General features: G+C 38.5%; 2 protein-coding genes across 5 annotated transcripts; one reads left to right on the forward strand and one right to left on the reverse strand.

The window, feature by feature from the left end:
- The first annotated feature begins 31,841 nt into the window (after nt 1–31,841).
- Nucleotides 31,842–52,474, forward strand: LOC107761227 (histone-lysine N-methyltransferase ASHH2). 4 transcript variants are annotated; one of them, XM_075232941.1, is made up of 19 exons: nt 31,885–32,083; nt 32,892–32,969; nt 33,075–34,655; nt 34,765–34,972; nt 36,324–36,490; nt 36,600–36,679; nt 38,435–38,566; nt 38,653–38,769; nt 39,707–39,799; nt 40,081–40,158; nt 42,183–42,239; nt 44,277–45,126; nt 45,206–45,261; nt 45,746–45,825; nt 45,962–46,044; nt 46,138–46,217; nt 46,880–46,959; nt 49,497–49,542; nt 51,083–52,474. In XM_075232941.1, exons 3-19 carry the CDS (start codon nt 33,449–33,451, stop codon nt 52,151–52,153), a joined length of 4,485 nt encoding a protein of 1,494 aa, XP_075089042.1. In that variant the 5' UTR covers nt 31,885–32,083; nt 32,892–32,969; nt 33,075–33,448; the 3' UTR covers nt 52,154–52,474. The 4 variants fall into 4 exon arrangements, with proteins under 4 accessions (XP_075089044.1, XP_075089042.1, XP_075089043.1 ...); XM_075232944.1 differs by having other exon boundaries at nt 31,911–32,083; nt 33,125–34,655; XM_075232943.1 differs by lacking the exon at nt 32,892–32,969 and having other exon boundaries at nt 31,842–32,083; nt 33,125–34,655.
- Nucleotides 52,475–53,071: 597 nt separating this feature from the next.
- LOC107806408 (glutathione S-transferase TCHQD-like) lies at nt 53,072–55,239 on the reverse strand. The gene is made up of 3 exons (XM_016630559.2): nt 55,101–55,239; nt 53,943–54,192; nt 53,072–53,783 (listed from the first exon to the last, which is right to left on the reverse strand). Exons 2-3 carry the CDS (start codon nt 54,149–54,151, stop codon nt 53,186–53,188), a joined length of 807 nt encoding a protein of 268 aa, XP_016486045.1. The 5' UTR covers nt 54,152–54,192; nt 55,101–55,239; the 3' UTR covers nt 53,072–53,185.
- Between the last annotated feature and the right edge of the window lie 5,709 nt (nt 55,240–60,948).

Genomic DNA, 60,948 nt, shown 5'->3' on the forward strand with positions numbered 1-60,948 from the left:
AATGGGAGCGGGTGGTACGCTTACCACAAGATATTATGAAATGGGAGAGGGTGGTACGTCTACCATAAGATATTATGAAATGAAAGCGGGTGGTATGTCTACCACAAGATATTATGAAATGGGAGCGGGTGGTACGCCTACCACAAAATATTATGAAATGGGAGCGGTGGTACGCCTACCACAAGATATTATGAAATGGGAGCGGGTGGTACACCTATTACAAGATATTATAAAAAGGGAGCGGGTGGTACGCCTACTACAAGATATGAGAAATGGGATTCGGGTTGCACGCCTGCAACAAGATAGAAACTGAAAGTGAAAGTTGTCTTTATTTTTCTTTATCTGTGTTAGAAGTTATATTGTTAGCTTCCTTATTTATTCCTTGTTATTTTGCTTTATCAGCTATCCCCGAGGCATGTTCCCCTTCCCCAGCTTTAATTGCTTATTATCTGTTTGCTTTTCCGCCATATATTATATAACTGCACAGTTTTATCTGGAGTCTGGTCCTAGCCTCGTGACTACTTCGTCGGGGTTAGTCCAGGCACTTACCAGCACATGGGGTCGGTTGTGCTGATATTACACTCTGCACTGTGTGCAGATCCCGGAGTAGCTTTCGGACAGTAGTGGGAGGGCTTCCTTCAGTCCATCCGGAGACCCAAGGTAGACTTGCAGACGTTCGCGGGCCCTGGCGTCTCCCTCTATCTCTATTTCCTGTTTCCTTTATCTCTTTCCCAGGAACAGTACTATGTATTTTCTTTAGACTTTGTATGTAGTGACTCTTAGACAGTTTGTGGTACTGTGACACCAGGTTTTGGGGTATTGAAGTTTAAAAGTGGTAATAGACGTAGCTCTAAACTTTATAAATGTTGACTTCCGCCTATTTCCTAACTTCCGCTTTATTTATATTGTCGCCATATGCTTGTTTTAAAAGAAGTAATATGAAAACGGTAGTAGATAGTTAAGGGTTGGCTTGCCTAGCTCACATTAGTAGGTGCCATCACGACTCCCGAGGGTGGAAATTCCGAGTTGTGACACTCCGGAACCAACATACAGGCTCGATACCATCACATTCAAACATTATTCAATTTCCAAACTTCTTATATTTTTCAGTTAAATAATTTTCTTCAAAAATTCATTTCTCGGGTTAGGGACCTCGGAATTCAATTCCGGGCATATGCCCAAGTCCCATATTTTCCTAAGGACCGTTTACCCAAAATGTTAACCGAAGTCAACTTAAATTTAAATTTAAAGGCAAAATTGACATTTTTCTCAAATTTTCACATAAGGGGTTTTCTGAAGTGCACCCGGACTACGCACGCAAATCAAGAAAAAAGAAAATGAGGTCTTCAAAGCCTCGAAACCCCAGATTGGGTTCTAAAACACGAGATGACATTTTGGGTCATCATATTCTCCACCTCTAAAACAATTATTCGTCCTCGAACGAACATAGAAAAGTACTTGAGTCGGGGAAAAGATGTGGATATCAGCTCCGCATATCGGACTCGGACCCCTAGGTAGCTGCCTCAACAGGCTGACCTCTCCACTGCACATGAACTGAAGGGAAATTCTTCGATCTCAACTGACGAACCTGCCGGTCTAGAATAGCTACCGGCTCCTCCTCATAGGTCAAGTCCTTGTCCAACTGGACCGTGCTGAAGTCTAACACGTGGGATGGATCGTCGTGATACTTTCGAAGCATGGACACATGAAACACTGGATGCACAACTGATAAACTCGGCTGCAATGCAAGTCTTTAAGCCACATCTCCTACTCGGTTAAGAATCTCAAAAGGACCGATGAACCTAGGGCTTAGCAACACTCGCTCTCCAATCATCAAGCCCTTCATGGGCGACACCCGAAGCAACACTCGCTCTCCAATCATGAATGCCACATCACGAACCTTACGATCAACATAACTCTTCTGCCTGGACTAAGCTGTATGGAGCCTATCCTGAATGATCTTAACCTTGTCCAAGGCATCCTGAACTAAATCAGTACCCAACAACCGAACCTCTTCCGGCTCAAACCACCCAACATGCGACCGACACCGCCTACTAATGCCTCATAGGGAGCCATCTGGATGCTCGACTGGTAACTGTTGTTGTAGGCAAACGTTGTTAATGGCAATAACTGATCCCAAGAACCTTCAAAGTCGATAACACATGCTCGGAGCATATCCTCCAAAATATGAATAGTATGCTCGGACTGTCCGTCTGTCTGAGGATGAAATGATCTGCTCAATTTGACCCGCGTACCCAACTCACGCTGCACTGCCCTCTAGAAATGTGAGGTAAACTGCGTACCTCGATCAGAAATGATAGACACAGGCATACCATGAAGGCGAACGATCTCCGGATATAAATCTCTGCCAACTGCTCAGAAGAATAGGAAACTGCCACAGGAATAAAATGCGCTGACTTGGTGCCTATCCACAATAACCCATATTGTGTCGAACTTCCTCTGAGTCCGTGTAAGTCCAACAACGAAGTCCATGGTGATACGCTCCCACTTCCACTCAGTAATCTCAATCTTCTGAAACAAACTGCCAGGTCTCTGATGCTCGTACTTTACCTGTTGATAATTCAAACACCGAGCTACATACGCTACAATATCTATCTTCATCCTCCTCCACCAATAATGCTGCCGCAAGTCCTGATACATCTTAGAGGCACCCAGATAAATAGAGTACAGGGAACTATGGGCCTCCTCTAGAATCAACTCATGAAGTCCATCCACAATAGACACACAAACACGACCCTGCATCCTTAAAGCTCCATCATCTCCGACTGTAACCTGTTTGGCATCTCCGTGCTGTATTGTGTCTCTAAGGACAAGCAAATGAGGATCATCATACTACCGATCTCGGATACGCTCAAATAATGAAGAACGAGTGACTGTGCAAGCTAGAACACGGCTGGGCTCAGAAACATCTAACCTCACGAACTGATTGGCTAAAGCCTGAACATTCAAAGCAAGTGGCCTCTCACCAACCAGAATATATGCAAGGCTGCCCATACTGGCTGACTTCCTACTCAAAGTATCGGCCACTACATTGGTCTTCCCCGGATGATACAAGATGGTGATATCATAGTCTTTCAACAGCTCCAACAACCTCCTCTACCTCAAATTTAGCTCTTTATGCTTGAACAAGTATTGCAAACTCTTATGATCCACGAACACCTCACATGACACGTCATATAAATAATGCCTCCAAATCTTTAGCGCATGAACAATGGCTGTTAGCTCCAAATCATGAACTGGATAATTTTTCTCGTGGATCTTCAACTATCGTGAAGCATATGCAATAACCTTGTCATTCTGCATCAATATCACACCAAGTCCAATACAAGATACATCATAATATACTGTATATGGCCTTGAACCTATGGGCAAAACCAATACCAGCGTTGTAATCAAAGCTGTCTTGAGCTTCTGAAAGTTCGCCTCACACTCGTCCGACCACCTGAACTAGGCACCATTCTGGGTCAACCTGGTCATCGGGGCTACAATAGATAAAAAACCCTCCACAAACCGACGGTAATAGCCCGCCAAACCCAAGAAACTCCATATCTCTATGGCTGATGTGGATCTAGGCCAGTCCTTGACTGCCACAATCTTCTTAGGATCCACCTGAATACCCTCTACTGATACAACGTGACCCAGGAATGCTAGTGAACTCAACCAAAACTCACAATTCAAAAACTTTGCATACAACTGACTGTCTCTCAGAGTTTGAAGAATGACTCGAAGATGCTGCTCGTGCTCCTCCCGGCTACGGGAATAGATCAAAATGTCATCAATGAAGACAATCACGAAGGAATCCAAATAAAGCTTGAACACTCGGTTCATCAAATCCATGAAAGTTGCTGGGGAATTTGTCAACCCGAATGACATCACAAAGAACTTATAATGCCCGTACCGAGTGCAAAAATCTTTCTTAGGGATATCGGACGCCGTAATCCTCAAATTATGGTAGCCAGACCTCAAATCAATCTTCGAAAATACCTTGGGACCCTGAAACTGATCAAACAAATCATCAATCCTCAGCAATGGATATTTGTTCTTGTTAGTAACTTTGTTCAACTGCCGATAATCTATACACATCCTTATCGATCCATCCTTCTTCTTAACAAACAACACCGGTGCACCCCAACGCAAGACACTAGGTCTAATAAAGCATTTATCCAACAAGTTTTGCAACTGTTCTTTCAATTCCTTCAACTCTAGCGAAGCCATACGATATGGCGGAATGGAAATGGGCTGAGTGCCTGGAGCCAAATCAATGCAAAAGTCAATATCCCTATCGGGTGGCATCCCCGGCAGGTCTGAAGCAAATACCTCTGGAAACTCACGAACAACGAGCACAAAATCCATAGAAGGAAGCTCAACACTAGAATCATGAACATACGTCAAATAGGCCAAACATCCCTTATCAACCAACATCGAGCCTTCATATATGAGATAACCCTACTAGTTGAATAACAAGGAGTCCCTATCCACTTTAAACGAGGCAACCCCGGCAATGCTAAGGTTACGATCTTGGAATGATAGTTCAATATAGCATGATAAGGGGATAACCAATCCATCCCCAAAATGACATCGAAATCCACCATATCGAGAAGTAAGAGATCTACGCTAGTCTCAAGACCTCCAATAACTACCACACACGAATGATAAACACGATCTACCATAATAAAATCATCCACTGGTGTAGACACATATACATGAGCACTCAAAGAATCACGAGGCACAACCAGATAAGGGGAAAAATAAGATGACACATAGGAGTATGTGGACCCTGGATCAAATAGAACTGAAGCATCTCTACTGCAAACTAAAACTGTACCTGTGATAACTACATCGGAGGCCTCAGCCTCAGGTCTAGATGGAACAACATAACATCGAGGCTGGCCCTACCACTCTGAACTACATCTCAAGGGCGGCCTCTTGCTGGTTGGCTTCCACCTCTAGCTTCCTGATCTCCACCTCTAACGACCTAACCTACACCTCTAACACCTCGACCCCTACCTCTAGCTGGCTGAGCGGGCTGTGGAACACCCAGGGATGGAACTATAGCACGAGAACCCTGGTGCTAAGAACTGCTCGAGGTTCGAGGGAAAAACCTAGCAATGTGCCTCGTATCACCACAAGTATAGCAAGACTTCGCTGCTGAGACTGTTGACCCTGAAACTGACCCTGACGGCCTGAATAACCACCCTAAAAACTCTAGAGCAGAGGTGCACTGATAGGAGCTGGTGGTGCACTGCAGGGCAACTGATCAGAATACTGCATATGAGAACCATGGCCACCTAGATCATTATGAGAAGCCTGAAGTGCTGACTGAAATGGCCTAGGAGGATGGCCTCTACCAAACGAATCCCTGCTTCCAGATGAGGCACCACTGAATTTGCTAGAATGACGAGGCCTCTTATCAGACCCCTGATCGCTCCCCTGAGCTAGGACCATCTCAACCTGCTTGTCCACATTGGCCACATCCTGGAAAGAAATCTCGCTCCATGTATCCCTTATCCATCTACAGTCTAATAGGCTGAGCGAGTCCCTCAATAAACCTCCTCACCCTCTCTCTCTCGGTGGGGAGTATCAGAAGAGCATGACGATCCAAATCAATAAACCTCATCTCGTACTGGGTGACAGTCATAGAACCCTATTGAAGACACTCGAACCGCCTGCGGTACTCCTCTCTCTAAGTGACGAGAAGGAACTTCTCGAGAAATAGCTATGAGAACTGGTCCCAAGTAAGAGCTAGTGACCCAGTTGGTCTGGCCAAATAATAATCTCTCCACCATTTCATGGCGGAACCTGACAGACGAAAAACAGCAAAGTCGACCCCATTGGTATCCACTATCCCCATGTTCCGAAGAACCTCATGACAGCTGTCTAAATAATCCTGGGGATCCTCTGAAGATGTACCGCCATAGGTAGTAGTGAAGAGCTTGGTGAACCTGTCTAACCTCCACAAAGCATCGGCAGACATAGCTGCTCCATCATCTGTCTAAGCCACTACACCCGGCTGAACTACTCCAACTGGCTGAGCTGCTGGAGTCTGAAACTAGGGAGTTATCTGCTCCGGAGTGCGGGTAGCGGGAGTCTGTGCTCCTCCTCTAGCCTGAGAGACGGTTGGTACTACAGGAAGTAAGCCTGCCTAAGTGACACTCTTTATAAGGCCCACTAGACGGACTAGAGCATCCTAGAGTACCAGGGTAGCGATTAACCCCTCTAGGACCTGAGCTGGGCCCGCTGGAACTGTCTAGGTCGGAACCTCATTATCAAACTCTACCTGAAGCTCCGGCGTTGGTGCTGCTGCTCTAGGCTGAGCTCTGCCCCTGCCTAGGCCCCTAGCACGGCCTCGGCCTTATCCTCTGCCCTTCGTGGGAGCTGCTGCTGAGGGCTCGGACTGCTGATCGGCTACTGAAGCGGTACGTGTTCTCGCCATCTGCGAAAGAATAGAGTAGAAGTTAAATTAGCATTGAGAAACCAATCCGCACGATAGAGATGAATAGAAATGAAACTGTTCCTAACTCTGTAGCCTCTTGGGGGATAAGCACAGACGTCTCCGTAGCGATCCCTCAGACTCTACTAAGCTTGTCTGTGAATTGTGAGACCTAAGAAACCTAGAGCTCTGATACCAACTTGTCACGACCCGAATTAACCACCGCCGGGACCGTGATAGCGCCTAACATTGAAACCGCTAGGCAAGCCAATGTTATTGATTATTTTATCTTTTTACCTTTATCTTTAACAATTTACCAAGTTAATGCAAGTAAACAACGAAAATAGAAATGCGGAAAAACAGAATTTAACAGTTTAGCTAATACCAATACGAAATCTATCATAATACTTCACCCAGACCTGGTGTCGCAATCTCATGAACTATCTATGAATACTATAAATAGTGGTCTGAACAAAGAAAATACATGTCTGTCTCCGAAATAGATAAGAACTGAAAGAAATAGGATAGAAGGGGACGCCAAGTCCAGCGGACGCCTGCAGGACTACCTCGGGTCTCCGTTGGACCGAAGGTAGCAACCTCTAACTATGGTCTGTATGCTCTAGTACCGGGATCTGCACAAAAAGTGCAGAGTATAGCATCAGTACAACCGACCCCATGTATTGGTTCGCCGAGGTTAGGACACAACAAACATCATAACATGTGCAGTTTAAACAATACCTAACAGAATAACAATAATAGAAGCTAAACAAAGATTAACGGGAAAAGGCAATATGCTATGGGGGATACCAACATAAGGAAACACAGAAATAATGGAATGAAACAGTTAAGGCACTTGAACCGATAGCAACAAGTAATCACAACAAACAGACAATGAATGCATGGCATCACCCTTCGTGCTTTTACTCTCAATCCTCACTATGCAATCAATAATGAAAATGTGCACGGCATCATCCTTCGTGCTTTATCACTCTTCCTCACCATATGAATATTAGAAATGTGCACGGCGTCACCCTTCGTGTTTTATCTCTCTTCCTCACCATATGCATCAATATCAATTTAAATATGCACGGCATCACCCTTTATGATTTATCACTCTTTCCTCACCCAAACAGTGGTAACAACAACATCCCGGCAAGGGAATCAACAATAAGAATAAAGACAACTCGGCAAGGGAATCAATAATAGAAATAAATACATCCCGGCAAGGGAATCAGCTATAACCAATCTTGTTCCAACAATTAACTTCACAAAATGAACCTCAACTGGAGCCAATACTCAACAATGAACAAATACCAAGAAAAATGATCATAAGTCTTACTCAATATGGATAATCATTAATTTAGGCATTGATAGTACTTAATAAGAATCACAACGATCACAGTATAAAACTCACGGGCATGCTTGACACCAAAGTATAGATACTCGTCACCACACCTATACGTTATACACAACACTAGCTCATAGAAAATAAGACACAATACCTATTCCCTCAAGCTAAGGTTAGACCAAACACTTACCTCGATTCCATGGCCACAAATAAAGCCTCAACTATCGCTTTCCCTCTAGATTTCACCTCTAATTCACTTTTATCTAGTCATAAATAGTTTAATAACATCAATGAATGCTAAAGAACTCACACATGATGCTTAATTATAGTTTTCCTAACATTTTCCCAAAAAAACCAAAAATCGACCCCAGGCCCGCTTGGTCAAAACCCGAAGTTCGGACCAAAACCCGATTACACATTCACCCCAAGCCTGGATATGCAATTGGTTTTGGGATCCGACCTCAATTGAGGTCTAAATCCCCAAATTTCACCCAAAACACCCAATTTCCCATGAAATCCCTAGATTTTGTGATGAAATCTTGTAAAAAGATAAAGTAGATTGAAAGAAATGAGTTAAAAGTTGTTTACCTATGATTTGGGGAAGAACCTATCTTTGGAAAATCGTTTGTGAGAGCTTAGGTTTTGAGAGAATTTGAAAAATAATGAAAAATCTGTCTAAGTTATAATTTACACAATCGCAGTTATCATATTTGCGATGATAGATTCGCAAATGCGAACTCGCAAATGCGGCCAAGGCTTTGCAAATGCGAAGGTTGTCCTGGCTTGTTGCCTTCACAATTGCGGCTACTATGCATGTCGCATTTGCGACGATGAACTTCGCATTTGCGAAGGTCCCCTGCCCAGCCCAGTCTTCGCAATTGCGGTGCTCGCATTTGCGAGCCAGACTTCGCAAATGCGAACTCTGCAGACCTGCAATCACACCAACAATTTTTCCTAAGCTCAAAACACTCCGCGGCCTATCCAAAACTCACCCGAGCCCTCGGGGCTCCAAACCAAACATGCACGCAAGTCCAAAAACATCATACAGACTTGCCCGTGCGATCAAATCATCAAAACAACATCAACAACTATGAATTTAGCAACAAAATCAACAAAATTCTCAACTTAAACATTATTTTAAACCTGTACCGGGATCCAGAACCAACATGTGGGCACGATACCATCATATTCAAACATTATTCAATTTCTAAACTTCTTATATTTTTCAGTTAAACAATTTTCTTCAAAAATTCATTGCTCGGGCTAGGGATCTCAGAATTTAATTCCGGGCATACGCCCAAGTCTCATATCTTTTTACGAACCCTCCGGGACCGTTAAATCACGGATCTATATCCGTTTACCCAAAATGTTGACCTAAGTTAACTTAAATTCAAATTTAGAGGCAAAATTGGCATTTTTCTCAAATTTTCACATAAGGGCTTTCGGGAAGCGCGTCTAGACTGCACATCAAATCGAGGAGAAAGAAAATAAGGTCTTCAAGGCCTCGGAACCATGGATTGGGTTCTAAAATACGAGATGACCTTTTGGATCATCACAGAAGGATCACAATCATATCAATTGACCGAATCTGAATCTGAAGCCGAGCCGAGCGACGACGGCGAGAGGCACCACTTCTTCTTAACTCTATAAGAGCTAGAAAATGTACTTCTCTATATAAGCACAAAGCTTTTCTTACCATTTTCTAATGAGGGACAAAGTGCATTAGTAAAGGAAATAACTTCAAACTTTTCGTTTCCCTCGATTTCCCATTTACACCTCATATCTAATTAGATAAAGAAACCCAAACCGCATGAATGTTGACTAAGTATCACGTCCCAACCTCGGGAGGCGCGACCGGCGCTCAATCGAGTAAACCCGACTTAACAAGCCTTTTAGACACTTTCTACCCAACTCACTATGATCAAGAAACTATGCTTTCATTTAATTAGACAGTAGAAAAGATCGTACATGTAACATTGCTAGTTCATTTTATATTACGACCCTTAAACCATAGTTAAGTTTCCAAAATTTTATACAGTTATAGTTTAAAAGAACAAGAGTTTAGAATTAAAACATAGTCCAGTGACCCATCCAATACCCGTACATAACCCACACAGACGTCCACGGAGCCTCTAAAGATACAAAAGACAGTTATGATAATGCCGGCAATAAGGCCCTGGCTATAACTCAAAAAGTGGTAATTTATAATAAAAGATACACTGCATAACCCCTGGAAGAAAAGGGGGCTCACCAAGGCTGCTGAGAGAAGGATGTACCGCTATCTACGATCGGCACTGTCTGCTATGGAACCACCTACATCCATTCAAAGACGTAGCGCCCTCGGCAAAAGGGACGTTAGTACCGTGGAATAGTACTAGTATGTATAACTAAACACCATCTCATTAGAAAGAACAACCATACAAGAATAAAGAAATCATAAGGATTAACAAAAGCTTTAAACAATCACCACATCATCAAATAAGGGATCGCATAGCTTTCACACACCCATAGCTTTAGGTTGGGACATGTAATGATGTTACATCATTATTCACAATACCACCGCTTTCTTGCGCGGAGTCCGATCACGACCCGATTAGCTAGGTTGCCTCATTTGAGACATGTACCTCAGTCACAATTTTATTCTCACTTTCTGGTTTCAATATCAGCACAATACCACCATGTGTGCGGTATGGCATCCGATTACGACCCCATCGGCTAGGCCGTTTTACCAAGACGTTCTTCCTTTTCCATCAATCATCTTATTTCAATATTTATTTTATATATATCAGTTCATCAGTACTTGGGGCCACAATTATCACATCATACTTGGCACTAGGCCACATTTCACAACTCAAACTCTTTTCCCCCACATTTCACATCATTTTCGCTTTCAACATTAAACTTGAAATTTAAGATAATAGGCACATACAAGAGCAATTCAAGTTGTAAGCATAAAGAGGATTTCACATAGTTTGGCATAACAATCTAAATTTAAACTTGACTTGAAATCTAGGCATTTTAGCACATGGTTCACATTCTTCATACATCTTTAATTTACCAAAAATAAAATATTGAAAACATTGAGACACACCTTTCACATGTATTCTTGTAACACCAATTCATTTGAAATAGCAAGCACTACACCAATCAAATTTCGGAGCTTATAATATTTGCTTGGACACTAAGGGAGCTCAATTTCTAAGAAGAGGGGGTTTTAGCCATACATACCTGAAATTCGCCCCTTAATAATACTACGGCATCCACCACACTAAACAACTTCAATCTACAATAATGCAACACATTTGTAACTATATTAGTAAGATTTCTATACTTAAGTCATTTAAACTTTTTATCAAACATCTAATGTGCATATCTTTCCACAACCTCCTTCATAGAATTTCTTCACCTAACAACCACCTTCCATACCAATGATTCACCTCACCATTGTCTCTAGGCCATCCACAACTTCCATTAGTACATGCATGCCCAACAATTCACACCCAAACCATCAATCTCCTTAATTAAAACATTTGACAATTTCTACAACACCAACACAACCTAGGTTAGGCACTTATGTCTTCCGATCACCATCCCATAAGTCCTAACATATATTTCATGCATAAATAATCACCATAGAGCAGTTAGAGATAATAGACATACCTCTTGTAGTAAGAATCTTGAGAATTCCCACTTGTAGTGTTCTTGACCAATTTAGGGATTTGAATGAAAACCTATGGATTTTTAAGATTGATCCTTGTTAATATAAGTGTTTAGGAGTAGTAATCAACTCAAAATACTCCAAAAACATTACCTTGGTTCATGGGAGGGATGTATGGAATGGATTCCCCTTGATAGAGCAAGCCCTAGCTCAAAAAATGACTTAGAGACTCTCCATACCCGGTTTTGGGGGTATTTATAGGCTGCTATGTGTGTGGCCGCGCTCGGGAGGCAGAAACTCTCAAATATGCGCGGCACAGGTCTAGTAAAATGTCCATAACCTTTTGTATACATATCCAAATGAGGAAGGGTTTGATGAGTTGGAAACTAGACATAAAGGGCTTTAATTTGATAGGTTATACACCCCATAAATCTTTATATATGTGTAGATATGCTCGTCCAAAGTTTGGTCTTGTGCGTACTCATTCTAAATTTTAGTCTATCATGTAATTTTCCAACTTGGCTTAGACTTAGACCTCTCTTTAGACCCCAAATCACTTATAATATGGCTTATACACTTATTAGAATATCTAATTGATATCCATTATATCATTAATCCTCATTTTCACAAAAAAAAATAATTAGCTTACCTTGGCACCACGAATCTTAAATTACTTAGCAAAATTTTTCGGGGCTTTACATTCTCCCCCGCTTAGGATCATTCGTCCTTGAATGATAAGTGGAGTCAATCCCCAACACTTAGCATAATTTATCTCTTTTCTCACACATCTTTAACTTCCAATTTTGACTAACTCCCAAATTTTTCAGAAATTTCGGCAGAGTTTTCCTTGTAACTAGGCCTATCCACCTGCTAGAGAATCCCAGAAACACATCCTAACAACATATACATAATCCAAAGATGCAACATAATATGAAATGATGTCAACCGTGGCCCCATAAGCAATACATTACTAGAAAAGAAACACTATTAACATCAACTAGCTTGATGATACACGATTCATAGAAGGTAAGCTTTCAACATCTTCATAGGACACAAATACTTAATTACATAGCTATCCGAACAAGTGAAGGTACTTCTTCTTCATTTCTTCCTCGTCCTCCCAAGTGGCCTCTTCAACCTTCTGGTTTTGCCATAACGCTTCCACGGAGGAATTTTTTTTATTTCTTAACTTTCGGACTTGACTATCACGAATGGCAACTGAAATTTCTTCATACGACAATTCTTCATTAACCTCAATAGTCTCAACCGGCACAATAGTGGACGGATCTCCAACTACCTTCTTCAACATGGACACATGGAACACCGAGTGTACTAATGACATCTCAAGTGGTAGCTCAAGCTTGTACGCCACCTGACCAATCCTTTGAATGATTCTGTACGGCCCGACATACCTCGGACTTAACTTTCCTTTCTTTCCAAAATGCATGATACCCTTAATGGGGAAAACCTTCAAGAATACCCAATCATCTTCCTTGAATTCCAAATCTCTTCGATGAACATCTGAATAGGACTTTTGACGGCTCTGAGCAGTTTTTAACTGCTCCTTAATAATCTTAACCTTCTCCATAGCTTGATGCACAAGGTCTGGCCCTATCAATTCAGCTTCCCCAACCTCGAACAACCCAATGGGAGATGCACATCACCTACCATACAATGCCTCAAATGGTGCCATCTAAATGCTAGCATGGCAGCTATTATTATAAGCAAACTCTATGAGTGGCAAATAATCATCCCAGCTACCTTCGAAATCAAGAACACAATCACGCAACATATCCTCAAGCGACTGAATAGTCCGCTCCGCTTGCTCGTCGGTTTGTGAATAAAAAGTTGTATTAATATTTACCTGCGTACCCAAACCTTGCTGAAACGTCTTCCAAAAGTTGGTTGTGAACTGAGCCTCTCGATCTGAAATGATTGAGACTAGAGTGCCATGCAACCTGACTATTTCTTTGATATACAACTGAGCATACTGTTATGATGTGTCGATAGATTTGACAGGCAAGAAGTGCGCTAATTTTGTGAGTCGATCCACGATTACCCAAATTGAGTCGAACTTGCACAGAGTGCACGGTAACCCTACCACAAAATCCATATTGATCATTTCCTATTTCCATATTAGAATTTTTATGCTTTGAGCCAATATATAGGGCCTTTGATGTTCGGCCTTCACTTGCTGACAGTTCGAACATTTTGCCAGAAAGTCCGCCATATCCCTTTTCATGTTATTCCACCAATAAACTTCCTTGAGATCATGATACATTTTTGTAGAACCTGGGTGTACGGAATACTTGGAAATGTGAGTTTCCGCTATGATCTTTTCCCAAAGACCGTCAATATCTAGAACACATAGGCGGCCCTCGTACCGTAGGGTACCATCATCCATGCCAAATGAAAAAGTTATGGTCTTGTGTTCATGAATCCCCTCCTTCAGTTGCGCTAACAATGCATCGTTGTATTGCTTTTCTTTGACCTCCGCTACAAGCGATGATTCATCCCTATTCTGCACAATTACTCCCCCTACACTAGAGTCCGCAAGACGAACTCCCAGACTAGCCAACTGGTGAACCTCCCTCGCCAACGGCCTTTGATATGCCTCCAAGTGAGCCAAACTTCCCATATATTTCCAGCTAAGAGCATCGGCCACAACATTAGACTTTCCCGGGTGATAGAGAATATCGATATCATAGTCCTTGAGTAACTCGAGCCATCGCTGTCTCAGATTTAACTCCTTTAATTTGAAAATATATTGAAGGCTCTTGTGGTCCGTATATACATCCACGTGGACCCCATACAAATAATGTCGCCAAATCTTTAGGGCAAACACCATTGCCGCAAGCTCTCTAAGTTATGGGTTGGATAGTTCTTTTCATGATTCTTGAGTTGCCTAGAAGCGTAGGCTATAACCTTGTCGTGTTGCATTAACACACACCTAAGCCCAATCCTTGAAGCATTGCAATACACCACAAATCCCTTTGTGCCCTATAATAGGGTCAATACCGGTGTTGTAGTCAATCTTGATTTCAATTCCTGGAAGCTCCTTTCACAAGCATCGGATCACTGGAACTTAACTGCTTTCTGCGTCAATTTAGTCAATGGAGAGGCAAGAATAGAAAATCCCTCCACAAATATTCTGTAGTACTCGGGCAAACCCAAGAAATTGCGAATCTCTGTTGGAGTGGTAGGTCTAGGCCAATTATTTACTATTGTAGTCTTTTGAGGATCAACCATAATTCCTTCTCCGGTGACGACATGACCCAAGAACGTGACAGATTCAAGCCAAATTTCACATTTTAAAAACTTTGCATACAACTGGTGTTGTTGAAGAGTCTGCAGAACTGCCCTCAGATGGTCAGCATGGTCCTCCCGACTTCGGGAATGCACAAGAATATCATCAATGAACACTATCACAAAGGAGTCTAGAAAAGGCTTGAAGACTCAATTCATAAGATCCATGAAAGCTGTCGGGGCATTGGTTAGCCTGAATGACATCACCGGAAATTCAAAGTGCCCATACCGAGTCTTAAAAGCTATTTTTGGAATATCCTGCTCCCTTATCTTCAATTGATGATACCCGGACCGCAAGTAAATTTTTTAGAAGCACTTAGCACCTTGCAATTGATCAAACAAATCATCTATCCTTGGTAGAGGGTATTTATTCTTGATTGTGAATTTATTGAGTTGTCGATAGTCAATACACATCCACAACAACCCATCTTTCTTTCTTACAAACAAGACCGGTGCACCACACGACGACACACTCGGCCGGATGAAACCCTTCTCTAACAAATCCCTCAACTGTTCCTTCAATTCCTTCAATTCTGTCGGTGCCATTCTATAAGATAGAATTGATATAGGCTGTGTGTCTGGTATCACATCAATCCCAAAATCAATCTCCCTATTTGGTGGGATCCCAGGGAGCTCATCTGGAAAGACATCCGGAAATTCATTTACAACTGGCATGGACTCAAGGATAGGCGCCTCGACATCGGTATCTATAACCCGAACTAAATGATAGATACACCCCTTCTTGATCATCTTTGTGGACTTGAGGTAAAAAATAAACTGACTTTTTGGAACTACATTATCTCCCTTCCATTCAACAACAGGCTCATTAGGAAATTCAAGCCTCATAGTTCTAGTCCGACAATAAAGTTTGGCAAAACATGAATAAAGCCAATCAATTCCCATTAATATATCAAAATTGACCATCCCTAATTCAATAAGATCGGCCATGGTATCCCTACTACGTACCGTAACAACACAACCTCTATAAACTCGTGAAACCATAATATACTCACCAACCGGAGTAGACACCGAGAATGGCTCATGAAGCTGTTCCGGTTCTATCCCAAATTCCATGGCAACATAAGGGGTAACATAGGACAAGGTGGAACCAGGGTCAATAAGTGCATACACATCATGAGATTGGAGAAGCCTCTACAGTCTGGCGACCACCCATAGCATAGAACCGGATGGGTCCTCCCGAACTCTGCACACCATCCCTAGCTGCACCATGCCCCGTGGGTGCTGGAGTAACTCGAGCTGGAGAGGGTGCTGAAGATGTAGCAGCTGCTGGGTTGGATGGTTGTGATGTGCCCCTACCCGCCTCCTTGCGGGATACACGACAATGACTCTGAATAAGGCCTATCATTCCACATCCATAGCATATGGGTAACTCTATGTAGCAAATCCCTGAGTGCATCTTCCCGCACCTAGGGCATGGGGACCTCTGCTGCTGTTGGGATATCCCTCGTGACCTACCCTACTGGTAGGGTCCCCTGCTACCCTGACTGGGCCTAAAACGACTCCATTGTTGCTGCCGGCTGGGCCCTGATGGCGGTGCACTAGTTGAAGACTGTGCAACAGACTGGGGCGACCCTGATGATCCTCCCCTGAAAGCTGATCTTCCCCTACCAAATGACTCTCCGAAGTTGCCCGTAGATCGGGCCTTGCTGTTACCCTCTCTCTCCATCCTATTTTTCAATTTACGACTCTTAGTGGCCTGAGAAAATGCCACCATCTTCCCATAATTCATGTCAGAATTCAAGGCAGTTGTAGAAGCCTCATTAATAGTCAAAGAATTAAGACCCTGAACAAACCGGCGCACCCTGGCCTCCATTGTGGGCAACATGTGAATAGCATACTTGGACAGGCGTGCAAACTCCATGTGGTACTCCCACGCACTCCTACTACCTTGCTTTAGATTCTCAAACTCTACTGCACGGGCTTCCCTTGTTTCAGCAGGCAGGAACTGATCTACAAAGGCATCGGCAAACTCGCTCCACCTCGCTGGAGGGCTCCCCTCCTCACGGGAATCTTCCTACAACTCAAACCACGAATAGGCCACCCCTTTCAGATGGTAGGCAACCAACTCTACTCCCTCTGTCTCAGTTGCACACATAACCCTGAGGGTCTTGTACATCCTATCAATAAAATCTTGGGGGTCCTCCTCGGGATTTGCACCCGTAAACACTAGAGGGTCTAGCTGAAGAAATTTGTTCAGCCTAGAACTGGTGGAATCACCTTGCTGGCTAGATGAACCGGGTGCCACATTTGACCTCTGGGCTTAAGAGGCCACTAGCTGGGTCAACATCTGGATAGCTCCCCTAAGATCCCCATCAGAAATACCGAAACCGAAAGCTGGGGCTGGATGCGGGACAAGAATACAGGCGGGAGGGATGGTGGTACCCTCCATAGATGTAGGAACTAAGGTAATCTGCTCTGGGTAGTGTAGTAGTCGAGGGGATGTCCTCACCCCTCGGGTTCTCACCCATATCATCAATTACGGAATCGATCGCCGCTCTTGGGGCAGCATAGCTCCTTGGACAGTTCTTGCTTTCTTCTTAGGTGTCATGTACTGAAAGTTGAAGGAATGCACTAGTTAGAGGAGGAATAGTTTCATAACAAGTTTTGCCACATGATCCAGAATATCAAAGAAGGGTGTTATTCCTATGTGCCCAAGTAGCCTCCAACTTATAGATGTGGTCGACTACACACCGATAAGAAGGACTCTACTAGACACGGCTCCAAGACATCCTAGGACACTTTAAAATCTTAGGCTCTGATACTAAGTTTGTCACGCCCCATCCTCGGGAGGCATGACCGACGCTCAATCGAGTGAACCCGACTGAGAAAGCCTTTTAGACACTTTCTACCCAACTCACTATGATCAAGAAACCATGATTTCATTTAATTAGACAGTAGAAAAGATCGTACATGTAACATTACTAGTTCATTTTATATTACAACCCTTAAACCATAGTTAAGTTTCTAAAATTTCATATAGTTACAGTTTAAAAGAACAAGAGTTTAGAATTACAACATAGTCCAGTGACCCATCCAATACCCGTACATAACCCACAGACGTCTACGAAGCCTCTAAGATACAAAAGATAGTTATGATAGCCGGCAATAAGGCCCTGGCTATACCTTAAAAAGTGGTAATTTATAACAAAAGATACACTGCATAACCCCTGGAAGAAAAGGGGGCTCACCAAGGCTACGGAGAGGAGGATGCACCGCTATCTACGATTGGCATTGTCTACTATGGAACCGCCTACATCCATTTAAAGATGTAGCTCCCCTGGCAAAAGGGACGTTAGTACCGTGGAATAGTACTAGTATGTATAACTAAACACCATCTCATTAGAAAAAACAACCATACAAGAATAAAGAAATCATAAGGATCAACAAAAGCTTTAAATAATCACCACATCATCAAAGAAGGGATCACATAGCTTTCACACAGCCATAGCTTAAGGTTGGGACATTTAATACTGTTACATCATCATTCACAATACCACCGCTTTCTTGCACGGAGTCCGATCACGACCCGATCGGCTAGGTTGCCTCATTTGAGACATGTGCCTCAGTCACAATTTCATTCTCACTTTCTAGTTTCAATATCAGCACAATACCACCATGTGTGCGACATGGAGTCCGTTCACGGCCCGATCGGCTAGGCCGTCTTACCAAGACGTTTTTCCTTTTCCATCAATCATCTCATTTCAATCTTTATTTCACATATATCAGTTCATCGGTACTTGGGGCCACAATTATCACATCATACTTGGCACTAGGCCACATTTCATAACTCAAACTCTTTCCCCCCACATTTCACATCATTTCCACTTTCAACATTAATCTTGCAATGTAAGATAATAGGCGCATACAAAAGCAATTCAAGTTGTAAGCATAGAGAGGATTTCACATAGTTTGGCATAACAATCTCAATTTAAACTTAAGTTGAAATCTAGGCATTATAGCACATGGTTCATATTCTTCACACATCTTTAATCTGCCAAAAATAGCATATTGAAAATATTGAGACACACATTTCACATATATTCTTGCAACACCAATTCATTTGAAATAGCAAGCACTACGCCAATCAAATTTCGAAACTTACAACATTTGCATGGACACTAAGGGAGCTCAATTTCTAAGAAGAGGGGTTTTTAGCCATACATACCTGAAATTCGCCCCTTAATAAAACTACGACATCCACCATACTAAAAAACTTCAATCTACATTAATGAAATACATTTGTAACTATATTAGTAAGATTTATATACTTTAAGTCATTTAGATTTTTTATCAAACATCTAATGTGCATATCTTTCCACAACCTCCTTCAATAGTGTTTCTTCACCTAACAACCACCTTCCATACCAATGATTCACCTCACCATTATTTCTAGGCCATCCACAACTTCCATTAGTATATGCATGCCCAACAATTCACACACAAACCATCAATCTCCTTAATTAACCCATTTGACAATCTCTACAACACCAACACAACCCAAGTTAGGCACTTATGGCTTTCAATCACCATCCCATAAGTCCTAACATATATTTCATACATAAATAATCACCATAGAGTAGTTAGAGATAATAGACATACCTCTTGTAGTAAGAATCTTGAGAATACCCACTTGTAGTGTTCTTAACCAATTTAGGGATTTGAATGGAAATCTATGGATTTTCAAGATTGATACTTGTTAATATAAGTGTTTAGGAGTAGTAATCAACTCAAAATACTCCAAAAATATTACCTTGGTTCATGGGAGGGATGTATGGAACGGATTCCCCTTGATAGAGTAAGCCCTAGCTCAAAAAATGACTTAGAGACTCTCCATACCCGGTCTTGGGGGTATTTATAGGTCTTCTATATGTGCGGGCGCGCTCAAGCAGTGCTCGAGAGGCAGAAACTTTCAAATATGCGCGGTCGCACACCGGTCACGCATATGACACAGGTCTAGTAAAATGGCCATAACTTTCTGTATACATATCCAAATGAGGAACAGTTTGATACGTTGGAAACTAGACTCAAAGGGATTTAATTTGATAGGTTGTGCACCACAAAAATCTTTATATATATATGTATATATTCTTGTTCAAATTTTGGTCTTGTGCGTACTCATTTGGAATTTTAGTCTATCATGTAATTTTCCAACTTGGCTTAGACTTAGGCCTCTTATTAGACCCCAAATCACTTATAATATAACTTATACACTTATTACCATATCTAATTGATATCCATTATATCATTAATCCTTATTTGCACAAAATATAAAATAATTAGCATACCTTGGCACCACGAAATCTTAATTTACTTAGCAAAATTTTTCGGGGCTTTACACTGGCTATATAATATGCATGCATGAAAAACTGTGTGATTTACAAGCAAGAATTAATTGCATTTGTATAAGTAGGTTTTCCTTTGAACTTTTCATAGTGAACTTATGTCGGATATACTCGGTCAATCGGTAGATTTGATATCTTTGAACCGTCAAACTTTGGTGTATATCTAGACATCCATAAGTCACACAATCAACCCTTTAACCACCTTTGGTTCTCATTGTTGTGTTCGTTTCAGCCATGAACACCACCTGGTTCATAAGTACGTACAGAACTGGCCTTACAGAATTCTCCTTGAAATGGCTTAGATTTCACACTTATATAGGTGATTCCTAAACGTGTTATCCCATATATACACCATTTGATATACTCCATATCAAATTTAGAAACCATTAAAAAGACTTAACGATTTATCCTTGGTACTGAATGTTGTCTCATCACAAGAATAGACCAAGATTTTATTTGACAATGTTGAATCGTCACTAATGACTTTGTTTGATCTCCTTGAGCCTAGATCTTGGGATCTCCGGTCTTTTAGGTAGAGTTACCGCCATAGTGACTTGTCCTCGGCCATAGTCTTATTCCCTTCGATGATTTATCAATCGCCTCTCTATTTAGGCCTTTTGTAAGTGGATCCGATTCATTATCTTTTGACCTTACGTAGTCAATTATGATAATTTCATTAGAGAGTAGTTGTCTAATGGTATTATGTCTTCGTCGCATGTGACAAGATTTTCCGTTATGTTCCAGCCCTTCTTATTGCCGCTTGACTATCGCAATGTATGCATATAGGAGCCACTGCTTTGGGCCAAAATGGAATATCTTCCAAGAAATGCTGAAGCTATTCAACTTCTTCTCCATCCTTATCTAAAGCTATAAACTCAGACTCTATTGTAGAGCGAGTGATGCATGTCTGTTTGGTTGATTTCCAAGACACTGCTCCTCCACCAATAGTAAACACGTATCCACTTGTGGACTTTGTTTCTGATGACCATGTGATCCAATTTGCATCACTATATCCTTCAATTACCGCATGATAGTTATTGTAGTGCAAAGCATAATCTTGGGTATGTTTTAGATACTCCAAAATTCGTTTCATTGCCATTCAATGAGTTTGGTCGGGATTACCTATGTAACGACTCAGTTTACTTATTGCACAAGCTATATCAGGTCGTGTACAATTCATGATATACATTAAACTTCCTAACACTCAAGCATAATCCAGTTGAGATTTGCTTTGACCTAGATTCTTTATAAGAGCAACATTTACATCCATCGGGGTCTTTACGACTTTGAAATCTTAATACTTTAATTTTTCAAGTACCATTTTAATGTAATGAGATTGAGACAATGCCAGTATTTGAGGAGTCCTATGGATTTTAATTCTTAGAATTAAATCAGAAACTCCTAAGTCTTTCAAGTCAAACTTGCTAGCTAGCATACACTTAGTAGCATTTATATCCACAATGTCTTTGCTCATTATTAACATATCATCAACACATAAACATGCAATGACTATATGATTTGGAGTGTTTTTAATGTAAAAATATTTATCACATTCATTAATCTTAAAACCATTTGCCAATATTGTTAGGTCAAACTTCACATGTCATTGTTTGGGTGCTTGTTTCAATCTGTAAAGTGATTTAACAAGTCGGCGCACCTTCTGTTCTTTTTCGGGAACCACGAACCCTTCAGGTTGTTCCATATAAATTTCTTCCTCCAAATCTCCACTTAAGAAGGCTGCCTTCATATCCATTTGATGGATTTCAAAACCATACATGACGACTAACGCTATTAACACCCGAATAGATGTAATCCTCGTTACCGGTGAATATGTATCAAAATAATCAAGACCTTATCGTTGTCTAAACTCTTTGATAACTAATCTTGCCTTATATTTGTCAATTGTACCATTCGCTTTCATTTTCTCTTGAAAATCCACTTGGAATCCAAAAGGTTTATTTCTTGGAGGAAGATCAACCAATTCCCAAGTATGATTACTTAATATGGATTCTATCTCACTATTGACTGTCTCTTTCCAATATTGTGCTTCCTAGAAAGACATTGCTTCCTTAAATATTTGAGGCTCATTTTCCAACAAAAATGTAAAAAAATCTGGTCCAAAGGAAGTAGTTGTTCTTTGACGTTTACTATGTTTTGGAATTCCTTATTAAACGTACTTTAATTTGCTTCTTCTCGAGGTCGCTTAGATTTTTCGTGAGACGACTCACATTTATTTTTATACGGATAAATATTCTCAAAGAATTCAGCATTATCGGATTCGATTATCATATTAATATTAATGTCGGGATTTTCTGATTTATGAACCAGAAAATAATATGCCTTACTATTTCTTGCATATCCTATGAAAATGCAATCAACCGTTTTCGGTCCAGTCTTCACTCTTTTGGGTTTAAGAACTTATACTTTAGCTAAACATCCCCACACTTTAAAATATTTTAAGTTGGGTTTTCTACCTTTCCATTTTTCATATGGAATGGATTGCATTTTGTTATGGGGAACTCGATTGAGTATTTGATTAGCTGTAAGAATAGCTTCTCCCCATAAGTCCTGGGGTAAACCCGAACTTATCAACAAGGCATTCATCATATCCTTTAATGTTCTATTTTGTCTTTCCGCAATTCCATTAGATTGCATTGAGTCATGGGCAGTTGTTTGGTGAGTAATGCCATCTTCCAAACATATTTCTTCAAAAGGAGATTTATATTCGTCACCCCTATCATTTCTTATTATTTTGATCTTTTTGTTTAGTTGCGTTTCAATTTCATTTTTGTATTTCTTGAATGCCTCAATTGCTTCATCTTTACTATTAAGTAAGTAAATATAGCAATATCTAGTACAATTTTCAATAAAAGTTATGAAATACTTTTTCCCACCGCGTGTCGCAAATATCTGTGTGAATTAAGTCTAAAGGATTTGAATTCATTTCAATTGACATATAAGGATGTTTAACATACTTAGATTCCATACATATTTGACATTTGAATTATCGCATTCAAATTTAGGCAATACTTTCAAGTTAACCATTTTTCGTATAATTTTGAAGTTGACGTGATCTAGATGTGCATGCCATAAATTATTTGACTCAAGTAATTAAGAAGAAGCTTGAACTTTATTGATATCAATAGCTATTACATTCAACTTGAAAAGACCCTCAGTTAGGTAACCTTTTCTTACTTATACGTCATTCTTACTTATTACAACTTTTTCAGAAACGAACACACACTTAAATCAATTCTTGAGAAGTCCAGCATAGACCAAATTCTTGCGAATTTCAGGAACATGGAGAATATTGTTTAGAGTCACAACTTTGCCTGAAGTCATCTTCAAAGATATCTTTCCAACTCCTTCAATTTTCGTTGTTGTAGAGTTTTCTATAAAGATAATCTTGTCGGACCATGGGGGAACATAAGAGGCAAATAACTCTTTGCTAGCACAAACATGGCAAGTGGCTCCAGAATCAATCCACACTCTTTGGGATTTTCTACCAAGATGCATTTAGATAGCATGGCACATAAGTCCTCTATTTTATTATTCTTTTCAACCATGTTTGCTGGACTCTTCTTCTTGTCCTTCTTCGGTGCACGACAGTCCACATCCTTATGTCCAACCTTTACATAGTTGTCCTCTTCAATCCGTAGACGAACAATAAGGTCTTCAAGCATAATCTCCTTGTGCATATGTTTCAAGTAATTCTTAAAGTCCTTCCACAATGGAGGCATCTTTTCAATAAAATGCTGCAAACTTGAAACACTTCATTTATGACCATAACTTCAATCATAAACTTATAATTTAGTAAAATAATTAATATCTTGAACAAAAATATTGACTCGATTTATACCTTCAACAAGGAGGTCAGAACAATCATTTGTAGTTCTTGGACTTGCGTTATGACAGATTTGCCGTCACTATTTTGAAATCCAGAAATTTGGCGGTCACAAACTTCTTAAGTCCAGCATCCTCAGTCTAGTACTTCTTTTCAAGAGCATTCCACAACTCTCGTGATGTTTCCATGACGCTATAAATATTGTACAAGTCGTCTTCCAAGCAACTTAAAATATAACTTTTGCATAAGAAGTCAGAATGCTTCCATGCCTCCGTGACTACAAATCGCTCATTATCAGGAGTTTCTTCTCCTAGAACTGGAATGTCCTCGCTGATGAAGCACTGTAAAGTGAGTGTGGTCAGGTAGAAGAACATTTTCTGCTGCCAACGCTTAAAATCCACATCGGAAAACTTTTCGGGCTTTTCTGCCGGTGCCATCGCCAGTGCAGGAGTTGTGCGACTTGAAGATGCAGTAGCCATTGCAGCGGTAGTAGTCCTAACATAACCATTCTGTTGTTCCGTACTTATTGTTATTTTTCTGTAAAAGAAATTGACACAACCAGAATTAGTAAGTCGGTGAAATTTTTATATCTTCAAACCAAATACAAACAACCGAGTATAAAATTACAAGGATTTTAATCTCGTATTGAGTAGAAAGTCAGAAAGACTTTAATCTCAAACTAGAGTAGAAAATTCGAAGATTTTAATTTCCAAAACGGGAGTAGAAAATCACTAGAATTTTAATCTCCCAAAGGAGAAAGTAAGATGAACACAAAATCTAAAAAATTAAATTCCTTAAGCTTGTTATTATCTGTATTCGAAAATATAATTTTTGCAAAAATAAAATGCAACCAAAAACAGAAGACAAAAACAGAATCAAATGAATAACGTTCCGAGCCTAACAGAAAACTCTGTTTCCTTAAGGAATTTAATCCAATAACTGTTGCCCAAGGTTGTCGGACTAATTCTTCCCAAGATAGAATGGAACAACTATGCTATAATACCGGAAATGAAAATAACAGAACTTTGTTGAACTCAACAAACGGCAATAAATCACACTGATGCTTACGTTTTTGCTTTTGGAAAACAATGCAGAAATGCAGAAAAGAGAGGGGAGAGTAAGTAGATTTTGGGTCCTAAAAAATAATGCAAAACCTTTGAATTTATAGCCAAACAGTATGGGTTGAATATGTGTGAAGGTACCTGTTCATATGAAGTACCATTTCGGCAGAAGTCTAGTCGCGAATTTTAAACTCAAAATGACCATTGGAAACCGCAAATTTTAAATTAAAATTCCATGAAAAAATATTAGAAAAGAAATTATACAACGGAAAATGGGAAATAAATTTGGTCCAAAAAATTATCAATCAATCATATCAATTGACCAACTGAAGCCTTAGTCGAAGCCGAAGCCAAGCGACGATGATGGTGCGAGGCAATACTTCTTCTTAACTCTTTAAGAGCTAGAAGATGTACTTCTCTATATAATCACAAAGATTTTCTCTCCATTTCCAGATGAGAAACAAAGTGTATTAGTAAAGGAAATAACTTCAAACTTTTCGTTTCCCTCCAAATCTTTTCTCTCAGTTTCTCATTTACATCTCTTATCTAGTTAGATAAAAAACCCAACAGTTGTTTGGTTTAAAATAATACAAAATAGATTACAAATGTCAAGAGGATCTTGGCCTTTAAATACTTGAAAACACATGTGGCATCTTCCTACAAGCTAGTGTATTGAGAAAAACTGGACCAAAGAATATTGGTATGAATCCCAATTCGAAGATCACAAATATATAAACTATTTTTTTTTGGTAAATAATTTTTTTTACCAATCGAAAATATGTACACGAGAAAAAAAGAAACAAACTGGTTGTTGGACATGATGCCCCAACATCAGGATCTACAAAGCCAACCATATCATCTCACAACTACACCATGGCTAACTACTACAACCACAAAGTTAAGGATAGAAATTTAATTGATCAAGTTTACTAGCTAATCTTGCATGCATTGTTCCTCTACAACATATCTCTTGGATAATCTGTTTCATAATATGCTTCGGATCTGACTGCATACCTTGGAATACCCGTTGGTTTCTTTCTTTCCAAATGTAGTACACACTCGCTGCAAGTGCCATTCTGTATATCTCTGCCTCGACTCTTCTTCCTCTTGCATAAACTACCCAGGATGCTTGTTTTGGTGCAACCTCCCATACTTGCCTTTCCTTTATATAATAGTTATGTACCCACTTGACCCATAAGCTATCCTTCTTGCTACATAAATTCCATAATAGTTTGCATATGACAACTTTGTTCCAGCTGCAAATATCAAGGATATTCATACCTCCTGCTACCTGTGGATAGCAAACTCTATCCCATGCAAGCAAAGTCCTCTTTGATAGTTCAACTCCTCCAGTCCATAAGAATTTTCTACATGTTGCCTCAATTAGCTTAACTACCTTTGCAGGTAATACAAATATCTGTGACCAAAATACTTGGACCGGAAAGAGAACATTCTTTATCAGCTGGACTCTTCCTGCATAAGAGAGGAATTTCGCTGTCCAACTTTGGATTCTTCCCATTATCTTTTCCAGCAAAGGTTGGCATTGAAGCACTGAGAGCCTCTTGGTGCTCAGGAGAATACCAAGATATCTTATTGGTAACTCTCCTTTAGTGAACCTAGTTAACTCCATGATTTGCTGTTAAATTGTTACATCTACACCTCCAAAATAAATGGAGCTTTTGTCTCTATTAACACTTAGTCCAGAAGTTGTTGAGAACTCCTAGAAATAATTAAATAGCATTTGAATATACTTCACATCGCCCCTGCAAAATAGTAGTAAGTCATCAGCAAATTCCAGTTGTATAACGTTCATCTTCTCACATTTTGGATGATAGTTAAAGTCAGGTTCATTCTCCAGACTCTTTAGCACTCTACTGAAATATTCCATCACTAGAACAAATAGAAACGGGGACATTGGGTCCTCCTACCTTAACCCTTTCTTTGCGTTAAAAGACTCTGTTGGTTACCCATTGATAAGAATAGAGTAGGATACAGTTTTCAAGCATTCCATGATCCACTAAATAAATTTAGTAGGAAAGTTCAGTCCAACCAAAACTTGTTCTATGAATATCCACTCTACAGAGTCATATGCCTTTTGCATGTCCACTTTCAGCATACATCTTGCAGATATACCCTTCCTACCATATCCTTTCACCAGTTCATGGCTAAAGATTATGTTATCATTGATTAGTCTCCCAGGAGCAAAAACTGACTGACTTCTGTCCACCAAAATATCCATCACCACTTGCATTCTCTTTGTAAGAATTTTCGACACAATCTTATATATCACCGAACAACAGGAGATTGGCCTGTATTGCTTTACTGAAGAAGGGTTCTTGACTTTTGGTATTAAAGTAACAGAAGTACAATTAACTGGTTTGTATATAACTCCAGTCTCAAAAAAAATTAAGTATAATATCTACTACCTCATTACCAATCACAGGCCAAGCTTTTTTGAAAAAATATGCATTGAAACCATCCACTCCTGGTGCTTTCATATCATTAATGTCCTTAACAGTCATGTAAACTTCATCTCTTGTAATAGGATTAATCAGTTGGAGTTGTTGGCTTCTATTCAGTTTAGGACCATTTGAAAAAACTGAGAGTTTTACTGCAGGCAATTGGGGTGCTGCTGTGCCAAGAAGCTGTTTGTAAAATTTCAGGACCTCCTCCTTGATATCATCTTCTGCTTGTAACATTACTCCCTCTACTGTTACTAATGTTTTGATCTGATTAATAGCACTTCTGTTTTTCATACAAACAAAAAAATAGGCACTATTAGAGTCTCCAAGCTTTAATCATTTCACCCTTGACTTCTGCCGAGCTATCATCTCGTCAATTTTCACCCATTTCTCTAAATCCATCTTTAGTGATTTTTCCTTATCAAACAAAGCAGGGTCATGCCCAGGAACTCTCATTTGTTCTTGAGCCTCTTGTAAGTTGCTTCTGATGGTATTGATCCTCATATCTGCTGCATTATACTCTTCTTTACTAAGAAGTTTCATTTCAGTCTTCACATTCTTTATCTTTTGCCATGTGCTTTTTAGAAAATCCCTGCTCACTGGTTCCCTCTAACCTTTTGCTACCTTATCCAGAAATTCTTGATGTTCAGTTAAATGGTTCAAAAATTTAAAAGGTCTAGCTCTTATTCCTGGATGATTATCAAAGGTAATACTTAAGGGAGAGTGGTCTGAGAACCCAGGATCAAGTACTGTCACTTCTAGATGAGGTAGTCTTATCACCTAATCCCCATTTACCACTGCTCTATCAATTTTGCTGTATATGTGGTTGTTGGTCCATGTGTATTTTCTTCCCACCGTCTTCAGTTCAGTCAATCCTGTTTCAAATAAAAAATCAGTAAAATCTCTAGTTTCCTGTTCTTGAATCTCTGCACCGTTTAGTCTGTCATCCACATGAATTACTGCATTATAATCACCCATTAAAAGCCACGGTCCTTCCTGTGAATTTTCTAGTTCTTTCAGATCTATCCACAAATTCCTTCTGTCACCCACACTATGCAGTCCATAGATTGCAGTTAAGTAGAAGTCAATAGTCTGATATTTAACTTGTCCATGGATATATTGATTTGCCGCTTTGATATGGGTATAATCTATAGCATTATGATCCTATAGAATCCAGATCCTCCCTCTATCTGAATTATAATTGGCATGCCAACTCCAACTAGGTACTATCTTCTTTATTATTTTCTCCACATTCTGCTCTATCACTCTATGTTCCACTATAGCTATTATTTTTACTCTATTACTATGTATAAACACTTTAATCTCCTTTTGTTTGTACAACTTATTCAAGCCCCTGACATTTCAAGTAATCAAACTCATTTAGAAATAGGAGGTGGTGTAGGACTCTTCACTCCTCCACTCTGGCTACTTTGTCCTCTATCCTTTGTGTTTCCAAGATCATTTTGCATATGACACTCTTTTTCCGTTAATGTACTAAATCCATTAGTAACCTTAAGCAGCTCTTTCCCAATATTTGTACTTTGACCATGCTTTGTTGTATTCTTGCCCACTGCCATCTGCCAATTATTTTCTTGCTCTATTGTCTTCACTGTAGGTAATGCTTCTTTATCTTTTTGTGTCACCTTTGTTGGATTGTCAACAACCCTTTGAGGTACAATCTAATTGTTAGCTTTAGCATGCCACACTTGTATCTGTTTCTTAGGTTTTCTCCCTCTCCTGCTGTGTGTGCATTTTCTGAATGGTTTCATTGGGACATACATGTCCAATTTGTAAACATTTATTGCAGTAATCAGGTTGCCAATCGTACCAAATTTCCTGATGAAATACTTCCCCACTTGGATCCTTCACTTTGATGGAGAGGCTTGGTCACATCCATCTCAATCAAAACTCTAGCAAAAGAAATTCTCTCTATCTTAGAAGTACACTCGTCAGCATATATAGGATTTCCCAATACACTACTGATTCGACTAAGCGACTCCATGCACCAACAATTTAGAGGTAAGTTTGGTAACTTGACCCACAATGGTATTGTACTTAAAATTTCATCATTAAAATCAAAATTAGCCTCCCAAGCCTTGATTATTATTGGTATGTTGTTTAAAGTGTGTGGTCCAGAAAAAATTACCTCATTCCTATCTTCCATTGTGTTGAATTTGATAACAAAGTAGCCCTCGTTGTGGTAGTAGATCTTAGGTTTTGCCACAAAATTCCATTGAGCTTTGATGAATCTTTCTAAAGCTCCTATAGTAGGAGAGTCTCCCACCACATAAAGGATCACTGATGTCTTCCACTTCTCCGTCTCCTTATCCACATCTTCCTTCCTCAATTGTACAATCTTTTCACCATCCTCAATAAGAGGAGCTATATATTTTAAATTCATACCCATAGCAGCCAACCTATTGCTGGCGAATAGATTTGCCCACTTCTACTCCTTTTCCTCTGTAGTTTGCATAATCAATTTTCGATTAGCACCTGTATTCTCATTCAATTGATGGGCCTCCTGTTCCTTCTCATTGCTCTTCCTTAGATTCATAGAACTAGTAGTTGTAGAATTAGGGACTGAAATTTGCTTATCCAAACTCTGCATATCGCCCTCCATCCGGTCCACCCCCTGACTCTTCACATTTGTCTTCCCAACATTCATTGATGTATTGTTCTTAGTATTTGTCACTGAAACCTACTTCTCCAAACAAAGATTGGTGCTAATTGGTGGCGTCCTCATCGTATCTGGGCTCGAAATTTTCATATTAGGAACCTAGTTTCCTCGGGCTCAACTTCGTCAATTTCCTCTGATGTAGGCCTTCGATTGATCTTCTTCGTTTTCCAATTTGATAGTTGAATTTTGTTTACTGCCTTCCGCTGCTTTCCCCTAGCCATTTCCGGCAGGAAGCGCACGTTAGAAGCACTCTATCGTGCGCCTAGGAGAGAGAGAGAGAGAGAAGTATATGTTAAATTGGTTCTTTTCAAACAGAAAACAACAACTGTTGGCGATTATAAACTGTTGGTGCATATATAAACTATTATATATGCATCAATTTTGTTATGTCATTAATAGTACAGTCCATGTTTTGACTATTTTTTAAAAATTATTTACTCATTAATACGAGAATACACACAAAGTGCATATTCTAAGACTAGTATCTTAAAATACATTTACCTTTAATATAAGAGGTTGTTTGGTACAATGGTGGGATATCCCATAGGGTGGGATATCCTACCTTCTATATGGGATAACTAATTTCACCATTATAGTGTGAGTTATTCCCAGATTAGCTAATACCCCCAACCAAATATGGGATAAAGTTAATCCCAAACTTTATCCCTATCCCAGGTACCTTTATCTCATGTACCGAATGATCCTAACTAAAAAAACAACTTATCATAATCAAAAGTCAAACATCTCTTTCAGTAAGTTGTGGTTCCATACAAATAATAATAATAATAAAAAAAAAAACTAAAAATAAGAAGGAGAAGACCAAAGAAATTTTGGGCAAAGAGAAAAGGCGACAAATAAAATATCTAAAACACCCTTATTGACGTGTCAACCAATTACTCTTCTGTTTAACGCAGAATATAGAAACTTCAGCCCACCAACTTACAGATATTTTAGTTGCCCTTTTTCAATTTGTGTGTCAAAAGAGAAAATTTTGTAGCCAAAGTATAATTTCTATTTTGTCTAGCCAAACTAGAGCACAATTATTAGTGCATGGAGTACAACAAAATTTAATGCGTACAACAAATTTAATGCGTACAACAAATTTAATGCGTACAACAGTATGTCAGGAACAAATTTTGTCTGGCATTATCACCAATCAACATGCATTTGATAACAATAGTAACTTCGATCTTAACAAAAGAAGGAAAAAAAAATTAACAAAAAAAAGAAAGTAAAAAAGGTTCAAATTTTATTTGGAAAAAATTATGTGTACTAATTATGTAATAAATTTTAAAATTTTAATAGATATACACAAATTTAAGAATGCAGAAATACAAATTTATTTCTTGAAAACAATGGAACTGCAATTGAATTTATCCAATTATTTGCATAATTTCTCTTAACTATGAGAATTATAAAAAAAAAAACCAAATAATTCTTTTCATCTCCTTACTTCTTGTTATAGATTATAGAGTAATCTAATATACCGAAGTAGTTGGAGATGTGAAAAATATGTCTAAGCTGTCGGAACATCAAATAGTAATAAGAATTATAAATTAAAATAAAACAAACATAAGATATAATTATTATTAACAGATAATAACACTTAATTGATAAAACTGATATGATACATTAATTTTATTTTGCAAATTCACAATATTTTCTTTTTTCGTGTTATTTTTTTTTTCTTCTCATAATAGGATTTTGGTCCGGTCGGAGGAGCTCTTTCTCCCTTTCCATACCATAAAAACCGTTTGCGGACACCGCTAAGCGATTCCTTTTACTTTCTCTCTCTACACGAACCAACCCAGGAAAAACAAAAAATAGTTGGATATTAAATTCTCTAAATTACCTTGAAATTGCTATTTCATACCATTTTCAACCTCTTTCTCTATTGGTTTTTTCCCCTCCGGGTTAGTCGCCTTTGTCTTCTTTTCCCTACATGATCTCTGGTTTTAAGTTGGACTTTCTTAAAATTTTTATTGTGTGAATGGTGCGTGCTATTTTTGTACTTGTTATGTATCGGCATTGGCGTTGCAGCTTTGGAATTAGGGTTTTGATGGGTTGGGTAATGTTAGCTGCTCAGGTTTTCATTTTTTGGTGCAAAAGAGACGAATTTTATGTCTCTCTGCGTTCACACACACACACACACACGCGAAATATAGAGCTGAATGTAGTTAGAGATAATCTTTTCTTTATTAGGTTCGCATTTTGTCTATATCTTATGCAATTTAAATTGGCTATTTGGTGTTTTTCTTTTTTGTTTTTATCCTAATTATGTACTATTGAATTGGTTAAGCTTCTTTAAGTATATAGATGCTCGTGTTTCCTTTTTTTGGTTTACCCCTTTTTTTTTTACTAAGGTTGATTATAATGACTTGTAGAAAGAGGGATTTGTGCTCTTTTAGTTAATTTGTTAGTAAAGAAGATTATTTTTCGGGTTGTGCTGTTGAACTGCTAAATATTCTGTAAGTGTGTTTAGGCAATGGTTTAGAAGTGGGTTGAAAGAGCTGCTTTGTCCTGTTTTATCTTAATTAGAGAAGAGAATTTTGGATCATGCTTTTTTGAATTGCGTAACGTGTAGATTGGTAATTTGAGTATTCATCTCTATGCGATTGACTATCTTTGATCGGGTGGGCGTTAGTGCCTTTTTGCATGTCTGGTTTCTGAAAAACTTGTTGTTGCCTATATTGATTTCTTAACTGCTATTTGCACTCACAGATTACTGCAGTGAATTTTTGTGTGTGGGTATAAGGACAAATGATTGTTGAGATCTCTACTTTCTCTGAGTGTTGCTAGGTAAAACTGTTGATATGCTCGCTCAGTCATCAAAGTTCACCTGTCATGTATCCCAATTGCACCACTAACTCATCTTTCTCTTTGCAATTACCCTGATCCTTGTAGGATCAAAGATGATGATGTTTCTCAGAGAATGGTTGCATGTGATATTTCAGGAACTGATGTCGCCACTGCTACTTTTGGCTCAATCAGCATAGCCGAGGTGTCTTTACATTAGAAGAATGATAAAAGTAAAAAAGACTATAAAAGTTGTTGATGCTTTAGAAAGTAAATATCCAACAACAAGTGTATCGCCTGTCGGAGGAGGAGTGGATGCTAAGCTAAGTTAAGCCAGAATCAGGCTACAACAAGAAGTGGCAGGAGAAGAACAGTTAAGAAAGCATCTCCAGATTTCAATTTCTTGCAAATTACAAGAAAATTAAGCTATTGCAGTAAGCACGCCCGTTCATCAATTTGAATTTTGGGGTTTGCTGGGAAATATGGTGCAAGCTGTTGAGCACAACAGCGCACTCGAGATAGCTCAAAGTGAGCACATAAAATCAAAAACAACAAAGAATGGTCAGGAAAAGGAGAAGCAGGGTAAGAATCACACTGGTCAAAACTCGCGGAAATCAAAGGGAAAAATCTCCATTCCTACAGGCCCCATCACCTTGAAAGTTAAATTTGGTTCACGTTGCCTGATGGATATTGTTCCTCTTATTGATGATCACACTGACAAACAGTGCACTATGGGAAAAGAGCTCAATGGATCGTCAAATGTTGCCAGGAATTTTGATGATCAGCTGAAGGGAGAGTTGCCCAGTCGGCAGTTCGGCAGGTGCAATGGGAATTTGGATAATGTGTATGTTTCTGTATCAGACATATGCCAATCAGGAAAGAAGATCAATCAAAATCCAGCGGACAAACTCTTGGACTTTCACAATGACTCATTTTCTGAGGAGGGGACATCAATTGATAACAGGTGCTCAGATGCTGGAACTTCACCTGACTCAGAAGTTATCAACCTGGTTCCGGATGCTCAAATAAATGAGAGAGGCCGAGAAGAGTTGAATGATTTAATTATGCCTAAGCCATCTGTTGCTCCTGGTGATGTTCTGAGTTTGCGTGTGTATGGCAGGAGCAAGAAAGGAAGGAAAAAAGATAGTCTCCCAAAGTTAGCCAGTTCTGGTGTGAAGGATCTGCTTAGTCCAGATAGTATGAGCAGTTCTCAAATATTTGGGCAACTCATCCAAGGAGAAAAAGTACAAGGGGGATCTTGTTGTTCTGATACTTCTGCTCTGACACCAGGGCGGATTGGCTTAGGCAACATATCGAGCACTGAGATTGTTTCAGGAGAACTGTTACCTTGTTCAGGAGTGTCAGACTTAACTATCTCCTGTGCTACTTCAAAGTCTGAAAGTGGCATAGATGGTAATATTTGCTCTAGCCTTGGTACCGTGTCACCAGAGACTGAGTTGTCTGAGAAAAAAGTATCCTCTCATGATGGACAAAATGTTCCCAAAGGTGAAAGATCAGATGTATCTGGCAAAGGCCTGTCACAAGTCCCGAACCCGAAGTCATCCAAAAGTAGAGGAAGTGCTTCTAAAAAGAAGGGAAACAAAGAAAAACAAGATAATAAGCTTGAAGTGAAACATGAGAGTGACCATGTCACGAGTTTATGTGAGGTGAAACACCACCAAGAAACAGGTATGGTTAAGATAATGGAAATATGATATTAATTTTATGAGTTCAATATCGTAGGGCTGACCTTCATGCAAAAGTAGTATTAAATGACCACATTAAATTAATGTCTTAGAAAACGAAGCACCATACGGGTTTGGAGAAGTTGGATCGAGATATAAAACCTTAAATGGAGGCATTTCAGACTTGGACATTACACGGGGTGTGGTGAGTCAGCCTCGTTTTCAACCAAGAAATGCCTGGGTGCAGTGTGATGATTGCCTGAAGTGGAGACGTATAGCTTCCGAACTTGCTGATCAAATTGATGAAACAAACTGCAAATGGTATGTGGTTACTCGTCCTCCTCGTTATGAATGTGCTGATATTCCGCTTTTCCTATTAGTTTTCTGCTATGTCTCTTTGAAGTTTGGTGCTGTAAGAAGACTTTTTTCCTGTTACTTTGAGAACTAACTAAGCAATTTTTTATTGGTAAATTGCACTAGCTCACACTTGCATCCCTGAATATGGTGTTGCTTGGGTTAGAAAGCTAATAAAACATGATCCTTGACCCTTAAGTTATCGAGAAAGAAAAGAAGAAGACGAGAAAGTGATTTTATAAGTTTTTCCCTTCTTGGAGTCCATAATTTAATCATCAGCTTCTGTTTATCATGACCAGCATGCAGACCTTTGATGCTTATTGCTATGGGTGATTCTATATTGAATTATTGAGTGAAATTTAATTACATGCTTCCTTTCCTACCCGATCCAATTGGAAATAAGCCCCTTTTCTGTAGGTATTTGTGTCTAATCACTGATCTATTTAGTTAAACTTTGCAAAAGAAGAGTCACATTATGACTTGGGGATCCTAAGTTAGATCCCAGCGTCAAAAGTTGGTTTGAGCCCATTTCCTCTAGCCTTAGTTGGCAGGATTACCTTGGCAACTTGTGCTTTGGCCGGAATGCTGATTGGTTAAGGTGCATGTAAGCTAGCTGGACACCATTAATGTGAAAAAAAGCAAAAAAAAAGAGGAATAAGAAGGGGTTGCATTCATTTACCAACTATATTTACTACCTTATCAAAAAAATCATCTACCAACTTTATTGACAAACATATTACTCCCTTTTTCTCAATTTATGTGCCATTCTTTCCTTCTATTTTGTCCCGAAACAATGTCATACTTCCTTATTTGGAAACAATTTTTACTTTAAACTCCCCATTTTACCCTTAATGAAATAATTTATAGCCACACAAATGTCTATGACTTGATGCAGACCACCAGTTTCAATAGTCTATCTTTCTTAAACTTTGTGCCTAGTCAAACACCGCCACATAAATTGGGGCAGAGGGAGTAATACTTCTCTTTCAAGATTTTTAGCTACTACCCGATATAGTATTATCATATTATAGCAGAAAAATTATATATTGTTTTTGCGTATAGATCGTCTCGTGCAAACTGAAGTTCACCTATTGAAAGAATACATACTAGATAGCTATCAGGTCTACAATTGTCGTTTTATGGAATATAATGGTCTTCTGCGACTAATCTGTTCTTACTGCAAGTTTCTTAATAGTATTTGAATGTTGAAATATTTGAGGTTTGCTAATGGATCTGCAAACTATTGTGGTTATGCAAATGTGATGTTTGTTTTTTCCCAAGAGTTTGTTGCTTATATGTATCCCCTGTAACATTAAAGGACTTGTAAGGATAACTTGGATAGAAACTTTGCTGATTGCTCGATTGCACAAGAAAAATCAAATTCAGAAATTAATGCTGAGCTGGAAATATCGGATGCCTCTGGTGAGGAAGATGCCCTCAGTAGACGCTTGAATTCAAATCAATCAGGACAGAAGAAGGCACTTGGTATTTAATGATTGTAGTATTGCAATGACGCTGGTGTTGACTATGAGTAAATTTTCATTGAAGACATTTGTGCTAATTTTCTTATCTTCCTTGCATGTCTGCATTGCAGTTGCCCATCAATCATCTTGGACTCTGATCAGGAGAAACTTATTCCTGCATCGTAGCCGCAAAAGTCAAACTATTGATGAGGTGAATGTTTGATCCACTCTGCATTATTACCTCATACACTCTGGGCCTGCATCTTGAATAAAAAACAACAGGAAAATAAAGGCCCATGTTGCAGTGGTCTTGGAGCAGACTAGTCTCTAAATATAAAAATTCATCAGGAAAGAGTAAATGTAAAGCTGGCTTTACCCTAACATGCACCAAATAATTAACCTACCATTTTTTCTCTGAGGGAGGCTTGTCTTAAAAACAAAAGCTATTTTCAGCAGAGTTGCTTCACTCTTAGTAGAGTTGCTTCATTGTCACTGTTGTTGTCCATTTAACAAATTAGAAACATTTCCCTCTTCTCCGGGCGTGGCAAGATGGTTAGATGTTGAAATAAGAATAATAATTCGGGGAGTCATGTTTTTGAAAACATATAGTTATGTGTATTAGGAAGGGAGGCCTTGGCTTAACTAGTAAAGTTGCTGCCATGTGACCAGGAGGTCACAGGTTTAAGCCGTGGAAACAGCCTCTTGCAGAAATGCAGGGTAAGGCTGCGTATAATAGACCCTTGTGGTCCGGCCCTTCCCCTTATTGTTAACTTGCTTGATTTATAACTTTCTGCTTGCTTTGGAATTCTCCGGCCTTTGGAGTTGGCTATTCCTTGAGATTTGCTGTGGAATGTTGCTTCCTACATTACATAACTCTTATCAATCTTCTCCTTTAGCATTGTCGAAGTTTTCTTGAAAAATATTTGGTCAAATGTAACTCTAAATTACCAAAATCATTTCTATTTTGTTTCTTATATGCTCCTTTACGCATTCTCTATCTGTCTTTCCTTGATGTTGTCTTAGCTTTAAGCATACTTTTGGCTTGAAAAGCTGTTTTAGGTACTTAATTTGAAAGAATATTGTTTGTGCCTACTCTATGGTTCCCTAAAATAATGACCTGATTAGTGGGGTGCCACAATGTTTACGAAATCTTTAAAGCCGACAAAATTTAACCCTGGATGTAGACATTACTTGTATGAACTAGTTCACTTTAAGAATATTGCATGTTGACAAGGGGGCTGGTGCTTCTGGGTGTCCCTTCAATGATGTCATCCAAAGGCAGTCTTCGATATTATCAGTATCCTTAAGTTGAATGCTAAAATGCATTAAAAATAATAGAGCAGTAATTTACTTCTAAACGAAAGCAACTTCGATTCACACTCAGGATGTAAGAGTTATATAGTAGGTGCCCAAAAGAAAAGGACCGCAATCCCTGAGTTAATTTCTCCTTAGCAACACTCTTTTCTGGGTTGAGCTTTCCAACAAAAGGTGTTTTGTATTCTTTCAGTATTAACTGTGGTTTCCTTGCATTTTCAAACTTATTATCTAGTAGGAGGGAAGCAGGACTTCTGAGCATTGTGTTAGCAAGTTCGAGTTTGTAAAGATAGAAGTTTTAAGGGTTTGTAAAGATTCTTTAGTGATTTCTGCAGCACCAAATCATTTGTTTATACTATTGTAGCTGAAAAATAAGAATTTTTAGTTGTCAATACAGAGGCGAAATATTTGACCGACATTTTATAGGCCTTTCGTGACCATTTTTAATCTGAATCAAAAGTATATGATGCACGACATTGTCATAGTTTGTCCTGCTCCTGAGGTAACGTATTTGTACACGTCATAAGGAATCTTTAGCTTCTAACATCCCTACCTATCTGTATTTCTTTGCATACAGACAAATTTATGAATATGTTCGGAGTTGCTTCCTTCTCTATCTTTTATATCTTCCCCTGTTATCCTTTTCTATTAGATCATGGTCTGCCATTGCAACCCTCCTTCACATGGCCGAATGGGCTGCGGAGATGGATGCCTGAATCGGATGCTCAACGTTGAGTGTGTTCGAGGGTCTTGTCCATGTGGAGAGCGCTGTTCGAATCAGCAGGTTCTTAAATTTGCATGGCATTCAAGTTTACTGTATATTGCTTATATTATGCAGGTTGTGTAACCTCCATTTATGTCTGCTTACAGTTTCAGAAGCGTAAGTATGCTAAATTGAAGTGCTTCAAATGTGGAAAGAAGGGTTATGGCCTGCAGCTGCTTGAGGATGTCTCCGAAGGGCAGTTTCTTATAGAATATGTTGGGGAGGTGAGTCTGCATTCACAATATTTGACCATCTGTGCGGGTTAAAGATGGAAAAGGAGATATAAGACATTTGTTTTTACCCACACTAGTCTTAATGAGGTTATCCTGTAATCACTTCTTTTATCTCTATAATTTTGTCCTTAAGTCTTGGTTTTGCGACGGTTCTCTTCCTGTCATGTTTTATTATCCTACAATATAATTGTTTTGTCAATTTCTCTAACCTTTTCGTCTGTTCAGTTAGTCTCTTCTAGATACACGATATTATCTCTTCCACTTTAGAGTATCTACTAATGTTCACTTTCCTGTGAACGAGCATATATATTCCAACTACCTATCTGAGTTCCAACTCTATCGGACTAGCTTCTTTACCCTCTTACCCTCATCCATCCATGATGCGGAAGCCTTTTATGTCTTATAGCAATTTGCAAATCCGAGTGTCAATGTGGTCGGATTGACTTCTCACTCTCACTGTCTCCGTGATCGTGATGTGGAGACCATCAACTCATACTCCCGCACACCCAGATGTTGTAATGGAACCCTATGCCCATTTTGCAGCACACCATGGTATTGCTGTAGTGTGCACTCCTAGGACAGGGCATCCTGACACATTCATTATTATGGCAATTCCTCATAACTTGCCTTTTTTAAAGTTGGCAATCGACCAACCGCACCTTTATATGGTGTTGCCTCTTGGTGCTAGAGATGCAAAGCTAATAGGTTGTGAATTTTACATAGCAAAATTTATTCGTAATATAGTAATAAAAAGTAGGATTGGAAGAGGATACCAACCTGTTGGCTACCATCCATCTATGTTTTGGCAGGATAGCAATTTGATAATTCTTTTGACTTCTATATGTTGCCTGTTCATCTGTTTGTGTGAGATAGCGCAGTTTCCCATTGCATATTTTATATATAACAGGTGTAATTATAACTTTTCTAGGTCCTGGATCTGCATGCGCACGAGGCAAGACAAAAGGAGTATGCCCTGAAGAGTCATAAGCATTTTTACTTTATGACACTTAATGGCAGTGAGGTATTACTGTTTGCCTTGGTTCTTTTTTGTGTGTGTGTGGGGTGGGGGGGGTGGGGGGTGGTCAGATGAAGTTATGAATAGTCTTAATTGGGTACATATCCTGTTATCCAGTCGTCTATACTTTGTGACATTCTCTGTATGTACTAACTTAATCTTGCTATCACTTTCCAGTGACTAGTGTAGATTTGTGAAGACTGATAATTGTGGCATTATAATTGTTCAATTTTCTCTCACCTAAATCACCTTATTGTGTAATGTTCTTTTCACGCCTCATATTTCAGGTTATAGATGCGTGTGCTAAAGGGAATTTGGGTCGTTTCATTAACCATAGCTGTGATCCTAATTGCCGTACAGAAAAGGTGATTGCTTTACACTTTGTCCAAAATCTTGCTTTCATGTTCTATTCAGTTTTCGTAAAGTACGGCAATCTCTTCTAAAAAGGTTTTGTGCGAAAACCAGAAATTCCTTCCCCTCTATTGGCCCTTCTGCTGCCTCATTTTGTGTATAGTTGCCTTGATTGGACATGTATTGTTTATGTAGGAGATTAATATTGTTTGTAAAGCTGAATGGTGCTTTTCTTTTATTTTTCATTGGGAAAAAAGTGTTGAAATATGCAAAAAAGGAAAAAAAGTTTTGTGCTAATGCATTTGGATTACATGATTTCAACTGGGTCTATCTCGTGACGTGTGCACTTTCAAGGCACATATTTTTACTTATATGAGATGCATTTTAGAATGAAATTGTCATTTATATGGTAGCAAATGTTCCCATGTATCATTTGGTTTGATTCAGTTTTAAATTACACCACCCGTAGAGTTCTGTCATTGGGATACAATTCTCTTTGACTTCTTCTGTGGGTAATGCAATATTTGGCATTTTGCCTGAAGTTACTACAGTCACGAGCCAGACCTTTTCTAATACCTGTTGCTGCTGAATTATATCCTCATTGTGGAATCATCCTTTGCTACTTACTGTCAGAGACCTGTAATGCCACTTTCTTATAGCTTTAGTGAAACCTTGTACAGATGCTAACCTGTCTTGCTTTGGAGTGAGCCTATGGTTGTGGATTTCTGTGGTTGTCACTTTAAGATCTGTATTATTAATTTTAACCATTCATTATATTTTTTTCAAGCTTCCAGTGATGTACGGGAACCTAGTGTTCTTTTTCCTTTAGAACTATGTTTAATAGGTTAAACATGTGGGTGTATTCTTAAAGTGCATCACCAGAGAATACAACCACCTCTATGCAAGTCACAAGCTCAAATAGTGAAATACAGAAAAATATGCAGAGAACTGTAAAAAATGCCTTGAATGTTCTTTCAGAATTGCGCTAGTCCTGATAGGAATTCTGCTTCTCCATGAAGCGAGCAAAATGCATAAGAAGTCAAACATCACGTAGGATTTAATAAGAGCAAAGATTTACTTGCCATGAAATGCCTCCATCTTTTTCCATCCGTATGTACCAAAATAGTCTTCCTGTAACATCACATCGCCACACTGTAAGCGGGTCCTAAGAGAAAATTGGATATTTTTCACCTGTGAAAAATTATCCATCCTCTTTTCTTTATTTTGACTTATAAGTTCTGCTTATTACTGTGCGACGCCAAAACCATCATCATACACTTCTATAGTTCTACTTTAATGCTCGAGCAAATTAGCAACATGATACTATTTTTTTCTAAAATATTCTGAAGTTTGCAGAGTTATTCATTGAAAGTAAAATTTTAGAGAAGTTTAAGTGCAGAACTGACAGGTTTAAATACCAAAATATTGGATATAATATTACCATATATTTATTCTGATAAGGTACTATTGTAGTATCTGATGTACCTCTAATGAATTATGCTTCTAAATCAGTGCAGCTTAATTGATATTAATCATCAGTGATCTAATTCAAGAGTATTGCTTTGTTTACTCAGTCTACACATAAGTATAGCAGGCCACTTCTTATTGGCTATTGAATTATTGAAACTAGGACTATCATTGGCTGCTAACTGTAAAACAACGATAGGAATAGAGCTTTCTTATTAACATTTTCTATCTATTAGACTTGTATTGCAAAATACTAAGATTATTATTTTACCTTGTTGGTTGGTCTCTCAACTATCTGTGATTGACTACAGCCAATTTTGTGTTTGCAATTTCATCCTATTTTCTATCACTGGCGATAAGTAAATAAGTGCGTTTAAAGAGTGCACCTTAATGTGAATTAGATCTTTCGCTAATTGCATGAAGATCAGTCCAGCTCCGTCCCCCTCCACTCTCCCCCTGCTCTTAACGTCGTCAGCAGAAATGCTTGATATGTTTTTAAAGCTTGTTCTCTGTACACATTAACATAGATCGAGTACTGTTGTGACTCACTTTCTTTCGCTTGCTGAGACAGTGGATGGTCAATGGAGAGGTTTGCATTGGACTCTTTGCTCTAAGGGATATCAAGAAGGTAAAGTGTCTCGTTCTGATTGTGATTTTGCTTCAAATGTTTTACAATTTACAGGATGGTTGTCGCTTTTTCCTAGTTAGTGAAGTAGAAAAATGGATTCCTCTCATGTCTTACTTGACATTCCAGTTATATGTAAGGGAACAAATACATAAGGAGTAGTTCTGAGATCTTTAACACCTACGCTGGGGAATTTGCATTATGGTCCACGTGGTTGTTATTGGCGTGTTGTTACAATCACCATAACATTCCATTATCACATTTAGCAAGTGCTTTGGAGATTGTTTATATACTTCTTATTTTTGTAGGTTGTCAGTGAATACATGCATACTGCTTGCAGAGAGAAGTTACTCTTCCAAAAAAGTACAATCAGCCAAAAGAGACATTGTTATGAATTAAGATTTGCCACTAAAAGGGCAATTCATGGTAGAATTGTTGGTAGAATCTGGGTCTAATTTTAGATGGGTCATTTAGTTGTTCTGGCCTTTGGGCCTTGATTATAGAGATGTGTTTGGGTTGTATTCCCTATTACTTTGTTCTTGTTAAAAAGGAATTTCATGTGGAAATATTTAAGATTATGTTCACATATAATGAGTTTCAAACTTCTGAAACATTACTTATCTGCACGTGGACTGGACCCCTATTGCAGATTTGAACAGGGGATTGTGAAAACTCTATGTAGGCACTCTTGAAGAGGGTGTATTAGCTATTCTTAGTTGTGCTAAATGCACGGTTTTCGAGAGTTAGCACTCCCTTCTAAGCTGCAGATTAACTGTTAAAACTTTTTAACCCAAGACTCGCCCTTCAGTTGTGTTGCACTATTTATAGGATTTATATATTCCTATGAAATGAGTTCAAGTCTGTGTAGGTGCAATGAAGAGAGTTTTTTAACTATTGCCTGTTGCTAGGTAAGTACTTGTTGGTGTTTCGAAGTTCACTAAAAATGCTTTAATTTTCTATCTTAACTGTAGCAAGTGGCATCCATGTGTCAAAAAAACTGTAGCAAGTGGCATCTACGTATCAAAGAAACTGTAGCAAGTGGCATCTACTTATAAATTTTGTAGTAGCAAGTGGCATATGAGCAAGCAATGTTCATTTGAACCCAGATCTTAGCACAATGAGAATAGTGATGCTTGAGCTTTCCTTACATAATCTAGTTAAGTTAATTTTACAGATAATTTCCCATAAGAAAATTGTAGTCTAGGTCTAATTTGTTGAATTTCTTTCTTCAAGCTACTTAATGGATGAACAGAAAGTTAAGTGTTTCCATTGGACACCGATAATTTTGTGATAGATCATCTGCCTATGATGATTTTAATAGTGCTCCAGTTTTCACTTGTTATCAAGGAAAAGGTCTTATTTTTTGTCCTTCTGGAAAAAATAAATAACAATGTAGTTTTAGTAGTACACTTGTATTAGGCTATTAGCTGCTGAATTCTTGAAGGAAGTTTAAGTAGTTTTGACTCAGAAATATAGTTTAGGGTTTTTCCTTTTCTTCTCCCCTCCTCCCTCTGTGGAAAAGGATTTACATTATATATACACGTTTCACTTTGTTTTTTTTAGATGGGCGTTTCGCTTTGTTTTATCATCTTTTTTTTAACCAACATCGTTGTATTGCAGCAAATTAAGTGCTTGGATATGGGCTATCACCTGCTACCCTTAAGTTTGTTAAATGCAATAAACCAAATGAAACCTCTTGGCCTCTTTCTACTGTTGGAATGTTTTCCATCCTTCTATTCTGCTCTCTTTTTTCTTTTTTGCCTTTTCTTTAGCAGAAGCCTGTTTCTTTCTCTGCTCTTCATGTTTCTGGTGAGAGGCGGGTGGGAGTGGTGGGAAGAAGTAAATAGGCATGCTTATCCAACTGGTTCCTGGAATCTATTTGCTTCACAAGTTGCTAGCTGTTTCCTGACTAGGCATTTTGATTGTGTCACCTGTATGGATCACATCTTGAGTGGTCAAAAATTAGCAATCTATATAAATGTCTTTTAATTTGTTTCTGTTATGTTCCCAACTAATACGTGCTTTGGTTTGCTTATTCAGGGGGAGGAGGTTACATTTGACTACAATTATGTGCGTGTTTTCGGGGCTGCAGCGAAAAAATGTGTCTGTGGCTCGCCTCACTGTCGGGGCTATATAGGCGGCGACCTACTGAATGCAGAAGTGATAGTGCAGGATGATTCAGATGATGACTATCCTGAACCCGTTGTTTTCTGCGAGGATGGTGACATGGGTGATGAACTAAACAACATTATATCTGCAAGGAGTTCATTTAATGTCGCAGAAATTAGAACTAAAGAAACACCTAAAAACAAATATAAACTGGATGAACCTGTTACTGGAAACCTGGAGAATTCCACCCAAACACACATAGGGGATATAATGGAACATGAAAATACCAAAATGGCTAACTCTGCTGCTGTTCTTAGCTTTAAAATCAAGGAGGAAATCAACAAGTTCCATAATGAATCCCCTTCATCATCTCTGAAGAAGCTGGAATCATCTGAGGCAATAGAGGGACTAGAAATCCTATTGCATTCTTCAGTACAACATGCAGGAAATTCCTTGCCTTCGGAAGATATGATCATTGAAACTATATCTGAAGTAAAGAAAGAGTGCTTAGATGCTGAAAAAGTTTCTTCTACACTGGACATGGCATTTCCATCTCCAAATGCAATGCTTAGCAAGTCTTTGAGGAAGAAATCAGGCAATGGAGGAGCCAGTAATGAATCGTCAAAATCTTCTCGTCGATCATCTTCAGTTAAAAAGGGAAAATCTAAGAATAGTGCTGTGAATTTAACATCACTCTCTGATATGGACAACAAATTGCAAATTCCACAACCTAAATTCAGGAAACCACCTTATGATTCCTTAAATGCTCGTGCTGAAGCAGGTATATCATTTTTATCAAGATTGTGGTATCTGTAGATTTGGAAGTATCATTGAATAAACACTTGCACCTGAATTTGCAGTCGAAGAGAAACTTAATGAGTTGCTGGATCATGATGGCGGAATAAGCAAACGCAGGGTAAGTAGTTCCAAGCTACAGGATGTACTCTATATTGCCTGCTTTTCTTCTTCTCAGTGATCGGAAGTAATGACTGCTTGTTTATTCGCCAGGTTCTGTTTCACGAATTTTGGAAAAAACTAATCATTCTGGAAGTCTTTTTTTTTTCCTTCTGGAGTGCACATTTCCCCAGCTTTCTGTCCATCCTTCCACTGCACTTTGGTGTGGCCTCTTTGTTGTGTATTAATGAAAAACCAGACAAAATTGTGAAAGGAGGCCTGGAGGGTGCTCATAGAAGATGGTGAAAGTAGGCTTATGATTTGGCACCTTTTTTTTTTTTCCTAACGATGGTTTGGCACTTGAGATAGGTTTAGTAACGTGTCCATTTTAGGTCTTTGTCCTCTTTGCAGTGTTGCTTATGCTATGGTTAATGTACGCGATTAATGATAGGTCACTCTACATTTGAATTTGTCCTTTAAACTTAACTCTCTTTTTTCCCAACCAGGATGCATCTAGGTGCTACTTGAAGCTCCTCCTTTTAACTGCTGCTTCAGGAGATAGCTGCAACGGTGAAGCTATTCAGAGGTAATAAATGGATTTCCTATTGGAAACTCTTTCAGGTGCTAGATGTTGCTTAGTGGTGATACCTTTTGTTCATTAATCTATTTCTCTTCCTCCTCCTCCTCCTTCTTCTTCTTCTTTAATATATCTTTTTGTGCAGTAACCGGGATCTCTCTATGATCCTTGATGCGCTTTTGAAGACCAAGTCGCGCACTGTTTTGGTGGATATTATTAATAAGAATGGTAGTGATGTGGTGCATGCATGCTTCAATCCACACACACACAAAACCCCCGCAACCCCCAAAATAGATTACTGATTGTTTCTTTGCTTGTTAGGTTTGCAGATGTTACACAACATAATGAAACGATACCGGAGGGAATTCAATAAGATCCCAATTCTCAGAAAGTTGCTTAAGGTAACTTCTTTAGAATGCTGCGGTCCTAGTAATTAAATTTACTGAATTGATGAACATGCTGTTTTAGCAGTACCAAATTTTGAGAGGCTGTGGAGAAAACTTTTTAACTGTTAGTGAATCTTGATGGAATTGGTGCGAGCAGAAGCTTGTCTCTTGAAAATGTATTCATTCACCGTGCAGCCTCTTTAGATGTCAGTCTTATGTGCATATAAGTTCATATATGATGAAGCATCGAAGAGCCGCCATAACAATTTAGGATATGCAATTGAGCGCTGTATCTGTAGCTTCATTAGGTCACACTCTTCCAAAAGGGGAGGACAGAATTGTTTCTAGCATTTTATTTGGACTAAATTACTTTTGCTCAGAGTGTTCTTTGTAGAAATACTCAGTAGACTCGATGTGGCTTGAAGATGTATTCATTCACCATGCAGCCTCTTTGGATGTCAGTCTTATGTGCATATAAGTTCATATGCGATGATGCATTGAATAGCCAACATAACAATTGAGGATATGTAATTGAGCATTGTACTCATAGCTTCATTAGATCACATTCTTCCAGAAGGGGAGGACAGAATTGATTCTAGCATTTTATATGGACGTGTCTGTTAAGATTTATCAAGCTTTTTTGCCACATAATATGTCAACTGTTGTCCTTTTGACAGGTTTTAGAGTATCTGGCTGTGAGAGAGATTCTTTCGCATGAGCACATTAACGGAGGTCCCTCTAGACACGGAGTTGAGAGGTCGGTATATACTGTTGGATTTCACTTACATGGACTTTTTCACCTTTTGTCTTGATCTTTTGATTGGATGTTTTGCTTGTAGACTGCTGTTTTTTTCAACTTACTCTATATTTATTACTGCACTGTTAGGGATTAAAGTAACTCCAGTTTAAACCTTACATGAATAACAGTATGAACAAAAAGCACAAAAATTTTACTAGACACTGCATAAATTGTTCTCTTATATAGTTTTAAAAAATGGAAAGAGATAAAAGCAGGATGACTACAGAACTCACTAGATCGGAGATTCTAAATATTCAAGGAGTTACCACTTGGATTGTTTATTAATTTTAAATTGGAGATGAACTGCTAAAATTGCATGTCTCACCCTTTGCTATGTTATGCTCCTATTTGCAATAAACCTTAAGATGTCCATTCCCTCTCACCTGATTTCCCCATAAAATTGGAAAAGAAAAGAAAAAACAAAGAAGTGTTTCATAGTTGCAGCGTTGTTAAATGCCATTGCATGATGAACCCTTGCAGTGCGAGGGCTTATCACTTCATAGGTGAAGCCATGTGCTTCAACGAAGTGCAATTCAAACAATGACGTGCAAAGTGATCCAAAAACGATTGCTACTTGAATCTCAACATTGAGCAATTGTAATAACATTGGCATTATTATATGTTGGAATTTGGATGCCAAAATGGTTATTTCAGTTATAGTTTGATTTTTATAGTGCTAAATTTAGATGTTTAATATTTTTAAATGCTCCGTGAGTTGTGCGCTTCACTTCTAGCTTTCCGCTTCAAGTCCCATGAACCTTGTCGCTTTTCTGCATTGTTCGCTTTTTAAAACACTGTAATAGTTGAAGTATTTAATCTGAAGATACTCACCAACCCCCAAGGAATAAAAATAGCAATTTTCGAGTTAAACATGTAGATAAATGATTTTGTATCTGGACTGCTTATATTGGTCACGTCTCATGGAAACAACTCGTTCTTCCTCTGAATGAATTCGTATTTATATCTACTTTATTTTTTTTTGGTGGTGGTGGTGGTGGTGGGGGGGGGGGATTTACTTTGATCCTCCCACGTGCATGTTAATTTTGTCCGGTGAAACGAGAGGAAAGTAGTGGGAAGACTTGTTGAATAGGTAATTGGTGTCATAGGCTATGTATAATAATGTAAACAATTATTCTCCGACAGCTTTTGCCCAAAAAAATCTCCTACCGTACATAAAGTTATAGAATTACCTATGTGGATATTCTACCAAATATTTTCTGCTCATGATCGATAAATCTAGATATGTTGTAAATCTACTGGAATTTTAAAATATAACTCCATTAAACCTCTTGAGTTCCGGCATGCCCCTCAAACTCAAGGTGGTGAAGCATGTGGCACTGATAATTGGAGGATGATGTGGTAGTGGACTAGAGAGTGGCATGGCAGTGTTGGATGGACATTAATATCCATTGAACGATAATCTGGCAACGGCTGAAATAATGTGGACTGTGGATTTGACAGGTTGTCTTAGATTGTTATTCTAGACAAGTTAGCTGTGGGCTGGTTGGTAACTCAGCTTTTTATAGTGACATGTCACTGGATTGTGACACTGACGTGTTTTTACCAGCAAATTGGAGAATGTTGGTTTGACTGACTGATCAACATGCATACACTACTAACTTGGCAGGTCAGCTATCCAGTGCTACTTTGAAAGGTCTGCTAACATTAACTGTGAATAAGTCGCAAAAAAAATATGAATATTGAAAGGTGAACATGCTGAGCTAGATAGGTCTGCTAACATTGAAACGTGGAAAAAAACGTGAATGTGCTGCATGTGTCTCATGAATAATGACCAGAAGAGGATTAACCTGAAGAAATTGGAATAGTTGTCGGGCATCGGAATTGTGGATGACATTCACTGAAAAAAGCGTAGTTTGAGCAAGAATACTAACACTAGGAAGTGAGAAAACTAGGTCAGCAAGTGACGTAAAGTGCTCTGCGATAGGCAAAGTTATCAAGTCTCTGATAGAAGCTCTTATACCATGTGAGACAAGAGAAAAGAAGGGAAAAACTCTTCGCTGAGTTACTTGTTTGGCAATTAACAGGACTGATATGGTCATACATACGTACAATAAATTACATGATTTTCTCAAGTTACAAATAAAGTAATCTCCTATGTTAAGTACAAAATATTCTAGAGTACCTACAGAATCTGGTAGTAGCATTCTTGGTGGTATATTGCAATAGTATCTTCAGCTATAGTTTCAATGAAGTATAACTTATTATTTCTCTTGATGTACAATAGTGCTTTGACCTTGGATAACATATTATGAATCTTCTTAATTGAAGTCATTCATGCAATGCATTTTTCAGAGTCGCAGAGCATAAAATCTCTTCAAATGCTGACTGCTACGATAATATTGCTTCTTTCTTCTTGGACACTTCTTATTGTTAACCTCCTTTTGCATTTGATGTATATTCTATTCCATTTTTGTGCTTATTTTATGAGGTGAAAACTTGAGATTTTGAAATTGACGTTTTTGTTACTCTTGCAGCTTTAGGGACTCAATTTTGCGATTGACAGATCACACTGACAAACAGGTAATCGATTCTTGCCTTATGCACCATATCATTTCATCAAGTGGTTAAATGGTAATATCAATTATTCTAACAAAATATATTCAGTTTATTGACTCTTTTGTATTGCGCTCCCCCCCTTATTTTTCTTGCTTTAACGTGTGAGTTGAAATGCTTCCCATTTTGTGCTCGCGTGATGATTGGAGAGACCTATGGATGTATGATGTATGTGAAGAAAAAGGACCGAGTTCTTCTTGCCTAATTAACATTATAATCTATACAAAAGTTAATATCGAAATGAGGTGAATATAATAATAACCAAGGGTGTGGTCTAGTGGTCAATGAAGTGGGTTAAGAACCATGAGGTCTGAGGTTCAAATCCCAGCGGAGGCAAAAAACACTAGGCGATTTTTCTCATCTATCCAAGCCTAGTTGGACAAAATTTTCCTGTAAATTTACTGGTGGGAGGTAGCAGGTAAGCTGTGGAATTAGTTGAGGTGCGCGCAAGCATGCTTATCCCAAAAAAAAAGGTGAATACAAAGGGGAGGGCACATATGACCAATGTCACCACTTCTTATCCGTCTGCGAAAATCTTTAGAAACTGTAGACCAACACCTAGACAGTACTCAGGGGGAAGCATGCATAAGCCTATATTCTTTGTTCATCACCTTGTTTCAAGGGAGGTGACAGATATGAGATGCCTTACACCCTAGACAAGATTGTACCCATATTGTGTGTTGAGCTTGCTTTGTTTTTAAGTTGTCACCAATAACTGAGGCTACCGATGACCTATTCTCTAGTACAAGTTATGATTGAAAATATCTTGTTTATGTTTAAAAAAAAGGTGCATTTGGTGATGAGTAATTTGTTTACTGAAGAAAGTGTGATAATACTTCGCAAGTACTTTAATGAGAATTAGGGGGAGGGGAAGAGGCAACTCTGGCTTTTCCAGATTGAGCATTCTCCCAGAGCTGCCCCAAAAATTAATGGAGTGGTTGACCGAGAAAGAGAAGTAGTTTAGAGAAAAGGATAGCCCCGGATCTTTCATGTCAATATTGATGAACAATATTTCCACTGTTGATCTTAGTTAGAGAAAAATTTCGTTATTAGAACTTGATTAAGGAGATCAAGCTAACTTGGAATGGAGTCTTGGCTTTTCCAAAAATAGAAGGAAATTTCTAGAAAACGTGGAGACTATTTGCTTTCTTGTTGAGCTCCTTGGATTGGGCTACAGGGTCTTATTGGCTTTTCTCTGGCAGGCTAGACCTATATTTTTATGTGAAGCGTGCTAGGTACTCCTATAGAGATTACATGCATATCACAATTGATTGTACTTTTTCCTTGGATCTTCCGTTGTTCTGCTAGTCTGATTACTACCATGAAAATGATTTTTCACGTGCTTGCGATGTTTCTGTTTTTCTTTTTGTTTTATTTTTTGGGGGCTAATTCTAGTCTTTGGATCATCAGTAGCCTGAGATGGTGGTTTGGTTTCATGTATATCACCATTGTGCCATCATTTTTTTGACAATAGTCTAATTGATTTACTGTGTTTACGGTGTCTCAGGTTCATCAAATTGCAAGGAACTTCAGAGATAGGTGGATACCTAGACCTCCCAGAAAAAGTAGCTGCATTGACAGAGATGACAGCCAGATTGAGCATCCTTCTCCACGGTACAATAGGTGTACACCATTACAAGACCATTGTGGTGATTGGAGTATGAAACCTTCAGAAACAGAAGAATGTACCTGCCATATAATGGTAGAATCTACTACAGCAGATGCTGGTATCCTTGATGGCTCATCTACTTCATGTGTTGTTGGGGCACCCAATGGGGCAAGGAAACGTAAGCGTAAGAGTCGATGGGATCAGGAGGCAGAATCAAGTTTAGATCAAAGAACTGAAACCAATATGGCTGATGATCGAACACAGGACATAAATGATGTCCCCCCTGGATTTTCACTCCCCATGAAGGCCACTAGAGTCTCATGTGGTGCTTCCTCAGGTGCAGCTTGTAGTCTACAAGAACATAGTTGCAAGAAGCATCCACATCCAACGGTCACAGGGTATTTGCAGCATAGGTTTATTTCACGATTGCCAGTCTCTTATGGAATTCCATTTTCCAAAGTGCAGCAGTTTGGGTCATTTCAAAAGGAAAGACGTGATGTTTGGGATGTTGCCCCAGGAGTACCTTTCCATCCTTTTCCTCCTTTGCCTACATATCCCCGTGATAGAAGAGATTCCATGTCTTCTGCTGCTAGTGCTGGAATTTTTAGCGAGCCACCTCAAAATGCTGGACAAGATTGCCATTCTTGTTCTCCGGGCCACTCTGCTCATAATCCTCCATGCCTATCCGGGGCAAACCTCTCGCAAGACGTTGCAAATACCCAATTTGGTTTAGAACGAACTGGGGGCTATCATAATTTGGGAAGGAAATATTTTCGGCAGCAAAAGTGTATTAACTCAAAAAGGCCTCCTTGGGGAAGAAGTGGCTGGGGGTGCACTGGAAACAACTTAAAAGATAGTATGTGCAGTGTAGGTGTAGCAAGCAAAGAGAATGAATCTAGGAGTTCCCATAACCCTAAAATGGAGAATTTGGGGCATACTTCTCAACAGAATCATTCACAACAGACATAGCTTTAACTTCCATAGGCAAAAGACCTCAGGAGCCTCCAAGTTTTTCTCCAGTGCTCCTTTGTACTTGTATTCTTTGCCACCAACAGAATTGTAAAGAACTTATTCCCTTTTATTTGTTAAGGTTAAGGATAAAAAGATACTCTGATACGACGATGTGCTGCACTGGCAATATCATTATTCATGCCTTACAGAGGTACCCTTCCTAATTCTTTTTATTATTACTTGATGGGAAGTACTGTCAGAGAAAATTGATTTATTTATGTTACTGCATTGTAATTGTTACTGTAGTTTTGTGGAAATGTATGTTCTTTACACTGAAAACTGATCCTGCTACAGGCATTTTAGTAGTATAATCTCAGTTGCAGTGCTTTCTTTTTCTTCTTTTATTTTACTCATTCTAATGCTACAAATGTGGGTTACACTAGTAAAAAGGGGGAAAGATCTTTTAGATTGTTCCTTCAACCTGTACTTGCAGCTGGGCTAACTTGATTAGATATTGTTCTTTCATGCGTCCTTGAAGAAGAGCATCAGGTAGATAAAACAATCGATGAAGTGCACTAGTCAGCATATCAAGATGTTTCTATATTGCTAGAACTTGATCAGACCAGAATATTTTAGTCCCATAGTGGCTACGTACGTAGCTCCATAAACTTACACAAAAATTGCTCTTGGCTCCACCAATTTTCAGGCATTCTTCACGATGTTCGAAAGACGTCAGACTGTCTACATGTTATATAGCAAAGAAGAATATTATAATCTCAACAATGAGCAAACTTTTGACATTTCATATCTATTAACAATTGCAAAGAACTTTCTTTTCTCCGCTACAACAAAGTGCAAATAGAAACAACGCAAAATATTAGATCATCTTAACAATTATTGCCGTTACACTACCCCCTCCCAACCCCTTATCAAAAAAAAAAAAAAAGAAAAGAAAAGAAAAGAAAAAGGAGATAGTAAACTGGACAACAAGAAAAGAGTTTAGCTGCACTATTCAAGTGATTTTCCCCCTCTGACCTGCACATTGAGCTCTCAATATTTTCGCAGCATACTTCTGATACGGATGAAACACCATGTTTTCAGCAATGTTTTCCGTCTTCTCCATCCATCAAAGTACCTGCCAATCACCTTCTTATAACTAGGTCTCTGCTTAACCAACATCCAGTAATCTGCTGTGTTTGGACGACTGTTTATGTACTCGTCTTCCAAGTTCAAGAGTTCTAATCTAGCCAGAACAGGAATGAGCACTACATCAGCTAGACTGAACTCTTCCCCTGCTAGATATGATGTTTCACCAAGTTTAACTTCTACCTCATCAAGAAGCCTTACTAGATGATCCTCGCTTCGTCTCAAAACGTCAGCATTCTTCAACTTGTCGTCAGTATCATATGCCTCTCTTAACTTGCAGTGGTATGCACTTGCTAAGTCAGGAGACTCAGCCATTCGGGCAATTATTACACGTCTCAGGAATTTCGAAACATATAACCGATACTTTTCAGGGACATGGAAAAGGGTAAAGTACATTGAGTCCCATTCTTGTATTTTATGCATCCATTCAACTACTTCTCTGCTGCTGAGGTTCAGATTGTTTCCACCAGAAGACACTTTTTCTGCAATTCTTTCGATATACCTGTGCGTGGTGAAACAGTTTAATACTCTTCCACTACAAATCTCAGAAAAAGAATCGGAAAATAAGAAAATACAAACTAAATACAAGTCCTTTTTAACTGTTCATGCTTACACTTGTATTGCTAGGAGAAAAGTGTAGCAAGGTGAAGAGAAGACTTACTGAATGATCTCAACTGTATCATATATGATGTGAGAACCATTCTGGAACACAGGAATTTTTGCACTTGGATTCATACTGAAGAAAAACGCGTCCATGTTCTTGCCCGTTAAAGGGTTCACATGATGCGACGTGTAATCAATGCCTTTCTCTTCCAAAGTAAGTCTCACCTTCTGGCTGTCCAAGGACAAAGGATGATGATATAGCTGCATGGTCTCGTAAACATAGAACGCCAATAGTGTTACACCTGCACCTGATTACAACAAAATCATCTGTTAAACAACCTCAATGTCTTAACTTTCTGTAAAACTGAAGGACAATGATAACAATCTCCTACAATAAGTTAGTAATTCTGGCTTCAAGGTGCTCATCTACTATAAAATAAGCCAAGTTAATTCAATAGGCAGATTCAACCAGAGTTACACAGATAACATATTATTGAGATAACACTGTATTTAAAACTTCATTTTGTACATACTTCCGAGTAGTTTAGTTAGTTGATTTACAGTAGCTTAGCTGTCAAGTAGTTAGCCGTCAGTTGGAAGTGGTCTTGTATCCACGTGTATATATACATCCCATTGGGATATCAGAAATACAACAATTCATTCTCTCATCTTTGAGATCCATCAATGGAGTCTCTAACCGAGAGGTGAAATTGGTTGTCCAAATGCATAAATTGACACATATCTTCTTACTCATGTTGCCTAATTCTAAAATTTCCTACGAATACGCTTACTTGTTTATTTGATCTGACAAGGCATTCTGCAATTAAATCACAGCAAAATAGGATCACTTATGCAATTGTCTAAACTTCATAAGTTATTGTCACATTCTCAGTCTACAACTTTAAGATCGCTCACTGATGCCACAAAGATGGATACACTAAGCTATTATAATTAAAAATCACTATTTTAATTTCTTTTCTCCTTATGAAAAGAGGAAGGGAAGGAGGAAAGGGACAGTGAGAATGAACCCACAACTATTGTGTAATAAAAAAGTTCAAATCAGTATCACTAAACAATAAGCTTGAATAAAAATCAGAATTCAATTATCAGAACCCACAATTTCCAGAAACTAATAGAGGAATCACAAAATAAACCCAGAAATTAGTAAATTTAACCAATTAAAAAGAAATTTTAAAGTAGCAAAAAGAGGACATACCAAAGAAACCTTATGGAATCCAGTCAGTCGAATTGGGGTCACAAAGAAAAAGAGGACAAACTCTATGAAGAACGCTTAAAAGGGGTTTATGCCTTTCTGTGGAGAGAGAGTGTGGAAGAATTTGACAACTAAGAAAAGCAGTTTTTGGAGTTACTTTTTTTCTTCGTTTTTTATGTTCTTGTTTATTCAATTAGTACTTAATCTATTCCTTATTAAATTTAGCTAAAAAATTTAATTTTACCTCTCACGAGAAGCTTTTATAACCACACAAATATTCTGGATCCTTTTTGACTTGTTTAGAATCACAAATTCAAAAAAATCTTTATTTTTTCTTAAACTTCGTGCAATCAACGAGTTCACGTAAAATTAAAATGGAGAAAGTAATTTTTTCAAGTATGGTGCTATTAGTTTCAGTGAAAAAGGTGTGAAGAGAGAGATTAAAATAGATACTATCAAAAGTTCTAGCTTTAAATATGCAATCCTTTACCCAAAATTAAAAAAATATATATACTTCATCTGTTCCAATTTAGATAAGGTAATTTGGCTCGGCAAAGAATTTAAGAAAAAATAAAAAGACTTTTGAAATTTGTGGAGTTAAAAGTTTAATGGGTAAAACCTTGGTGAGGCCATGAAATTTGTGTGGTTATAAAAGCTTCTCATTAAGGATAAAATAAGTAAAAGGAAGAGTTTAAAATTAAATTATTTTTAATTATAAAAAAATATCATTCTTTTTAGAACGGACTAATAAAAAAATGTATCATTTAAATTGAAGGTACCGTCAATAAGTCTTGTGCCAGCCGACCTCTCTCACTTTTTAAATATTTGTTGTATAAAAATAGAGACTTGTATGGGGTGTGATATGTGAGGAAACTACTACTTGTAGGATTTGGCAAATTTTGTTTTGATGAAACTTAACCCAAAGAGTTCAGATCTACGTAAGTATAACTAATTTCTATGGAGTCAAACAAGAAATTTGCTAGACTTTAGCAAGCCGCTTTGAGCGCTCCTATTTGAAATATATTTAGTAAATTATTTAAAGTCACTATCATTTTTAATTCTTTTTACTCTTCACCGAGAGATCACCGCTTTGCTTATTAGGTGATTCGAAACTGCAACCTCAGCATCTTTCTCTTTTTAATTTAAATTTACAGTCTAAATTAGAATTACATTTAAAAATTCTCTCTCGTTTTGACAGCAGTGAGAAAGTGTGCCCCTTTTTATTTAATGAATCAAGTGTGGACAAAAATACTATTCAAATTAAATCACCAGCTCTTAATTATTCGCTCAACAACACCTTACACTTATAGAGGTCGATTCGGAATTTCAACTTGATGGGTTAAATTGTTATGATTTTATCATTGAATTCATTGCACTTTTAAAATTATGATTTTAAAATATAAAAAAGAATAACAAAAAAAATTAGTGTATCCCACAAATAGAGGGTCTGGGAGGGTATTATGTATGCAACCTTACCCTACCTTATGCAGGTAGAAAGGATGTTTCTTGTAAACCCTTAGCTCTAAGCAAGCATGCAAATCACAACAATATATAAAGAGAAAAAATACAGTAGTGTAAAAGTCAGAAAAACATTAACAACAGTTGGAAAGTAGAGCAGCCAAAATACAGTTGACACTAGGTAGTAATAAAATTTTAAGCGTATGGAAAATACTAAAATACGCAACGACTAGTGAAAGAAAAAGGGGAATGTGCACTGCCTACTAGCCTTCTACCCTAATTCTCACCCTCCACGTACGCCTATCACGTGTCATGTCCTAGGTGAGCTGAAGATGCGCCATGTCAAGTCTAATCACCTCACCCCAACACTTTTTCGGCCTACCGCTGCCTTTTCTCAGACTTGCCATCGTCAATCTCTCACACCTCCTCATTGGAGCGTCCGGACACCTCCTCATCACATGCCCGGACCATTTCAACCTCGCTTCCCGCATCTTGTCATCGACGGATGCTACGTCTACCTTTTCTCGAATATCTCCATTCTTAATCACGTCTCTCATATTATGCCCACACATTCATCTCAGCATCCTCATCTCTGAAACCTTCATCTTTTGGACATGAGATTTCTTGACTGGCCAACACTCCGCTCCATAAGATATAGTTGGTCTAACCACCACCTTGTAAAACTTACCTTTAAGTCTTGCTGGCACGTTCTTATCACACATAACACCGAATAAAAGCCTCAATTTTATCCACACCGCTCCAATACGATGCGTAACATCATCGTCAATCTCCCTATTGCCTTGGATTACTGACCCAAAGTGCTTGAAGTTGCATCTCTTAGGGATGACTTATGAATCTAGCCTCACTTCTATGTACGTTTCCTAGGTGGTATTGCTAAACTTGCACTCCAAATACTTTGTCTTAGTCCTGCTCAACTTGAAACCTTTAGACTCCAGGGTCTGTCTCCAAACCTCCAGCCTAGTATTGACCCCGACTCGTGTCTCGTCAATCAGTACTATATCATCTGCAAATAGCATACACCACGATACCTCCCCTTGGATGTGGCGCATCAATACAAGGCAAATAAAAATAGACTAAGAGATGAACCCTGGTGTAACCCCATTATGATAGAAAAGTGTTCCGAGTCACCTCTTACTGTCCTAACCCGGGTTTTGGTTCTATCATACATATCCTTAATCGCCCTAATGTAACCTATAGATACACGTTTTGCTTCCAAATATTTCTAAAAAACCTCTTTAGGGACTTTGTCGTATGCGTTTTCTAGGTCAATAAACACCATACAAATTCTTCTTCCTCTCCCTATACCGCTCCACCAATTTCTTCACCAGATGAATAGTTTCCGTCATCGATCCTCCCCCGGCATGAATCCGAATTTGTTCTCGAAAATGAACACACTCCTCCTCACTCGGGTCTCCACCATCCTCTCCCAAACCTTCATAATATGATTTAGCAACTTGATGCCTATATAGTTGTTATAACTTTGAATATCACCATTGTTCTTGTATAACGGGACCATTGTACTCCACCTTCATTATTCGGGTATCATCGCCGTGCTAAAATGACATTAAACAACCTGGTCAACCACTCCAAACCTGCCCTACCCGCACTTTTTTAAAATTTCACCAGAATCTCGCCTAGCCTGGTCGCTTTTCTCTTGCCCATCTTGCGCATAGCCTCCTACACCTCCTTGACCTTATCACGTCGACTCTCAGAGTGCTCCAAATCACCTAGCAAAATAGTCCTATCTCCCTCTTCATTCAAGAGTTTATGGAAGTATGTCTGCCATCTTCTTCTAATATGTGCCTCCTCCAATAGCATTTTATCTTCCTCGTCTTTGATGCACTTCACTTGGTCTAAGTCACAAGCCTTCTTCTCTCTCGCCTTAGCTAGACTGTGCAGCTTCTTATCCCTGTCCTTGTCCCCGAATTCTTTATACAAGCATTCGAACGCTGCTGTCTTAGCCGTTGTAACCGCTAACTTTGCCTCCTTCTTCGCGGTCTTGTACCTCTCCTGATTCGCGCTCCTCTTTTACTCATCTTTACTCTCCCTTACCTTCAAATATGCCGCTTTCTTCGTCTCCACTTTCCTCTGCACGTCCTCCTTCCACCACTAGTCCTCTTTATACCCGTCACGATAATCCTTCGATACCTCTATCACCTCTCTAGATACTTCCTTAATGCAGTCTGCAGTCCTAGACCATATACTACTCGCAGTCCGATGATTTAAAACATAATACTTATTAAAATTTTAGCAATTTTACAAACATATCAAAACATCGTAAAAATTATTGGGTTCAATTAAACCCTTAACTTGGTAGCTATATTTGCCCCTGCGCACATAGCCAACGAAGGAATGTATGAAGCTGATAAAGGTTAAATGAAGACTCCATAGACATGTATAGCAAAAATAGAAAGAATTTTAGCCTATAAAATTCTAATCTACAATCAACTCTCTTCTATTTTGAATCTCACTTTCCTTGTTGATTGACAAATTGCAAAAAATCATCTATTTCAGTAGCCATAGCATTTGCAGTGCCACTGTTCCTTGTCGCAAATTCACCCTCTTTTTTTGTTTTTGATTCCACACGAGTCACATTATCTTTTTAATTCTTGTTTATAAAATTCGATCGGATTAGTATGACTTTGTGCTAGACTTATTTTACTTATATTATTTAATTATTTATAAATTTTATAGGATTGCCATGACTTTGTGCTAGACTCATTTTGCCTATATTATTCAATTGTTCATATATTCTACCGAATTTGCATGACTTTGTGCTTGTTAAATTATTCACAAAATCCTTATGAATTGATATGACTTTTGTGCTATATCCATTGTATATATATAGTTTAATTGTTTGTAAATTTTATCGGATTAGTATGGCTTTGTGCTTGTTCAATCATTCACAAAATTTACCAAATTAGCATAATTTTGTGTTATATTCATTCTATCTATATTATTTAATTGTTCAAAAATCTTAGTAGATTAGTTTGAATTTGTACTTATTTAATGGTTCACACCAGATTGACATGATTTGTGCTATATTTATTCTGTTTATCTTGTTAAATTAATCACAAATCTTATCGGATTGGCAAAATTTTGTGTTTGTTCAATTGTTCTTAATATACTGCCGAATTGACATAATTTTGTGCTTTATTCATTCTACCAGCGGAGAAGGATTATAACTACCCTTTATTATCTAAAATAAGATATATTTATCTTCCGTTTTAATTTTTTTATTAAAAGTACTCCAACCCTTGTACTTCGGGGTATAAATTTCCCCTAAGGTGTTAAATCCTCATTCAAAACTTTAAAAAGCTATATGGCACGACCTAATTACACGTAAAAGACCATCCCACTTTCTATTTAATCAACCCGACCCAACATATTTACCTGCCCCACCCGACCCCCCTCACATGTTCCTGTCCCACCTGAATCCCCACTCGAAGGAATCACAACAACAACAACAACAACGACCCAGTATAATCCCACAATTGGGGTCTGGGAGGGTAATATGTACGCAGACCTTACCCCTACCCCGAAGGGTAGAGAGGCTGTTTCCAGGAGACCCTCGACTCAAAAAGCAATAGGAGATGATATATTAGTACCATAAAAATGCGTATTAAAAATAACAACAATATATAAGAGATATGAAATATGAAATACAGAATACGAAATACGAAATACGAAATAGATGGCTGGTATAATACAACTAGAAGGTAAAGCCCTGCGTCAATAGACGATCAATGACATTCCTAGTCTAACTCCTAACTGGATAGTCTCACTCTATTGTGCTGTAGAAATATTCACACTCTCCCCTAACCTACAACCTTAATGTTCGACACTCGAAGGAATCACCTGACCTTCAATTTATCAACAATGTTGGTCTCAAAATCTAACCACCAATTTTCTTTTTCAAGTTCAATAAGTGATTCTCACTCAATTTTCTATCTTCAAAACACCAGAGATCTTAAATCTCAAAACTCAATTGTCATACCAAATTTCAAAGGTTGCAATGATGGTGGTTTCAGTTTCTAATTTTTCTCTCCTTTAAATACAAACTCACAGCAACAATTACTTCGCAAAAGAGAGTTGTGAGTTTCAACCCAAAAATTGAAGGCTGTACTCTTTTTCCTCAATAAGTTCTTCGTCTTTGCTTCAAAATTTTCGGTCCAAACTCAACCAAAATCGTAACCACAACTTCTCAATATTAATCCCAACAAACCCCAGCCACCAGTTTTGCTCAAACTTTATCAAATCACAATATTCATTTTATGTTTGCAAGCTTTCTTATAAATCATTTAATAGTGATTTTTTATTTTTTCAAATCTTTGAATACCAGTGTTGTTCTTCTCGGTTTAAGCTCCAATAC

This window comes from Nicotiana tabacum, chromosome 16 (assembly GCF_000715075.1).
Source record: "Nicotiana tabacum cultivar K326 chromosome 16, ASM71507v2, whole genome shotgun sequence".
Classification (NCBI taxonomy): Eukaryota; Viridiplantae; Streptophyta; class Magnoliopsida; order Solanales; family Solanaceae; genus Nicotiana; species Nicotiana tabacum.

What these genes read in the sequence shown, in the direction of transcription:
- LOC107806408 (XM_016630559.2), bottom strand. Translation starts at nt 54,151, where the DNA reads ATGCAGCTATATCATCATCCTTTGTCCTTGGACAGCCAGAAGGTGAGA. An exon ending in GATACAGTTGAGATCATTCA is followed by an intron (nt 53,784 to 53,942) that starts GTAAGTCTTCTC and finishes CACCACGCACAG; the next exon opens with GTATATCGAAAGAATTGCAG.
- LOC107761227 (XM_075232943.1), top strand. Translation starts at nt 33,449, where the DNA reads ATGGTGCAAGCTGTTGAGCACAACAGCGCACTCGAGATAGCTCAAAGT. An exon ending in GATGAAACAAACTGCAAATG is followed by an intron (nt 34,973 to 36,323) that starts GTATGTGGTTAC and finishes GTAACATTAAAG; the next exon opens with GACTTGTAAGGATAACTTGG. An exon ending in TTATAGAATATGTTGGGGAG is followed by an intron (nt 38,770 to 39,706) that starts GTGAGTCTGCAT and finishes TAACTTTTCTAG; the next exon opens with GTCCTGGATCTGCATGCGCA.